The sequence below is a fragment of the Rhinatrema bivittatum genome, chromosome 1 (assembly GCF_901001135.1).
Source record: "Rhinatrema bivittatum chromosome 1, aRhiBiv1.1, whole genome shotgun sequence".
Classification (NCBI taxonomy): domain Eukaryota; kingdom Metazoa; phylum Chordata; class Amphibia; order Gymnophiona; family Rhinatrematidae; genus Rhinatrema; species Rhinatrema bivittatum.
Window position 1 is genome coordinate 660,796,150 of NC_042615.1, and position 72,089 is coordinate 660,868,238.

The window sequence follows — 72,089 nt, forward strand, 5'->3', positions numbered from 1 at the left end:
CACATTCTCATTCCTCCCTCCCTACCCCATCCGAGCACTTCTCTGGCCCCCACACTCTCATCCCCCCCTCCCTACCCCCTCCGAGCACATCTCTGGCCCCCACACACTCATTACCCCCTTCTCACCCCCCTCCGAGCACATCTCTGGCCCCCACACACTCATTACCCCTTTCTCACCCCCCTCCAAGCACATCTCTAGCCCCCACATACTCATTCACCTCTCCCCATCCCTGTTCAAGCACATCTCTGGCCCCCACACTCTCATTCCCCCCTCCCTAAACCCTCTGAGCACATCTCTGGCCCTCACATACTCATTCCCCTCTCCCTACCCCCTCCGAGCACATCTCTGGCCCCCACATACTCATTCCCCTCGCCCCACCCCCCTCCGAGCACATCTCTGGCCCCCACACTCTCATTCCCCCCCAATATACTAATTCCTCCCCTCCTGATACCTGGCTGCGCTGCAATGCTGTGCTGCTGCCTTCACGTTCCAGGTCTGCCCTGCTGTGCATGCCTTGCTGAACGGACAGTGCTAGGTCTGCCCACAAAACGTGCTCGTATTGTGTGAATCAAGGTTTGTACTGCAGCTCTGTTCTGATTGGCTTACTGCTGCAATATAGGGATGGGGTGCGCCTGCTATGGACAGGCTTCATCACAGCAGCAGCCAATCACTGTAATATGATTCAGACCACATGTCCCGCCCAACAAGCCCAAAAAAACACGACTGGCAGAAAAAATAGCCCAATTAAAAGCAACCCGCGAATCGGAAAAAAAAACCGCGAATGACTACAAAAAAAAGCCCAATCTCGCGGTAAATAAACGAGATTGGCAACACCGCCTCCTAGAAGTTCTTCCGCCCCTGCACTGTCCCATTTGCTGTTTCCTACACACAGGTTGACTGACCCTTGAGCCCTTCCTGTATAGGATTTGTTGGTGGAATCAGAAATATCATCAGGAAGGGCAATAGTAGTTAAGACTACCGGAATTTACAGTATATCTTAAGGACATTACATCCCTCCTTTTCTTTAAAGATATAAAAAAGACGCTTTAATAGCATTTTCTGAATGTCACTGATTTCTGATTGCAACCTTTCAGTCAGTGGCGTAACCACGGGTGGGCCTGGGTGGGCAGTTGCCCACCCAATTTGGACCCAGGCCCACCCAACCAGAAGAGGCCTGTTAGAGCAATGCCATCAAGGGATCCCATCCGTGCGACGGTGAAAAGGAGAGCCGGAGCTGCAAGGCCATCACGGGATCCCATCCTTGCAACGGCAAAGAGGAGGGCCAGAACTGCAAGGCCGTTGCCGGATCCCATCCTCACGATGGTGAAGAGGAGTTCCAGAGCTGTAAGGCTGCCGTGGGATCCCATCCCCATGACAGCGAAGAGGAGAGGCAGAGCTGCAAGGCCAGGCCCAGTGGAACCTGGTATGCCATGCACACCCAGGGAGGCGGTGGGCTGGTGGCAGCAGGAGAAACCATGGGCCACCAGTAGAACCTAAGCAGCTAGCAGCCTGCGGCCTTGCCTGCTGCTATATGGCCCACCAATCTTCCTGCTTGGGGGTGGTGGAGGGGGCAGAAGTTGTGCACAGCTTCCACTCCCTCCCCTCCCCCCCCCAAGCAGGAAGATCGGTGGCCATATGGCCTGAAGATAGCAGGAGGCCCTCAGCACCATGGTGGAGCTCATCTCATCACAGCCCAATGATAACAGGAGACCATGATGTGTGTGAGCTTGTATGTATGTGTGAATGAGTGAGAGCCTGTGTGTGTCTGAGAGCCTGTTTGTGTGTGCATTTATGTGTGTCTGTGTGAGATCCTATGTGTGTGCATTTGTGTGTGCGTGTCTGTGTGAGAGCCTGAATGTGTGGGTGGGTGAGAATGAGAGCTTGAATGTGTGTTTTGTGTGGGTGAGAATGGGAACTTGAATGTGTGTATGTGGGTGAAAATGGAAGCTTGGATGGTTGTATGTGTGGGTGAAAATGGGAGCTTGAATGTTTGTATGTGGATGAGAATGGGTTCTTGGGTATGTGTCTCTGTGTGTGTGCATAAGAATGGGAGCCTTGGGGGGGGGGGGGTTAGAGAGCTTGTGTGTGTGTGTGTGTATGATAGAACATGTAGACTAAGAGCTTGTGTGTGTATGTAGAGAATGAGAGCTTGTGTGTGAGGGAGTCTGTGAGAGAAACCGTGTGTGTGAGTGTGAGGGTGGAAGGGATGAAGATTGTAAGGGAAGAGAGACAGTGAAAAGGAATTAGGAAATGAGTGACAAGGGAAAAATGAGAAACAGAGACCAATATTAGAAAAATACAAAGATCAGACAACAAGGTAAAAAATATTATTTTGATTTTAGCAATTTGAATATGCCATCATTGGGAATGTGTGTTTCTTTTATTTTTGTATTTTGCTCTTTCTTCAGTACTCCACGGTTCAGAGTCTAGTTTCTCAGGCTTTCTATTTTGGTTTTGTCTGCATGTTTCTGTTTCTAATTTGTAGTCTCTTATTTCTATATTGGGTAAGGGTCAGTGTCTGTTTTGCCTGTGTGTGTGTGTGTGTGCTTGTTCTATTATTCCAGTAGGTGATGTATTAATGTTCTAGGGCCTGATGTAGTATTTGCATTGTTGCTTTTTCATTAGGTTGTTATTTAAATCCTGAGAGTCAGTGCTGTGACTATGTAGTATGGCAAGGTTCTAAATGTCTCTATTTGCAGGAGTTTGTATTACTTCATAAAATAGCAGTGGAGGGATATTTTTTGCTGAGGTGATACCAGGATTTGAATATATATTTTTTTCAAGTAGTTTGTAATGTGAATTATCCTAGCTCTGCTCTGCACCTGTTCTGATGATTAATGATATTTTATTGTAGTTATGATGATTTCTGGCTTTCTGCAAAGAAGATTCATGAAAGAATACATTAATTTTTTTTATTACATGATTGATTGGATCTGATTTTTTGTTTTCTTTGCTTTTTACATGATATACTAATGCATTTATAAACTGCAATAAATATAAAATAAATTCATACAGATTAAAAGGAATGTTTAATGCTGGTAAGTGCTTGAAATAATTGAGGTAAAATATTTTAAAGTTTCATGCATGATGCATAATGGCTGTTGCAAACTACTTAGAAAGCCATTGTAGGGTGCAGTATACAGCATTATTCATCAATAAGAATACAACTAGTAGGTCTCAGACCTGCATGCCTACAGCCCACCCATATTAACCTTGTGCCCACCCAAAAAATCAATTCTGGCTATGCAAGTGCTTTCAGTTTATTGTTTTCTTTTCAGGGAGAGCTGAGCTTGAATCTACTCTGCTCCTGGGAAAGTTGATCCACATTCTGTCATCTTCGTTGCCGGTGTATTTGTCCCAGTATGTTTCAGAAATCGGGAGCCAGGCTCAAGACTGACACATGCAACAGGGTAATTACTCTCCTGCTTCCTCAGTCTGCCTGGGGGGAGGCTGAACCTTTGGTCCTGGCAGCTTGGTGGCATTATTCCCAAAACCTGGGATGGAGCAGAATAAGCTGAACTAGTATTGGAAGCACAAACAAATCGTGATCAGGGCTGCTAGGATATGCCTTTCAGGGACCTTACAGATACACGGAACAATCTCCTAACACAGCTGGCAGAGACAAACCCCGTTTTGGAATTCAAGAATGCATTGGATAAGAACGGTGGATCCTTGGAGATGGAAATATGAGAGTAAAGCCAGAGATCAAATAGTCTGTGTGATAGTGCAACAGGAAAGGAAGCTGGGCAGACTAGATGGACATTATCTGCCATACTATTCTATATATCTATGAGGTGCTTGGCAATTATCTCTCTTTTTGAGCAAAATATCTAAATTTTATGATAGATAATGTTCGGTAAAACCTGAATAACCTCATACTGTTTGCCTCTTTAGGCCAAATGTGATCTGAGTCCCATAGTCAATTCATCGGGAGAAAACCCCAAAGGCTACCAGACCTAGCTGCCTTCTTATCTAGAGGGATTGTTTATCGACACTGGTGAAGATGGACAGTTTTTCAGTCTGAAAGTCAAACTAGTCTATGAACATTAGTGGCAATGATGTGAATCAGAAGGCTACGCAGAGAGAGGGTACTGACTATTTCATTTAAAAGTGGGAATAGAATATGTGGGCGATAAGCTACATACAAACAGAGCAGTTCTGCAATGTTAAAGGAATAGAACAGTACGAGAAGGCAGAAACATCACGTTCCTTAAAACAAAGTAAACAGTGTCTGGAAAATATGACTCAGCTCTCAATCATCAGCATCTAAAGCTGGTTTCATCATCCTAAGTAAGTTATTCTAAACAACAGCACACTCTGTTGTAGTGTCTTTTATTTCTTATAACCTTGAGGGCCCTGGTTTTACTCCTAACTTAATTCAAATGTTGGTTTTGCTTCTTCTACCATTAGCATGTGCTGCCTGATCTCGCCATTGTATTGCGCAATTCTTGCACAGGTTCAAGCTTGGCCTCTAGCCTAGGCTGCTGCTATTAATAACATTTTACTTGGCGAATATGCACGGCCCTTGGTTACTTCAAACATGCATTAGTTTGTCACAAGTGGAACATGAATTCCAAACTGTAAGCTTTGATTCATTTTATATTTGATACCCTGCTCCCTAACCACCCTCCACCCAAAGCTTCTCCAGCAGTTTTCTCCGATTCGCAGATGCAAATTCCCTGACATTCTGTTCTTAGCCGTAGTTTCCCATGAATGATGTTAGGAAAAATCATGGTAAGTTAAGAAATTGCCCTGCCCCTAGCTTAGTATGAAGTGAATTATACCAAACCATCAGCTAATTAGATGAGTAAGAGGATGTCAAATTCTAGCCCCTGTAGCTGTGTCCCCTTTAGTGGAATGGCAGTTGTGGTCTGAAGAGGTCATCCTGCCAGTGTGAGTCAAAGGTCTCCATCTAGACTCTGCCCCTAGGAGTTAGGTCAGTGTACCGTTGGTGTGCGGTGTGGTCTGCCACTCCTCATTGGGACGGGTTTGTGTGCTAACAAAACTCCTGTGCTCATTTTACATGAGGGAGTTGAGAATCAGCCTTAGTGCAGAGCTGAGGAAGCAGGTATCTCTCGAGGAGGACACTTGAAGGGCCTTATTCCTTGACAGGAAAGGTCTGGAGTTGATTAGAGGATTCTAAGCACTGAAATCCTGTTGGAGTGGAGGAGAAGGGTTTGAGGAGGGGAGTTCCTGGAAGTCTGAAGTTGATGAAGTGAGTACTGGAAACAGGGGGCGAGTGTACCAGGAGTTGTCAGAGGAAAGTCTACCAGAGTGAATCTGGGAGCCCTAAGGAGAAGAGGATTTCCCGTAAAGTGTGTGGACTGGTGTACTTGGAGATACAAGAGGAAGGGCAGCCTGCCTGGAAGAGTTCACCAGAGTCAGAGACTGATTCAGTCATAATCAGCTTGAGACTCAAAGGAGACAGACAGAGAGAAGGACCTTGGAGGAAAAAGTTACAGCTACCAAACAGGTACTGGGAGGACCCAGGGTGGAAAGAGTACCTGTTTTGAAGGTGAAGAGAACCTGTGTTTATTATTGTGACTTTTGAAGTGAGTTATTATTGGATCACTATTCAGAATTGTGCAGGTTTGGACCTTGATTTTCCTGCCATCAGTCAATAAAGATTTCTATTTTGAACAACAAAGCTGATGTGGACATGGTCTTTTTGGAATGCTTGACTGGTGAGCAGAAAGAGCCCCTGAGTGAACAAAACCGTAAGGACCTTGAAAACTTTTATTTTCCCCATTTGAGGGAACCTAGGGACAGCCATGGGGCCTTGCGTGGTCCATGGTTCTCTTCATGCATTCCCCTGCCCAGGCCCAGAATAAGATTGGGGGGTGGGCTACAAATGGTTAATTGTACTTACACACTACTAGTTAGAGAAACAAGTTGAGAATCAGAGGTTCACATCCCACTCCCATTGACACACGTTGTGACCTTGGACAAGTCACTTCACCCTCCATTGTCTCAGGTGCAACTTAGGCCTGGATTTATCAAAATGCACTAAATATTGCGTGTGATAGGAAAAGGGGTGTGTTTTATGGTAATAGGCAGTTTGTGCTAATACCTATGTGAAGTGCTATCTTAGCACAAATTGTGATAACTTGATGGACTTGATGGACTTTCAAGCTAGGTTGAGAGAACATTGCACAAATCACATCTTTGGGTGAGTTTCCTCACTCCGAAGGCCATCAAATCTTCACAAGAGAGCACTGTTCTGTTCGTACATCTCACTTTGAATGTCAAAGTGGCCCCTAACCCCTACACTAATACCTAAACCTCACCTCGAGTTACTAGGTAGGCCTCCCATAGAGATATAAATACCTATCTAGCATGAGCCCATCATGGTTAGTGTTTTTCTCTCTCTCTCTCTCTCCAAAAAACACTGCAATAATGTAAAGTCTCTGCAGCAGGGAAATAGCCATAGTACCTGAATTATAATTTGTTGAGCTTGGATTTGGAAAAGACAAGTATAAAAAATGCAAGTACTTTTCCAAGTATAAGCACTTACAGACAAATTTAAGGATTAAGCAAGAGTCTCACAGTACTGTTTGCACAAGTTCTTGCCTGGACAGTTTACTTTTGTTCATGTTTATCATGTGTAAGAACTTTAAGGCTTGGACTAAACAGGCATAGTTCTAAAATTTCATGGGCAAACTGTGTTAAAGATTTCTTGAAAGCTTTTTTTACTTATGCACAGTTACTTTTAGGAAGACATGCTAAATAATAGGCACATTTTGAAAGGGACATCTCTTTTGCAATTTTGCTGACAAACAGAAATCTAGCAGCACAGACCACTAGTCCATCAGTGTGTAACCGTCTCTTTTTAGTCAGTAAGGAGGCCCAGACAACTGATCCGTAAAGATAGACTTTTATTGCCAGCAAGATGCAGCTAAGACAAAGGCTCAGTACAACTGCATGCCACGCCCCCTTAGGAGCAAACCTTTATGCACTTTACAGTTCTTATCTTTCACACATGCGTTCTGGTTTTTGCTGAACAAACAATTTACAAACTGCTGAACAAGCAATAGCTAGCGTGGTCTCTAGTAGGTGTAGCTTATGATCAGACTATTGTTTCGTCATTTAATTGACGGGTTAGACATTTGCGGTGGCGTTCGTATTAATACAATACAAATTATGATTCCAAAATGGAGTTACGTTTCACTAAATGTTAGTGCGTGAATACGTCACTACGTATTAGGTTCCGTTTGCGTTGCAAATGTTAGTAAATCAAGATGGCTGTGCGTTTCACTGCAGGCATGAAGAGACGAGAGGCGTCTCAGGGGTGCAGTCTTCAGGGGTTCATGGAATCGAACTCCTTCAAGTGGACTTATTTCCCCTGCCCGTTGCGATACTGCAGACCTTCCTTGATCTCTAACTCTGTTCTCATTTCCTCACTGATTAGGAAATCTGCAGACCTGTCGCATGCAGGTTTCAGTTCCAATACTATTTGTTTCCCATCCAATCTACCTGAAAACTGTCTTGTACATCTACCACTCCTTCTGTGAATAAGTAATTCCTTCGGATATTCTTGAGACAGACTACCCACCTCTAGTCTCATATCGTGACCCCTTGTCAAACTCCCTGCCCCTTGTGAGTTATGTATACCCTCAGGGTACTGGAATGTCTCTACCATATTCCCTTCTCCTCTAAGATATATATATATCTTAGAGGAGAAGGCTTCTTAAAGACCTATATATATATATATATATATATAGGTCTTTAAGAAGCCTATGCAATAAAACACACTAAAAAGTTTTTAGTTTTTATGTGCACATAAAAATTCCACTTGACATGCTGTGTAATAAATTTTATTGAGGGCACGCTAAAACTTTCCCTTCATAGTATGACTTTGGTACTAATGTGAACGTTAACCCCCAAAAATGTGTAAAGCCTTTGTTGGAGGATTGTTGCTCCTTAGGGCACATAACTAATTTATTTCTTCAGGGGCTGCTCTGACTCGCTTATGGCCGAGATGATATTAAAAGGTTCCCAGTGTGTGTGTGTGTGTGTGTGTGTGTACTATAAGTGCTTCTCATGGGGTGAGAGGCTGTAAGAATTCAGATAGGACCAGGTCTGGGTGTTAAATAAAAGTTTATTGATTAAGACTCATAAATTAAAGGTACATTGAAGTTACATCTAAATGTTGGTACATGTGTGGCTCTAGGTAGGTAGGCGTCCTTTTTCCAGGCATTTGGGTAGCCCCTTGGTGATTTTTTTAATGTGTGCAGCATACCCAGCAACTGTGAGGGAATCCTAGTGGAGGGGGTCCCCCAACTTTATTGCAAAAACCCTACCTTTGGACATCTTCTCCTTGGACACCCAGCCCGTCCTGGTCCCTTGGTGTGGGGACATCCAATTGGGGTCTCCTGCTCTTGTTCTTCCTTCCTTAGTGGTTCTTTCCTGTATTTACTGATATTTTATTTCTGGGGAACCTTTCTTGGGGAAAAGTCTATGGGATCAGGCTGCTTCTCAGTTTTGCAATCCTAGTGGGGAAGGGGGGAGGGGATCCAAAAACCTCCCCACTCTGCTAAAGTCCAAAAAATTCTTTAAAGGGTAAACTGGATCCATCTTCTGCCCTCACTGTCTCTCGCAGCAGGATCCATCACTGGTGCTTGCCCACCTAGGGTTTAGAGAAGGCTCACAGGTCTTTGGTTCCCTGATGAGAGCCTTTTTGCCCCTAAAGGGAATCAGACTTAAAACCTCTCTCTCTATAAACTAGAAGGACTCTCTGACAGGGAGTGCACGGTGAGGTATCACTTCCAAAAGAAACTCCTTTTGGATGAAGTTGGGAGGATTCACCAGAGTGTAAAACTTAAATATCTATACTTTTCCCTTGCTTTCTCAAACTGAACCCAAAGTTTCATAAATTGGCTGGGCTAAATGGCCTTCAGTCATCCAATCCAGATTTTCCAGGTGGGAGGGATTGAGGGGTGTGGCTGGCTCCTTACTCAAGTATTATAATATAGGGATAGGGTCATCTGGTGGCCAGACCATGGATGGAGGTGCAGAAATTTACCCAAGCTAGCAAGCTGTGCTAGCTTGGGTAAACTTCTGCACCTCCATCCATGACAAACAAGAAAAGACTGGTATGCCCCAATGTTCTCCTATTCCTGCCATCCCCTGGACTCTGCAAGGGTCGAGAGGCCCTGCTCCATCTTTCTACTACTTCTCTAGAATTGCAAGCAAGGGCCCCATGACTTTCTCCTTCCCACCACCCCCTAAAAATCACTTGCAGTGGCCCACTAGCCTGACAGCTCTTCCAACTCTTTTTCTCCCAGCAGTCAGGTTCACCCTTTACTGCTTCAGAAGTGGCCATAATGCAGTTGGGGTAGGAATTAGCAAGCTTCCTTTTTGCCCCACTCCCAACATCTTCACAAATGGCAGCAACTGAGCACTTGTACAACTTTGCCCCATATGTATGTGTGGGAAAGAGGGAATCTGTCGGGTTAGTGGGACCTTGTGCATTGCAAATGACATGGACTGACCGGATGCGCTGACTGCAATGCAGAACTGGTGCTATTTCTGTCCAGGTCATGTGCTGAGGGCCCTTCCCTGCCTGGTGCTTCCTTCCACTCTCCTCCCATCTTCCTCCTTCCTCCTTTGTTTGGTGCCCCCCTACTTCCCTTGCTTTCTCCTCTGTCTTTTCCTCCCTGCACCTCTTCACCCATCTCTAGCCTACTGCTTCCCATTTTCCTTATCCTGCTTCTGTTGTCTTCCTCCCTGCTTTTCTCCCCTTGCACCCTGCTGCTCTTGTCCTGATTCCATTTCTCCCCAGCTCTTCTAACATCTCTTGAAACTCCCCGCCCTAGTTAATCTCACCTCTTAGCACACTCCTCTCATGGTTGCTCTCTTTATCAACATCCTCCTTTTTGGAACACCCAGATGAACCACTTTATCACACTTTAAAACACTGAGACAAAAAAAAAAAAAAAAGACCAACAGCACAGAAACTAAAGACTCCTGCACCCCAGCTTTTGCTCTTAAAGATAGATACCATGTAATTGGAGAATAAAACAAGGCAGGTAAAACAAGAGGAGGTGTGGCCTAGTGGTTAGAGCAAAGAGCTGAGAAACAAGAACACCAGGCTTCAAATCCTACTTCTCGTGCTCCCAGTTAAACTCCTCGTGACCCTGGACAAGTCACTTTTACTCCTGCTGCCACAGGTACTCACTTACAGGCCGATGCATTAACCCGTGTGTTAAGAGCCTGTGCACTGAATTTCAGGTAGGGGGAGCCCCGCTGGCGGATCCAGTTTTAGAAACTTTACTTCACCTCTAACCAGGAGTAGAGAAAATCTGCGCTCAGCCAGCGCACCTCTCTGAATTGGGAGGGCATCATTTGCATGGGATTTCCATGTGAGGGCGTTGAGCTGAGTGTGCATTTTAAAGTGCACATTTTGTGCAGGTAAAACTCCTTCCTGCATTGGGAACAATGCTTACCTGCATAAAATGTGTGTTTACAAGTGAGCAAAACCATGTGTTCAAGGAAATGCACTTTATTGCATCGGCCTATTAGACTGTAAGATTCTGCAGTCTCATCTTAGAGCCAGTTTGGTCCTACAGAATATGGATGTTTGGCTTATTTTATTTTATTTTTTTGGGGGGGAGGGGGGGGGTCATCAATGGGATCACATAACTCCATTTTTCGATGATTACATTGGCTTCCTGTAAAGCAATGTCTGACCTTTAAAAGTTTGATTTTAATATTTAAATCCTTGAAACAGGATGGGCCTTCCTATCTTGCTGAGCAATTTAATTTTCATACTCCTAATTGTGATTTACGCTCCTTTGGGAAATTTTTATTGGTTGTTCCTCCCATAAAGTCTGGCAGCTTTGCTGAGATACGCTGTTGAGCATTTTTCTCGATTGGACCTGCTCTCTGGAATGTGTTGTCAGATTCTTAACCAGGACTAGATGATATCGTGGTTCATAATCAGCTGAAAGCCCTCTTGTTCCCAGAAGTTTTTTTTTCAGTATTTGATTTGATAGAAAGGTAGTTGTGCTATCATGGCCTGAAAACAATGTTGTGTAATGCATTGTTGTTGGTGATGATTGTTTTGTTTTTATCATTATATTATAATTTTTATTTGTATCTATTTTTATTTGTATCTCCAACATTACTCTCTGCATCAATGGCAGGGGGTGGCAGGAAATTTGAATCAAACAGTTACCAAGAAGGGCCCTGAACTTCGTGGTCGGTGAAACTGATAACTATGGGAAAATAAGTGTGAGGGCTTGCTGGGCAGACTGGATGGGCCGTTTGGTCTTTTTCTGCCGTCATTTCTCTGTTTCTTGTTTTAAAATTTAATCCCCTGATCACAGTTGTTCTGCTATAAGCAGAAAATAAATACTTTTAATAATACATAATGGGCCAGATTTTAAGAATTATGCGTGGGTGTAGATTTGTGCGCGCAACGCAGTGCACACAAATCTATGCCCGATTTTATAGCAAGCGCGCACAGCCGCGCGCATGTTATAAAATCCAGGGTCAGCACGTGCAAGGGGGTGCACAATTGTGCAAATTGCGTGCGCCGAGCCACGCAGCCTTCCTCCGTTCCCTCCGCCCCCCCACCTTCCCCTCCTTTCCCCTCCCTAACCCGCCCCCCAGCCCTACCTAAAACCCCCCTTACCTTTAACTTATAAGTTGCACCTGCCTCCGGGCAGGTGTAGGTTGAGCGCACTGGCCAACGTCCGGCCCGCGATCCCGGGCACAGCGGCAAATGGCCGCTGTGCCTGGAGGCTCCGGCCCCGCCCACATCCTGCCCACGACCTGCCTCCTTTTTCAAGATACACGCGCAACCCCCGAAAACCTACCCCCTGCCTCCCCCTGCGCGCGCCGAGCCTATCTTGCATAGGCTCGGCAGTGCGCGCAAGCCATAGGATGCACGTAAGTCCCAGGGCTTGAAAAAATTGGCATTCCGGAGGTGGGGCCATGGGCGGGGTGCCGGCCCGGGGGCGTTCCAAGGGCGGGACCGAGGCCTCAGAACAGCCACCGGGCCGGGGGATGGAGAGACGGCGTGCGCAAGTTACGCCTGCCCGGAAGCAGGCCTAACTTCTTCAACAAAGATCAGGGGGGGGTGGTTTAGATAGGGGAAGGGAGGGGAAGGTGCGTGGAGGGGGCGGAGGGAACGGAGGCAGGCTGCTTGGCTCGGCGCGCGCAGGTTGCACAATTGTGTACCCCCTGCGCGCGCTGACCCTGGATTTTATAACAAGGGCGCGGCAGCTCTTGCATACTATAAAATCGGGCGTAGATTTGTTCGCGCCGGGAACAAATCTACGCCCGCGCGCATGTTATAAAATCTGGCCCATAACCCTTTTAAAATCTGCCCCAATATAATATTTTTTAAAATAAGGGTGACAATTGTGAGCCCTTGTGCTGTGGCTCGGTTGGCGAGCCCTCTAGGCCCACATTAACAGCTGGCAAACATGCACTGGTCTGGGACAGGCTGGGCCTTCACCTAAACCAGCCCCGTTCGCTGCAGGCTGAGCCTGATTATTGCTTTCAAGACTCTGTCTTTCCTTTCTATCCCTAGGAGACTGCCTGGGTGGGTTCAGTCCCTTGTTTCCTTTGAGAAGACCCAGCTCTAAGAAGAACAACAGTTTTCTCTACCAGTCTTCACTTTGGGGAACATCTTACAGCGACTCACTCCCTACCAACAGAAAGCCCATTGCCTACTATTGCTCCCGTACCACTGAAGCGGGAGAGTCGTTACCCCAAAACATCTGATTGGATAGATATGCATAAAACCAGGTTTTATTCGCATATGTGGCTTTGAAATTTACTCACATAGAAGTCAATATCCTTAGCACTAAAGCCTTGATCATCCAGTGCAAACTGAGGTGGAGCAGGCATTGTGTGTGTACTCATGTGTGATGTGTGTTTTCCACAACAACTGTTGCATGTCCAACTTGCTAAGAATGATAGAAACCTGGTAGGCCAAAAGAAACACTTTCAATTTCTACTAATGGCAAACTTAAGGATGTGGCACTAATCCCATGCATGAGGAGACAGTGGCTTGAGTAGCTGGCAGAAATTAATAAGCACTGCCTTAGAGGAAAACGGTGTTGTCCTGGATGCAGCGAAATGCCAGAAAAGACATTCATTAAGGAATCTGAGGAGGATTTAGGGGCCTATTTACAAAGTTACAATAATGCATTAACTTCCGTTATATGACACTCAATGCATATTAAAAATATTATTGCACATTATTGGTAACATGCATTCTTGCATTACCGATAATGCAGTAAAAATCAGCTTATTAATTAAAATGAAGTAACATGGAGCGCAATAAACCTTGTGATGCATGTTAATCCTTGGAACGATAACTACACCTCAACAGGTATAATTAAATTTCACCCCAATGCGCTTGCAGATACTGTTGGGGGCATAACAATATTTCATATTTATTAAAAGTGATGCTAGATTTCACATGTACTTCTGCCCTTCACAAGGTTTCCATATAATATATCTGTCATACTTAGATTTACTTTAAATCTAGAAACTTAAGTAAAAATGGTTATTTCTTGCAACAAATTGGGAAAGGCATCAGCAGATTGGTAATATACATAAGCACATCATCCACATAGATTGCCAGTTTATTTTCAGTTCCACCAGTTTGGATTCTGTAATACAGGGACTATTTCTAACCTTGCTAACAAAAGGGTTCCATGATTAGGAAGAGGTGACAGAGGATACTACTTTAATTCAGTGGAAAGAATTCTGATAAAAATCCATTAACAAACTCTTTAGCCTTAGGTTGTCTGTAGAGCTGATGGAGCCAGGTGCAAAAAATGGCACTAAAGTCTGCTTCTCTAAGCATTTTTATCATAAATGCCCAGTCTATGGCATCAAATGCTTTCTTAGCATCAATAAACAGAAGAAGCTGTGATGTTTTGAACTATGCATATGATGTAAACTTAGAAAGTTCTGTGTATATTAGCAAATATTTTTCTCCCTTCAATAAACCCAGTTTTATCTACAAGGATTAACTTCCAAAGAACTACCATCATTCTGGTTGCAATGACCTTGGCAAACAATTTTACATCTATATTAAGTAATGAAATGGGCCAATATGATCAACAATCTGAAATAACTTTTCTTTACTTTGAAATAATGTTTATACCAGTTTCCATCATGAAGTTAGGTAACATCCCCCCTTCAAATGGTGAATTAAATACCTACACCAGCAAGGATAATGTGCATTTTTATTGCACATAATTGCAAGAGTTTAAAATTCTATTCACTATAGGCGCTTCATCCTTTAGTAAATAGCACTTAAGTGCTGCATTACCACACATTAAAACCATGTTACTCTGTGCTTTGAATGCAAAAACTTTAAATACACCTCTGAAAGTGTAGTTAAGGTTTACATGCATTAACATGCATGTTTGCAGTAATGCAATCCACATTAAATTCAAATAAATTGATCAGCATTATTTTTGTATATTTCATGCAAAAATCCAGATTAATAAGAAAACATCGGTGTTAATGTTAATGCCAATGTGTTAATGTGCTGCATGTAAATAGGCCTCTAACTTAGATGTTTTTAACATTTACCAGGATATCCTTCTAGACCAGGAGACTTGTTAGGTTTCAGGAATTTTATAACAACAGCAAACAAGCATTTACCCTCATGGTAAGGGACACTTACAGAATTATAGTAGTAGTTTTAAAGTATTTCCTAAATTAGAAAGTGTGGTATCAGAGTGAAATGCAGGCTGAAAATTATATCTACTGTTGTCATGGTCTGGAAGGCTGGGATCTGGGATCACCCCCACAGAAGCAACACAGGACTACAGGGCAGGACTGGAGATGGTCTTCTGCTTAACCCCCTTGGGTTGAGCCCACATGTTCTGGGGTCCAGTAGGATTTTCCTTCTGGAGAACATAATGGTGACAAAACAGGAAGTAGAGTTACAATCTGGCAGATGGGAGCTGGGTATAGGCAGGGCTGAAGACAAGGCTGGAACAAAAGGCAAGCAAGAGCTGGATACAGACAGGGTTGGAGGCACTGGCTGGAGTCAGGGACCAGGCTAGGGCTGGAGACATGTAGGGACTGGATACCAGCCTGCAAGCACAGGCTAGGCAGGCTGGATTGGAACAGAGGCAAAGCAGGCTGGACTGGAACAGAAGCAGGCAGGGACTGGCTGGACAGGACAGGACAAGGACTGGATTGGGCAGGACAGGACCGGACAGGACAAGACAAGACTAGATAAGGACTGGACAAGGACAGGTAACAATAAATAAGAAGGCCCAAACAGGGCACAAGGCAGGGCTAGGCGAACCTAGAAGGACAGAAGGCCGCAAGCAAGATAAGAAGGCCCAAGAGGCCACTGAGCATGGCAGGTAAGCCTGGATGGGCACAGAGCAAGGCGGGAAGGCCTGGAAGGGTGCAGAGCAAAGCAAGTAGGCCTGGAAGGCCACAGAGCAAGGCAGGAAGGCCTCGAAGGCCACAAGGCAAGGCAAAGGAACAAGAAAAGGATGGCCAGGTCAAGGAGACGAGGTGAGTTGATGAAGAGGCAAGGAGGAAATGGACAGGCTGGGTTAAGTAGGGCTTGAACTGCCATATCATGTGATCAGCAAGGAGTTGGCTAGAGCTGCTATGAGTGAGGCTTGCTGGTGACCTCTTCTGGCAAGGAAACTGCATAGCAGGTGGAACCATGACAACTGTCTTGTGCCAGCAATGGACTTTAGATAGACTCGTATGTCAGCCTTCAGAATCAAATCACTTACCCCTACAATACCTATAACAAACTTAGGTCTAGATTCATCAAAATGCTATAAATATAGCAGAAATAACACCCACAATAAAAAATAGGCCTGGTTAGGTTAATATTCTGTGTATCACATCGCAGAGGAAATTATCATGTCGTGCGTTGCATCAGCGTGTCATGCGTTGCATTAGTGCACAGCATGCTGCGTCAGCGCATTGCATGTCATTTTACATGGCATGTGTTATTATTTTTTGTTTATATGTACCAGCTTCCTGCGGCTGCCTCTTTGAGCTTGTGTCAGGCATTGGAGAGAGAGGAGAGGAGGTGAGTTGATGGATAGTGTAGGATAGTAGGAGTTTAGCTAGCGATTTCTGAGTGCAATGTCTTGTGTTCTGTTGTCATTTGTCTCCCAGTACCTTGGTCTTTTGTGTTCTTTGTTGGAGTGAAAGTTTTGTCAGTTTTTGTTGGAGGTTTGTTGCTCCTTAGGGCACTTGGATGGCTGCTACATCCAGTCACCTTTTATGACTATTGGCAAAGCAAGAGGCTTAATCTTCCTGCTCAAAGTATGTCAGATTGTGCTGTTATACTTTTGTCTGCTTATTTGCCAGGGAACCCCTGTGCTAAGACATAAACAGTCACTATTGAAAACAATTTCTGAGGCTCCCTGCTGGCATATGCCTGCCACAAGCAAGACTAGGAACCGGACAGGAAACTGAAGAAGGTTAATTTATTGTTTGTTGTACCTTCGTAGTGAGCAGTCCCAGGCAAGAACAAGGTATGAAAGGTTGGAAATTACAGAGTCCAAGAAGAAACACAAACAACGTCTGAGAAACAAGGCACAAGATTGCACAGCAAACAAGGTGAGGTATGGTGCTCCAGGAACTCAGGAGAGAAGCAGCACAGCAGAGCAGCCATGGAAAAAGCAATCCTCACCAATCGCCATTAATAAATGAACCAGCAGGGAACATAGCCCAAGGAGGGCAAATAAGGGCTGGCCCCTGCTGGGCCAATCAGAACACAGAAACAAAACTAAGGACCCATAGAGAGCAAGAACCAGGCTGAACATCAATCCTCAGGAAGGCCAAGATTTCCTCCTAGAAACACAATGCCTCAGAAACCATGGGGCACCAGTTCAAGCCCAGCCTATGCCTGACAATGCTTCCCTTTTAATGGGTGGCCCTAAAAGGCCCTTAGGAGCCCCTTCATATGATGGAGCACAGACCTAGAATCATGGTCAGGACCAGGCTTGGGCTTAACCAGGCTGGAATCAATCTATGGAATCAAAATCTATGAATCAGGTGAAGCCAGACTGACTCAGGCCAGAAAACCCCCCCCACACACACACACACACACTTCTTCACACCTACAAAGGGAAAGACTCTGGAGCTGAATCAAGAGTAGAAGCCCACACAAGATCAGAATCAGAAAATGCAGGCAATCTGGGACTTGGGTGTGGAAGTGTCTCTGGCATCAGGAAAGCTTGTTCTGTCCCCAGCAGTGGGTACATTTGTGTCTGTATATACTGTGCTTAGTGTTGAAACACCGTTTTGTAACCCATGATAAAAACCTGTGAGCCTTGCCTTTAAGGGAGCTTGCCCTTAAGAGAAGTTCCCTTCATCCTTTGCTTTCTCTCACTTGGGAAGGTTCTGTGTGCCCTCTCAATCTAACTTGAGTCTTCTTAAGTGCCTTATTGGCTCAAGGGACTGCCCTTCATGTGTCGTCCCCCCCCCCCCCCCCCCCCCCCCGGTGTCACATAGATCCTAGGCTCGCTACCATTGGATCTCACCCCCTAACCCCAGTGTGTGGGGACATGTGGGGACATTTCCTATAATCACTCTCTAAGACTGTTAGTCAGTCTCAGCCATGCTGCCTCAAAGCTAGAGGTTCCTGCAACCTCTGTGACATGATCAGCTTTTTTATATTTCTTCTTACCGCTTTAATTCTAAAGATTAATCAGCTTCAGCACCCCTTATCTTCTCACCTTGCATCCCAAGCAACTCCGTTCTCCCCCCTCTCCTGCCTATTTCCAGCTACAAAGGTCCTTGCCTGGGGCTATACGTTTGGAAGTGACAATTGTAAGTAACTAAAACTACTTGTACAATAAATAATTTCAAACTTAAAAGGATTTTTGTCTGGAGACTGATTGGGAAGGAAAGTTAGCTGTCTAGATGAGGGGAACTTGGACGTTTCCTATTGAGCCAGCACAAAGCTGGAACTTGGACCCCAACTTGGAGCCTGAAGCTTGGAGCAGAGACTGCAGGCAAGGACAAGATCTGCAACTTTGAATCGGGAATGGTCTGTAGTTTGAAACACAGATTAGATCTTCATCTTTTAAAACAAGGACTAGATCAAGGACTGTAAAGTGCCAGCTCTGAGAACAAATTCAAGCAAAGCAAAAAGTCGAAGTCATTACAGCAAAGCAAGAAGTATACACAAAAATAGTGGGTGCAGCCATAGAATGCTACGAAATAGCACTGGCAAGTTTAAGGCAAGGTTTGAAAATAAGCACATTCAAGGCAAGGATTTAGAGTTATTTCCACAGAGCACACACATACACAAAATAGTGGCTGTGGCACTAGGATATAGCAAAATAGCCACAACAGGTTCAAGGCAAGGATCAGGATTAGCAGAATCAAAGCAAGAATTCAGTTACTGTATCTCTGGAGTTGAACTCTAGACTTGGGTGGCTTTCAGGCTCATTTTGGACTGGTTCATTTGTTAGGGAACCCCTAGGCTAAGACATGGATAGCCAACATGGCCAGATCTCTGAGGATCAGAACTGGTATACGCTTGCCACAAATCAATTAGGAATCAAATAAGGAACTGAACAAGGTTAGTTTATTCTTTGTTGTACCTTTTTGATGAACTTTCCAAGGCAAGAACAAGGTGAGCAAGATCAGGACTCACAGAATCCAACAAGAAACACAAGGCATAGAATTACATGACAAACAAGGTCAGGAACTCCAGGAGACAAGGAACACAGCAGAATAACCATAGAATAACAATCACCACCAATCACTCTTAATTGATAAACCAACATTGAACACAGCCCATGCTGTGGAAGAAATACCCTGGCCAATAAGGCTGATCCCTACTGGACCAATCTAGGCTGGCTCCTATTGAGCCAATCAGAACGCAGGAAAACACTAAGGATACACAGACAACAGTAACCAGGCTAAACAGCAATCCACAGAGAAGCCAACAAGTCCTCCTGGAAAGATGGTGCCTCAAAACCCATGAAGCAGCAGTACAAGGCCCTCCCATGGGTAGCAACATGGGACAGACATTCTGGCAACATTTAGTAGGGATGTGCAGACAAAAGGTTTATGTTCATAAGTCCATAAGTCGAAAAGGGGGGTCAATTTCGGTCAATATGGACATATGGAGAATTCCATAAGTTGAGTCTATGTCCATACGTGCACCGGTTCCCTAAATAAAAATTTAAACCCCTCACCCTCCTTAATCCCCCCCCAAGACTTACCAAAATTCCCTGGTGGTCCAGCGGGGAGTCAGGAAGCCATTCCTCTATTCCTTTGCAAGGAGCACGTGACGTCCGCGTCACGTGCTCCTTGCAAAGGAGCCAGCTTGGGGGGGCCTCCTGACCCCCCCAAGCTGGCCAAAAGTTCCGTTTGTGTCCAACGAGGGGTCCGGGAGTGGAACCAGCTTGGGGGGGTCAGGAGCACGTGACGGCCGCGTCACGAGTGACACGACCGTCACGTGGTCCACCGCGGTTCTGCTCCCGGACCCCTCGTTGGACACAAACGGAACTTTTGGCCAGCTTGGGGAGGTCAGGAGGCCCCCCCAAGCTGGCCAAAAGTTCCGTTTGTGTCCAACGAGGGGTCCGGGAGCGGAACCGCGGTGGACCACGCGACGGCCGCGTCACTCCGACGTGAGGCGGACGTCACGTGCTCCTCGCAAAGGAATAGAGGAATGGCTTCCTGACTCCCCGCTGGACCACCAGGGAGTTTTGGTAAGTCTTGGGGGGGATTAAGGAGGGTGAGGGGTTTAAATTTTTATTTAGGATCAACTATCGCGATTTCCAACGTATTCAACATAGCTATGTTGAATAAGTTGGAAATCCGATCGTTTTCGCCTCATCACTTTTTTAAGTTAAAAAAAAAAAAGTAGCGTTTTACATATAAGTTCAAAACGAATGCACACCCCTAACATTTAGGCTTTTATGTAGAAAGTTTAAATCCAGAGCCTCCGGGGTAGCATTTTCTAAAATGCTTCCTGTTCCACATGCAGGACCCCAGAGGCAGGCAGAGGTCACAGTCTCAATGTATGGATGAGATCTTAGTGCAGGGAAGAGGGCTTTAGTTTTGTTAGGAACTGGGCAAAATTATGGGAAAGAGGGATTCACCTTAATCAGGGTGGTACCAGACAGATGACATTAGCATTTAAAAAGAAGATAGAGCAGCTTTTAAACTAGAACAAGGGGTATGACTGACAGTCACCCAGCAGCTCATAATTCAGAGAGAAGAAGAATTAGAGCATTCTGATAAAAACACAAAAGTAGCCCATGTGCCTTTAAGTAAAGAACAGATTGAGTTAAAAAATTCAAAATTATCCCTCTCATCTGTTAAAAAAAAGTTATATATACAAATAAAAAACATGTCATGGCCACTCTTGGAAACAGAATGCTGGGCTTGATGGACCCTTGGTCTGACCCAGTATGGCAACTTCTTATGTTCTTCAGTATGTGGTAAAGGCAGTTAGCATAGCTGGGTTTAAAAAAAGTTTGGACAAGTTCTTGGAGGAAAATCCATAAATTGATATTAACCAGGTAGACTTTGAGAAAGCCACTACTTATCCCTGGGCATTAACAGTCTGGGATCTATCTATTATTTGGGAACTTGCCAGGTTCTTGTGACCTGGATTGGCCACTATTGGAATTATCAGAAAATATTCCTCTCTAACCCACAGTATTATTCTAGGCATCATCAACATATTTTCACACATATATATTATCTCTGTTTTATATATAATCATTGGTCATCTTGTGTCCCATTTCTCAATTTTTAAATTAATTTTTGTTTTGCAAATAAAATGTAAACAACCTTAGTACTGCTGTGATTGTTTCTACATGCATTGAATAGCTTGACTATACCTGCCAGACAGCTGGTCCTTCATCAGGGAACAGTCACTATTTCTTTTGATATGTCTTCTATAAAAAATAAAACATAAACCATTATGTATAATTACAAATATATCTCTTACTTGTTCCATGATAAAAGAGAAACATAATTCAGCATTCACCAATATTTCATTATGGCATCTCACTGGAAATGATGTCATCAGGTGTACATCACTGTATCTATCATTTAAGTAAAGCTATCAATCATATTGATCAGATTAATGAATGCCAGTCTATTTCATTGTTAAGACCATAAGGATATAGTGTGTTAAGATGAGAAACCCATGATTGTTCTCTAAAATTTAAATGAAGTGAGTGATCACTACCATGAGAATATTCCTCAACTTGTTCTACAATTCTCCATTTGAAATCTGCAAAAGAGTATGAGAATTGAACAAAATGTAACACCATTGGTGCTTGCAATTTCTAAATATAAATGCCCTGCTCAATTAAATGAATGAATAACTTTCGTCAAGTTCTGCCAATATACTTCTTTGAACAAGGGCTTTTGATCATATATGTGTAACTCGACCATCCTATCGGGTTACCAATAAGCCATGGGACATGTCATGGCAGTGCAGTTAGTGAGGGAATAATTATGGGAGGATCCATTCATGTGCAGACCCTCCCCTTGATGTTGCTGGAATGGATGTCCCACTTCAGCAGTCCTCTGCCAAGAGTTCCGGAGGCAGTATCAGGTTGCAGTTCAGGAGGAGGGTTAGAGATTTTACCTAGGTTGATTTTGGGCCTACTCTAGGGACTCTGCCCTCCCAGCTGGCAGGCTGTGAGTAAGGTGGGGGATTTCCTTGCCTACCACTCCCTGGTTGGTATGGGTTCCCTCACGGGAATTTTTTGGAATTTTGGACTTTTACATGATAGGAGCACCTGGGCCTTTCCTGGATTTAGGGAACGGGGAATGTATCTGGGACAGCCAGGGATAGGGGATACCTGCCCTCCAAGGTTGCAAGGAGCAGCTCAGTGTTATTTCTTTTTTGGGGACCAGAAGGGATTGTTTTGTGAAGATCTGGAAGGAAATGTTTTTCTGCCCCTCTTCCTACCAATCCAAGGACCTGTGAAGATACAATTCCAGCTTGGATCCCTCCCAAAAGGGATCTACTAACTGTGAGTAAGAGATTTTTGAAAATCATTGATGACACTCATTGGAGTCTTCACCCCCTGGGGAGTGCAGGGGCAGGATTTTAGACATCTTTGGAAGGAGTTTTCCTGACCATCTTAGGGCTGGATTTTCCAACAGCGCAAGCCTCTCTGAATTTGGCGGTAACGGGGGCGGGGGGTGAAGCGGGGACGGCCCTGCGAAAGCCGGCAGCGATCGCACCCCGCGGTGCGATCGCTGCCGGCTTTCGCACCCAATAGCGCCATCGTAAAAGGTGGTGCTATTGGGTGCGCTACTGGCGGCAATGAGGGGCCTTACCTTTTCGCTGTCCACGGCGTCTGCCCCGATGCTGCCCCGACTCCTCCTCTTCCGGTGCTAACGCTGCCCCGACTCCGCCCTGATCTAGGTATCGCACGTGAAAAGTCCCTTTTCGCATGCGATAGGGTTAGAAAATAACCCCCTTAGAAACTTACATTATACTCCAAGGGCATGGAGTAGCAGTTACTACCCTTAACAGACACATAGGGGTATCCTGCACAGGGCGGCAGTTACTAGTTACTACCATAAGAAACTTGCTGGGCAGACTGGATGGATTTTCATTACTGTGTTATGTAAATATTATCTGTCATGCACACGTTCATAATCTTAGCCAAGTACTACATACAAATTAATAGGAAAACACACGCTCCCCTACAATCATATCTTCAGAAAACCAATGCTGTATTAATGGCCAAGGGCATCGAGACATGAGGAATCCTTGCTTTGAAATACATGTGTGTTCAGAAAATGGAAAATGTTCTGCTTATTTCTTATTTATTGATAGTATAGAACGATTCAAAAGAAGCTAATAAATTTCCCAAAGACCAAAAAAAAAAGGAAGTATAGGCCAACTGGCACTTAAACAACAATCTTGTTTTTCTCTATCTAATATGAAGGGAAAAACAAACAATATTTGTTATGTACTATATTTGTTCTTTTACTGGCACATTAAATCCTTTAATGCTGCGAACTGAAATAAAGTAGTAACATTTTAGAAGGCAAAGAATAAAAACAAGCTCAGACTGTGAAATTTTTCTGTGAAGATTGCACCACTGGCATTTCCTAAGACGTCTCAAGAGGTTTGGTTGCAAGCAAAAGACATCAGCTGTGCAAGAAAGCTGACATTTATACCGAAGGAAGGCAGCGAGCTAGCATGCTGCATTCCTCTGAGCCCCTGAACAGCCTGGATATAAAATGAAATGTACAGATATCAGTAGACCCAATCAGTCCTGTATCTGTAGCAGTGACGCACCTAAAGTATTTGGGCACCCGGGGTGGCTACTTCCTTTGCCACCCCACCCCCCCAGATTCACTTCTCCATCCCTCCTCCCCCTTCACTTCTCCGTCCCTCCTCCTCCTCTCCACCCCCCACACACCCCTGCACACCGGCTCCCTCCATTCCTCTCTCTCACACATACACACCCCTTCACAGGGTGCTCTCACTCCCACACACACACACACAGACATACTCTAACACACACATAAACACAAACACAATCTCTCCCACTTCCTACCCTGCTCCCCGTCAGAAGCACAGCAGCAGTTTCCTCCTTCAGCCCCCGCGACAGATGAGGACTCTTCATTTTTTCTTGAGGCGGCATGGGGGCTGGTGTGGCTCTACTTCCTGCATCTGCAGTGGGGAGGGTGGGGGGGGGGGGGGCAGCGCTGGTGCTCTTCCTCCTGCTTCGGGACGCACCTGCATGACCTTTCCTTCTTCCCACCCGTGCAAACCCACCACTTCCTCTTGAGGGCCGCAGGGGGCGGGAAGAAGAAAAGTCTATGCAGTTACCTACTCCAGACCCGTGGAGGGGGCTGCCTAGTGCTCCCACCACTCGTGGCCCGGAGGCCTCCCTCTTCTTCTTGCGTGAGCAGGATGGGATCCCCTTACGGCCGCCGACCTCCCGGCTGTCACCCAGGGCGGACCGCACCCCCATACCCTCCCACCCTCCCTTAGTACTCCACTGATCTGTAAAAATCATTATATACCTAAAACGTAGGCACCAGGAATCAAAGCAAAGACCATTTCTAATTAGAAACAGCACTTAGGCTGAAGCTCAAAACTTTATTTATAAACATAAAAATAGAGAACATGACAGCAAATAAAGACTATATAGCCCATCCTGTCTGCCTAGCCACATTTCCTGCTCATCTTCCCTTTCTATCCCTCAGAGATCCTCTGTGCTTGTCCCATGTTTTATTGAATCCTGATACTGTCCATGTCTCCTTCACCTCCACAGGGAGGCTGTTCCATGTGCCCCATGGTAACATAGTGAATGACGGCAGATAAAGTCCACAATGGTCCATCTAATTTGCCCAGCAAGTTTTTACAATTTTTTTCAGGGTATTAGCCACTGCCGCTCAGTGCAGGCTACCCCCAAGCAGAAAAATAATAGTGGAGTCACCCCGTTTGTTCATTTCTATTCTCTAGCCAGCAGGGATCCTCCGTGCTTGTCCCTCGCCAGTTTGAATTCCATTACCGTTCTCATCTTCACCACCTTTTTTCCATGAAGAAATACTTCCAGACATTGTTTTTGAGTCTTCCCCCTTGGAGTTTCATATCATGACCCCTAGTTTTGCAGCTTCCTTTCCATCGGAAAAGATTTTTGCGCATCATTAATTCCTTTCAGATATTTGAAAGTCTGCAAGCATCATGTCTCCCCTGTCTCTTCCCTCTTCCAGGGCGTGCGTAGTAAGGTCCTTCATTCCCATCTCATATGGCTTTCTGTACACACCCCATACTACACTAGGTTACTGTGCTACTAATCCCCTTTCCCTCCTTTCATCTACGGTATACATGTTTAGATCTATGTCTGTCCCTATATGCTTTACGATGAAGACTATTGACTTTAGTAGACACACTCTGACTCTGGACTGAGTTCATATCATTTTGAAGGTGTGGTTTCCAGAATTGCATACAGTACTCCAAATGAGATCTCACCAGAGGCAGTATCACCTTCTTTTTTCTGCTGGCTTTTCCTCTCCCTGCACACCCGGGCATCCTGATGGCTTTTGCCATCACCTTATTTATTTGTCTGGCTACCTTAAAATCATCAGATATGATCACCACCAGATCCTGCTCTTGTTTTGTGCACAGAAGGACTTTATTCCCTACACTAGGGATCCCCAAACTTATTTCTCAAGGGCTACAACACAGTCAGGTTTTCAGGCATGATGGAGGCCCCAGTTTGGGTCCACATCTTTGGAGTATGGATTGGGAAGGGAATTTGGGTAGAGAAGCCTTAAGGTTGTCTTGTGGGGAAAAACTGGAGGGATAAAATGTTATATATGCAGTACTTGTAAACCACTATTCCAAATTGTCCCTAGCTTAAGCCCTAAGTTAGGAATTTCAGTAGAGAAAGAGTTTGCAGACCATTCCTGCAGGTACCTCCACAGATGCTTGTCAGGATTGATCACAAGTTTCCAATAAAAGCCAGCCCTGCACGCGGGTTGATGTAGCATTCTGGGTTGGTCTTTGTCGGTTTTGGAGTGAGTGGGATGTGCATGTGCACCAGCGTGCATGCTTACTCCACCAGTCCCTGACAAACCTGGCTAGCTCGGTTCCTTTCTGTTTGCAGTGGCTGCCCTTTATGTATAGCTAGTGGGGTGAACATGCATAGATTAGTATTCATGTGCACCTCAGCAGCTATACTGTACAGTCTCGGCGATCCAGCCCTCACATGCCGATGTGCATTCACCATGGAGCAGTAGTGGGCCTCATCATCCCAGCCTGCAGGGAGGGAAGCTGATGCCACTGTTGGGGCTGGCTGGTAATCCTGGCTCTGAGAGAACCCAAACCCCCACAGCCCATCACCTTCATCATTCTCGGTATGCACTGTGACTGTGACTGCCAGGCATATAAGGTCCTACTAGCCACAAAATACACACCTGCCAAAAGTGGGGGCTGTGCCATAAAGAGGGAAACACCACCAAGGAATACACCAGGCAAATAGCAAATGGAGGTACAAAGGAATGGAAACGAGGGGAGCAATCAGAGTAGCCAGCAACAAAACAGGCCAGTGTTCAGTATGTCATGAGTTCACAGTCTGTTTCCACCCACCACATGCATCCTCCATTTGGCCCCTAGCCATCCAAACCCATCCCAGATGCCCCATGCATATATACTTCCTCACCTCCTGAACTGGGTGCTAAGGGCCTTTTTGCGAACATGCCTGTGTTAGAGAGCAGTGAAGAGACAATGAGACACCTTTGGGCTACATAAGTCATTATTCTTGTTTTACCAAGTTTTTCGGTTATAAGTAGCTTTATAATTACTCATAAGTATTCTATAGTATTTCTGTTTAGTTTTTGCATCACTTTTGCTAATCAGACAAATGCTGCATAAAAGAATGTGCTAGAAACTGCTAGTATAAGCTGGAAAAATACCATGCTGTGGGTCACGTTTAAAGTAAACCAAGGCCAAAGCTGACATTCCAGACAAAAGCTGCAAGCTCATCTTACACATTGGTAGCATTTGCATAGTGAAAACATATTTACATATAGCCACTTGGAATAATTGTTTAAATAATATAGCCAGTTACAGATATGTTTTGCCAATTGTGTCTTTTATGCATTGGTTTAAGGGGGTCAGAGGTGTAAAGAGAAGTAAATCCTTTATAATGCCTGGTATCAGTAAATCATCTCTGAGAAAGCTGTAGTACTCTCTCTCCATTAGGTATATCTTATTATACTATTTGTAGCTTTTAATAAAAAAAAATGATTTTTCTCTAAGTGTTTTTTCAACAACTACACTCCAGCCACTCCATGCCTTCCATACTGTTAGGCCCATCTCCAGCCTCCAGCTTTCTACACATACCCATTTACTGATCCACTGATATACCCACATACTCTTCATTCCCCACGTTCCCCAGCCACCCACACCTGATCCAGCTAGACACACAGGCACATCCACAGCCCCCAGCCTACCCTAATCCTCCACCAAACCCACAACCCTCCAGCCCTTACACCCACCAACACACCTCATGCCACCCACCTACATCCCACAGCCTCACACCCTGATCTCAGTCATAAGCAAACACAAACACCCTTCTCTGTCCTCCACAGCCGTGTGCACGCACAACACCCCCTGCACCCCAGCAGCCACTGAACAACATACATGTGTACTTGAAAAATGTCCACACATATAGACTGAGGTATGCATGTAGCTCGCAATATACATGTAGCAATCATATTCTCAGGAGCAGTGGGAGCAACCACACATGCAGACTCCACGGAGGTCTTTTCACTTCAGCTCCACACTGCCCGGAGGCCTTGGGGCAGTCAGATCGAAGATAACCGGAGAAACTGGGAGAAGGGGAAGAAAGGGAAGAGGGACTGAATCAGGCTGGGTCAAGCAGGGTGACAGGGAGAGGGCTGAGAGAGAGAGAGAGAGAATCAAGCCAGAGATGTAAGAGGGATCAAAATGTGCTAGGGTGAGGCTGGTGGAGAAAGGAGGTGAGTGCTGGGGTTGGTTTGGGGAACAGGGGTCAGAGTGTCCTGGAGTAAGGCTGAGGAGGGGAGGTGAGCTGGGTGGGTGCACTATAAGAGTGACTAGAGTCGGGCTGGGATAGGGGAAGGGAGCACAGGGTCAGGCTGCGGAGGATCAAGAGTGTGCTGAGGACAAGCTGAGGAGAGAGGAAGGAAGTTCTGGGATCAGGCTGAGGAATGTAGAAAGGAATGCTGAGGTTGGATCAGGGCGGAGGAAAGTGAATAGTTCTGGGGAATTTCAATGGGTTTCAGTAATCTCTCTGTAATGACATAGATCCTGGCATCTGGCCGACAGCATAACTCCTAGGACAACATCCTGGGACAACATCTCTGGTCGGCAAATGTTGTTTATGTATATATAGCAGGAAGTTTAATCCTGTTTTGATGATATAACATAGTATTTATTTATTTATAAACTTTTCTATACCGATATTCGTAGCGACATCATATCGGTTTACAGCATAACAGCAGGTGGAAAGTACAATGAACAGGTATGGGGGAGGGATTACATAGGAACAGTAAGCATAGCATGGAAATGTACATAGTACATAGTAATGATGGCAGAAAAGGACCAAATGGTCCATCCAGTCTGCCCAGCAAGCTTCTTATGGTAATATCTGCTGTGCCCTGCGGTTACCCCCATGTTTCTCTTAAAGGTAGTAACTCAATGTAAGAACATAAGATATGCCATACTGGGACAGTCCATCAAGCCCAGTGTCCTGTTTCCAACAGTGGCCAATCCAAGTCACAAGTACCTGGCAAGTACCCAAACTGCCGCTCTGTGCAGTTATCCCTAAGCCTTATGATAACTTATAAAAATTTACTGCTAGCAACATTTTTACTGGGTGATGAGCTGTCTTGAAAATTCAGACAGTGCTGCTTGATGTGGTATGCTTATGGATTTGGCCTTAGAAGCAGTCCTGTGCTTTTTCCCTTATGTCTGCGTATCAGTAGCCAGACCTTAAATGTCAGGGCCCATGTTGGTTGTCGTCTGAATCCAATTCCTCTTCCAATCCCCCACCCCACCCCACTGCGTTCAAAGTGGAGAGCAATGTTGCAGTTGCATCAAAAGCATTAAGACTTATTGATTAAGGGTAGTAATACCATGCCTTCTGTTAAGGTTACTAACTGCTGCTCCATGCAGATTACCCCCATGCTTATTAGTTCACCAGACCGTAAAAGTCGTGGCCCTTGTTGTCTGACTCTAACTCCCCTTTTCCCTCTGCCATTGAAGCAGGGAGCAATGTTTCAATTGCATCAAAAGCATCAAGGCTTATTGATAAATGGTTGTTACATCATACTGTCCCCATTGAGGAAGATGGCATGACCTTACCTTCCATATTGTAGAGGTTCTCAATCTGTGCAGAAAGCCAAGAAGACATAATTCAATGTATTTATTTATTAGAATTTATTACCTACCTTTTGGAATGAAATTCACCCAAGGCAAGATACAACCTCTTAAATCATGGATTCTCAGCTCAGTCCTCAGGACACATCTAACCAGTCAGGTTTTCAGGATATCCGCAATGAATATACATGCGAGAGATCTGCATATAATGGAGGCAGTGCATTCATATCTCTTCTCATGCAGATTCATTGTGGATATAACCTGTCTGGTTAAGTGTGTTCCAAGCAGTAGGTTGAGAACCATCAAGTTAGAATGTTGAACAGCATTCGTTCCAAATGCCCCTGCCCCCTTTTCCCACCATACCACCACTTTCCCACAGAGCAACACAGGCAGAGACTGTAAAGGATGGTACAGAAAGGTACATATAAAGCATGCATATTTATTGTGGACATCCTTAAAATATGATTGTCTAGGTGGGTCCCAAAGACTGGCTTGAGAGCCAAAGTTCTAAAATACACACACACACACACACACACACACTTTTCTCACACATACATACGCTCACCCACAACACATACATCGACACACTCTCACAACACATACAACACACTCTCACATGCACCAAACACACAACCCATACCAACATACACCCCACACTCCCACATCCACCTTATACACACAAACTCACATAAATCCCACATATTCCCATGTGCCCCTTTAAACAGCATGCACACACATCTGCTCCTAATGCAGCCACACCCATGCACACCTCCATGACTCCCACACATAGAGACAGGGAAAATAAATGACAGTTTCTCAAGTCACTGCCCCAACACCACCATCACCGCACACTCACACACGCCCCAACCACATCACCCATCTACACACACTCACTTACCCCCAAAAGCTCCACACCCCATACCACCCTACCACACATTACCCTCCACAGAGACCCCCCCCCCCCCCCCACCACCACCACATACAAATGTGACAGAGCTTTGCCAGTCACCAATATTTGCTCCCTAGTAATTTTCCAGCAATGGGCAATACGAAGGGGTTTTGATATCTTGGATTCTTCCCCTTGCTATAACCCCACCTTTTTGGGGAAGGCATGTGTAGGATATAAATATCCCCATGAGCATGCTCAGACTTCAGTGGGTTTGGAGATACAGAAGAATTAGGAGAGAAGCTAGCAATTGCCACAGGATGTCAAGACAGTGATTTTGGAGTTATTGGGAGAAGTAGGAGTTTGGCTGTAGGTTCCTTTTTCCTCATACATAGAGGTTTGGATCTATAGTTAGGATTTTTGGATTTTTGGAACAGAGAGAGAATTTTTGATGCAGACTGGCTCAGCCTAGATGGAAGGGCATCCCCACAGGATCCTGAAGGATTGAATTCAGAGGATCTTTTGGCCTGAGCACAAGTACAATCAAGGGTGAGAAGTGTTTTTTGGACTCTTGTATTGCAGACATAGGAGAAGGGTTGGACGCTTCTACTAGAGATAGCTGAGATTTTTTTTTATATTTTTGAAATTGGATTACATTTTACAAGTTTTGACACAGTTTAAAAGTTCTGACACAGTTTGGGATTTTTGTAAAGTTTTGAGCTTGAGAATAATTTTTCCATCTGACCAGTATATTCTGGAACTCAAGTGTCCTGCCCTCACTGGGGAAGATTTATTTGATATGGATGATGGTGCAGTAGAAAGGACAATTGCTTTTCTCAGTTTAATATTTTTTATGCTATTTTAATTTTTTAAATCTTGGCTTGGATACTTCTATTTAAGTTACAGTAAGCAATACATTTTGAACACCACAAAAAAAATCTGAGTGATTATTTTTGCAGTACCCTCAGGGATAGATGGACATTGTATCTGATTGTTATTTCACTCTGTTATTGATTTTTGCTTCCTGGCTTCTCTTTTGGGTCTTGGTGGGCATCATCTAGCTGGAGTGTGAGCCATCAGTTTAAAAGTGATTGACCGTGCCAAGGACCTAGAAAGATTCCTTTCCACCCACAGGACTTGAACCTTGGAAATCCATGGCACCCCTGGATGAAGTTCATAGCACTTACAGGGACCCGCTACATACATATTACCCCCATAGAGCCCCCCCCCCCCCCCCCACATACAAGCTTGTCCAAACACATTAATCCAACCCCCAACATACCCTGACACCAATACACACCCACTTATACCCACCGCACATAAACATACACACACATGCCCCCAGTCACTCCACACCCGCAACCCCTCCACACACATCCAACTTGTCAGGCCATACTGGCCAGTTATAGGTTATCCCCAGGACAGGAGCAGTGCAGGATTAAGGAGCAGGGTTGGCCAAGCATCAGGACTGTACCAGCCACCTCCCCCTCAGGTTGAACCCTCAGATACTGGTGGTCAGCAGGACCAAGCTGGAGATGCAATCAAGGACAGGGGTACACTAAAACAGTGAAGCTGCAGAGAAACAAAGAACAGAAAGCTGCCCACAAACAAACACAAACACCCAAGGCAAGGAGTGCACTACAAAGAAGATGCAAGATAGGACAGGCACAGAACAAACAAAACAGGAGGCCACAATACAGGGCCAAACTGACAAGGAAATTAAGCAGAATAGGGAAGCATAAACAAACAAGGAGGCTACTACACTGGGGCCACACTAAGAACAAAAGACAAAGCAAACAGAAAACCAACAAGGCTAAAAACTACGGCAAGGCAGAGCAAGAATGGCCACAACATATAATGTGGGAGACTCCCTCCTGTCCTGTTCCTGCTCCAGCCTGCCCTATCCCTAAGTCCACCCAGCCCACCACTCCTGTCTTTAGGGTTACCCTTTTACCGGCATTCAAGCCCTGACATCAAGCAAAGGCCACAACAAATAGAAACACACAATACAGGAACTAGTAACTGGAATACACAGAGCAAGAAGGCATTCTAAAGAAACAGGTTATTAGCTATAGATCCCATGTAAATGTATAAATAGTTTACAAGAAGTTCAATATATCTTCTATGATCCTCTTCATTTGGAAAGTTTGTTACCTAATTGGATTCCTCCAATAGATATGGCTAATACTGTCTTAGAAAGCCGAGGTAGGCCTATCAAGTAATAGTGCTATTTTGAAGTTTTTGATTTTTCTTCTTTATTGCTCTCCATTGATGAGGTCTTACAAACAGTGGATAACAATGATTAGAAGATTTCCTTTTTGGTCATTATTATTGATTGCTTTTTCTGATATATTGTATCACCATGTCTTTCTTTAACCAAGTGTTATCTTGAATTATTAATTTGTTTGAAATTTATAAAAAGAAAGTAAAAAAAAAAAAGAAAGGCATGGTTTAATGGGACACAACAAGCATGAATATACACAAGGGAAATCTTGCCTAACCAATCTGCTACATTTTTTGAAGGGGTTAATAAACACGTGGATAAAGATGAGCCAGTGGATATAGTGCATTTGGATTTTAAGAAGGTGTTTGACAAAGGCCCCCATGAGAGGCTCCTGAGAAAAATAAAAAGTCATGGGATAGGAGGCAATGTCTTATTGTGGCGTGCAAACTGGTTAAAAGACAGGAAAGAGAAAGTTGGATTAAATGGTTTGTTTCCAAAGTGGAAAAAGGTAACAGTGGGGTCCTTTAGGGATCTGTTCTGTAATGGTGTTTTTTAATATATTTATAAATGATGTGGAAAAGGGAACGACGAGTGAGGTGATCAAATGTTGCGGTTCTGACCGCGAGCACCACGGCCAGACTCTTACCTCCAGGCTCCCGGACCTGCTCTCGCTTCCAGAGACCTGGGTTGCGGCCTGTTTGGCGGCGTCCCTGCTGGGGCTGCACCGCTGCGAGGTCTCCCTTGGACGCCTGGCTCCTAGGCGCGCACTTGGGCCCTTTTCTAGGCCGTTTCCCGCCAGATGTGACTCTGCCCAACTCCTGACGTCAGACGCCGTGGCCTTCATAAGCCAGCTGCGGCCACCCAGTCTTTGCCTTGCAACGGGTTAGCCTCCCGGTTTCCTGTTGCGCTGTGCCCAGGAGTGACTCGCCTTGCTTCATCACTCCGTTCCTGCTACAGTGCCTGCCTGGTTCCTGCCTGCCTGCTACAGTACCTGCTTGGGTCCTGCCTGCTTGCTACAATACCTGCTTGGTTCCCGCCTGCCTGCTACAGTACCTGGTTGGTTCCTGCTTGCCTGCTACAGTTCCTGCCTGGTTCCAGTACCCGAATCCTGCTACAGTTCTTGCCTGGTGCCAGAACCCAAGCCCAGTTACAGTATTGCTACTGTCTTAGTCTGGTTCCAGTTACCTGTCCTGATCCACTACCCGTCTAAGTCCCAGCGGCCGGGCCCCTACGGGCTCCTCCCAGGGGGACTTCAGCTTCCAAGGGTGAAGCCACCTAAGTCCCAATGGTTGGGCTCCTACAGGCTCCTCCCGGGGGAGCACCAGCTTCCAGGGTGAAGAGCATCTACGTCCTGCCTGAACATCTGCCTCCCGGCCTGCTATTCATTAGAGACATTGACCACCTTTCCCAGTCTCCAGCAGGTCGGCCCAAGGGTCCACTAAACAGAGACTCCCATAACATCCGAGTAGTGAAATCATAAGTGGACTGCTTCTCTAGCAGCTGTGCCTGAGAATATAGCTAATTTCATTTCAGCTATGAGGCAGTGGCTTCAGCAAAATGGTTTAACAATTAACTGAGCAAAGACAGAAGCTCTGTGGTTAAGTAGATTATCATCTCCTACCAAGCTATCTATCACCATCGTGAATGGTCATTCACTTGTCTTCACTACTGCCATCTGTGATATGGGTGTCCTATTGGACCCCACCTTCAATCTTAAGATGCAGTTGAGAGCTATAATAAGATCTGCTTTCTTCAAGCTAAGAGTTCTCTGCCCTTTGAAACATCTTCTACCTGCTCCAGACTTCAGAACAATAGTGCAGATGCTCATATTGTCCACCTTAGACTATTCAATTTTTTAAATGCTGGGCTGCTACATATTGCTAGGAGCACTTCAGCTATTACAGAATGCTGTGGCATGTTTAATCACTTCCCATCCAGGCAGAGAATATATTTCACCTGTACTCCAGCAATTACATTGGCTTCCTATGCAGTATAGAATTCAGTTCAAATTGATGATCATAGTTCACAATGTCCTTTAATCTGAAGGCCCAGACTACCTGACCAATACATTGGTTAGATATGTTCCTTAGCGCTCCCAGAGATCAGCGGATAAAGATCTACTGATTGTTTCCACTATTAAGGTTTGTCGTCTACAAACCATTCATTCCAGAGCCCTTTCTGTTAATTGACCATTCCTCTGGAACTCCCTACCTGAGGCATTAAGAAACATTGCTGATCATAAATCCTTTAGATCGCACCTTTCCATGGTGAGACCGCACCTTGAATACTATCAGCAGTTCAGGTCACCGCATCTCAAAAAGGATATAGCTGCACTGGAGAAAGTACAGAGAAGTGTGACTAAAATGATAAGGGGCATGGAATGGCTGCCCTATGAGGAAAGGCTATAGAAATTAGGGCTGTTCAGTTTGGAGAAGAGATGACTGAGGGGGGATATGATAGAAGTCTACAAAATAATGAAAGGACATGAATAAGTTAATGTAAATTGGTTATTTATTCTCTCAGATAAAGGAAGGAACAGGTGGCACTACATGAAATTGAACAAAATTATTTTTCACTCAGCGCATAGTTAAGCTCTGGAATTCATTGCCAGAGGATGTGGTTACAGCTGTTAGTGAAACTGGGTTTAAAAAAGGTTTGGATAAGCTCCTAGAGAAAAAAAATCCACAAACTGCTATTACAGTAATTTATAATCAATAGTAGCTTGTGATTTATCTAATGTTTGGTTATTTGCCAGGTACTTGTGACTTGGATTGGCCACTGTTGGAAACAGGATACTGGGCTTGATGGACCCTTGGTCTGACATAGTATGGCATATCTTATGTTCTTATGTTCTTAGAAAACAGTTAAAAGATCACTACTTTCAGCTGGCCTTCAATTAAATCTCATGTGTTAATTTTTTATCATGGATGTGATGTTTTAACTTGAATTGACTTTGTTATTTATGTTTGCTTGCATCTTTTTGCTTTTGTTAACTGCTTAGTACGGTCCTCCGATTTAGGCAGAATAGAAAAATCTGCAAATAAATAAATAAATTACTGGAAGACTTTGCGAGACTGGAGTTGGGCATCCAAATGGCAAATTAAATTTAATGTGGATAAGCGTGATGTGATGCTTATAGGGAACAGCAACCCACACTGTAGTTACATGATGTTAGGTTCCATATTAGGAGTTACAACGCTGGAAAAAGGATCTGGGCATCATCATGGATGATACTTTTAAATCCTCAGCTCAGTGTGTGTGCTAATGGTTAAAAAAGCAAACAGAGTGTTAGAAATTATTAGGAAAGGAATGGGGAGTAAAAAAGAGAATGTCATAATGCCTCTGTATCGCTCCATGATGAAACTGCATCTAGAGTACTCTGCAATTCTGGTTGCCGCATCTCAAAAACGATACTGTAAAAGGTACAGAGAAGGGTAACCAAAATGATAAAGGGAATGAAACAGCTCCCTTATGAGCAAATGCTAAAGAGGTTAGAGCTGTTCAGCCTTGGAGAAGAGACACCTGAGAGTGGATGAGATAAAGATCTATAAAGTCATAAGTGGAATAGAAAGTGTAAATGTGAATTGTTTTTTTTTACTGTTTCAAATAATATAAAAACTAGAGGTTACTCTATGAAGTTAGTAAGAAGCACATTTAAATCAGACAAAAATAATTTTTCCTTCAATGTACAATTAAGCTCTAGAATTCATTGCCAGAGGATATGGTAAAAGCAGCTAGCATAGCTGAATTAAAAAAAATTAGGACAAGTTCTTGGAGAAGAAGTCCATAAACTACTTATCCTTGGGTGTTAGCAGCATGGGATCTGTATATGGTTTGGGATCCTGCCAGGTACTTGAGGCCTGGATTGGCCACTATTAGAAACAGGATATTTTATTTATTTATTTATTTATTTATTTAATGGGGGTTTTTTTATACTGGTATTCGTGGGTACACCATATCGGTTTACAGAACTTAATAAAATTACAAAAAACAAGAGGGGGGGGGGAGAACTGGGAAGGACAGGGTACACAGAGAACTGTATCCTTAAGTAACAAGAACAAGTGACTTAATATACAAAGGAAATAAAGTACTTTACAAAGGATGTACAGGGCAGTCTAGAATGAAGTAAATACGATGTGGATGGTACAATATGGAACAACATAATAAAATATAATACAAGATAATACATATATGAGGAGTATGGAACATAATGGATGGATAGTACAATATGGTACAACATAATACAATATATTACAAGATAAAGCATATACGAGAAGTATGGAACATAATAAATGGATGGTACAATATGGTACAACATAATACAATATATTACAAGATAAAGCATATACGAGAAGTATGGAACATATTGGATGGATGGTACAATATGGTACAACATAATACAATATATTACAAGATAAAGCATATATGAGAAGTATGGAACATAATGGATGGATGGTACAATATGGTACAACATAATCCAATATATTACAAGGTAGAGCATATACGGGTATATAATAAAAGGAAGAGGTATGTACAGCTATACAAGGGGTGTAAAAAGCAGGGGAACAAAATAAATAAAGAATGGAAACTAATGACAATGGAGAAATGGTGAATGAAGGCAGTAGAGGGTCAGAATTGGAATGAACGGGGAATAGAGTACAGGGCTATCAGAAAATAGCCCCAAGGAGACTAAAGACAATGGGGAACGGTAAAGGGAGAAGAAGGAGGTCTGTATTGGGATGACCGGGGAAAAATGTGCGGGGCTAACAGGGAGAATGATAACAATGGTAGATAAAGACAATGGTAGCTAATAATATTGGGATATTGGGCTTGATGGACCCTCAGTCTGATCCATATGGCATTTCTTATCTTCTTATGTTTCTTTAACTTGTAGCTGACAAGTCATGTCACTGGTATAGTTTACAAGTTGTTGAAGTATTCACACACTACAGGGACTGACTTTAAAATAACCGTAACAAAGTCTTGGTATAAGTAATTAGTGAGGCCTCATCTGAAGTTTTGTTCTGAAGTATTGTGTCCAGTTCTGGAGGTTGTATAGAACAGGGGCAGTCCAGAGTAAGGCTACCACTATGGTGCACGATCTGTACAAAAAGCCCTATAAAATAAGGTTTAAGGACCTAAATAGACCTAAATAAACTCTAGAGGAATAAAGAGAGAGCGGGATATGGTAGATTCATTCAAAAACCTCAAAGCTATAAATAATTCAAATAAAACAAAAAAAATTTTCAGCAAAAATGCAGTTACAGAACTGATAGGGACAGGGACGGAGGTCATGATATAAGGCCCAAAAGGACACAGGAGTAATATTAGGAAATATTTCTTCGTAGAAAGAGTGGTGAGTACATGAAACAGCCTCCCAGTGGAAGTGGTAGATACACGACCAGTGCCAGAATTGAAGACCGCATGAAATATTGCAAAAAAGTGAAAGGAAAGCCAGAGAGTAACTAGGATCTGTGGCACTGTAACAAAAAAGTGAATTGGGTAGACTAGAAGGGCCTTACGGTCTTTATCTGTCATCATATATGTGTAAGGGATGCTCCAATGCCTTACCGATCAATTTACCTTTTTTGACATCTAAGGGATTTTGAGCATTCTTATTTTTCAGACCCAAGGTCTGGGATTGGTCAGCTCTGCCCTATAAATTTGTGCTGAGCAGCATGTGCAGCATGTGCAGAGAAAGGAGGAAAAATAACCCATGCTATAATTACACAATGTTGGGTTCCATATTAGGTGCTACAACCCAAGAAAGAGATCTAGGCGTCATAGTGGATAACACATTGAAATTGTCGGTTCAGTGTGCTGCGGCAGTCAAAAAAGCAAACAGAATGTTGGGAATTATTAGAAAAGGAATGATGAATAAAACGGAAAATGTCATAATGCCTCTGTATCGCTTCATGGTGAGACCGCACCTTGAATACTGTGTACAATTCTGGTCGCCGCATCTCAAAAAAGATATAATTGCAATGGAGAAGGTACAGAGAAGGGCTACCAAAATGATAAAGGGAATGGAACAGCTCCCCTATGAGGAAAGACTTAAGAGGTTAGAACTTTTCAGCTTGGAGAAGAGACGACTGAGGGGGGATATGATAGAGGTGTTTAAAATCATGAGAGGTCTAGAATGGGTAGATGTGAATCGGTTATTTACTCTTTCGGATAATAGAAAGACTAGGGGTCACTCCATGAAGTTAGCATGGGGCACATTTAAAACTAATCGGAGAAAGTTCTTTTTTACTCAACGCACAATTAAACTCTGGAATTTGTTGCCAGAGGATGTGGTTAGTGCAGTTAGTGTAGCGGTGTTTCTATAAGGTAAGGATGCTCAAACCGGTCCTTGGGTCCCCTGCCTCCAGCCAGACGGGTTTTCAGGCTAACCCTGATGAATATGCATGAGAAATATCTGCATACATAGAAGGTAGTATATGCAAATAAATCTCATGCATATTCATTAGAGATATCCTGAAAACTCGACTGGCTGGGGCAGGGCCCAAGGACCAGTTTGAGCACCCCTGCTGTAAGGTATATTTACATTGACAAGCTGTTTATTTAAGTATGGAAGTAATTATCCTGCCTTGAGGTATTGTTTGAAACAGAAATGTTTACTGTAATTCCAGCCCATTCTGCTTTCTGCAGCTTGAAACTGTGATTTACGCATATTTTTCCATCACATCTGTTTTTACTAAGAGACTCATTTTTTTTACTCTCAGAACATAAAGAGAATCCCGCTTGTAACTCTGAAAAACTGCAATAAATAGAATCCAGGTTTTAAGCAACAATGGAAATTCTAGTCTCTGAAGCAGATGTGGCTGTTTAAACCTATTACATGGCTCCTTTTCATCCCCTTTATTGTTCAGGGTGCACAGCTGATAAGCCTAAAGATTACCTCTTCAGAAGTGCCCTTCCTGAAAAGGAGAGGGCTATTCTGTGGAAGTTGCTAACTAGCTCTTTGGATGGTCTGTTAGCTGCTGCTAGGTGCATGCCTCTGTGATTCAGCGCTGACTCATTGAATTCCCTGCCAATGGAATTCCCAGCCTGTCAGCTCAGCTGTTGCAGACTGGCCTATGGTGGCCAGCCAGGGACGACACACCTTCACATGCAGTTTCTCTGAATCATTTCCCTTCCAGTTTTCCGGAGTCTCTCCTATGTGCTGGGCGGCATGACTTTCACACTAAACAAGCACACGTGCATGTGCACGGTTCGACTGTTGTTACGAAATCATTTTGGTTTCTTACACGTAGGGAGGGAGTCTGCTCATGCAGAAGAACAGAACCAAAGGATGCAACCAAGGTTTTTCATTAAGCATATGCTTTTATAAATCCCTCTACCCCCAGTATCGAGCTCCTTCATAACTGCTGGCATGCGAATATGTGAAAATATAGGATTTGCCCTGCTGTACCTTGGGGACCTCTGTGCTAGAAGGTTATCTTGCTACAAAACTGATAATAAATCTTGGCACTGGGTTGCAGTGGTAATGACGCACATCGGGTGTATATTTAGTACAATGTAATGGCATGAAAGGGCATTTTAAACGAGAACATTTTCTACGGATGCTAGACATCTGGTTTTCTATCATTTTGGCTGCCACTCTCATATCCTTTCTTCATAGTGTTACACTTTAAATTGATTGTAATCCATTTTGAGGCCATTCATGGTAAAAGGCAGAATATCAAATGTCTATCAATAAATAAAATAATGTATTTCCTTATGCTTTCTGTTTGCTCAGCAGTTTTTATCCAGTGAATACACCTCATCCCCGCTAGCATCTGTAATTAACTCTGACTCCATTCTAGCAGGTTAAAAAGCTGTGCGCTGAATATCAGTGCACATTGTACCATGCTGCATCTTACACTGGGCTCCCTATTAGAACAACAGAACAACCTAGGCTGCTATAGATCCCCACACAGAAAGTACATCTCGTAGTCAAATATACAGAACACAGACCCTCACCAAATACAGAATAGAGACTATAAAGTATAAAAAGTGCAGGCAAAAACCTGTACTAAAAATCACAACAAGCCAGATTCTTTATGCAATGGGAAAACAGAAACATTACCATTCCTCATAAAACATCAAACAATAGAATCTAGAAATATAAAATATTGATCATAATAGTAAAATCATATTAATAAAAAAAATCAATATTTCATTGCAATTGATGAATAGAATAACATTCAATATTTAATATCATTATCATATAAAAATGTTTGTTTAAAAATTTCCAAAAAACAACAATAAAATATTCTTATGTATACTATGCCTCTTGTTTTGTTAGTATTACCTTTGTTTTCAATGTCATGGCAAATGTTTCTAAAAACTCAACAGTTTCAAAAAAAATGTTTTTTCAGAAAAAGCAAACACATCAAATAACATCCAATATTTAAAACTAATAATGATAAAAAAAAAAATATTATCCCCTAATCTCCATACCTGGGAACCTTTGATCTCCAGTCTCTCTGAGATTGTTGTCCATTGGGGGTAAAGGAAGTATGCACAAACTTTCTCCCTTCTCTCTCATATACACATAAGAACATAAGACTTGCCATACTGGGTCAGACCAAGGGTCCATCAAGCTCAGTATTTTGTTTCCAACAATGGCCAATCCAGGACACAAGTAGCTGCTTATCCCAAAAATAAGCAGTGAATATCTGCAACTCCACCTTAATAATGGTTTATGGATTTTTCCTCCAGGAATTTGTTCAAACTGTTTTTAAACGCAGCTACTCACCACATCCTCTGGCAATGAATTCCAGATCTTAATTATGCAGTGAGTAAAAAAATATTTTCTCTTATTAGTTTTAAATGTATTACCTAGTAACTTCAATGTGTGTCCCCTGGTCTTTGTACTTTTTGAAAGAATAAACAACTGATTAACATTTATTCATTCCATTCCACTCATTATTTTGTAAATCTCTATCATACAGTATCTCCCCTCAGCTGTCTCTTCTCCAAGCTGAAGATTCCTAACCTCTTTAACTTTTCTTCATAGGGGAGTTGTTCCATCCCATTTATCATTTTGGTTACCCTTCTCTGTACCTTTTCTAATTCTGCTATATCTCTTTTGAGATGTGGTGACCATAATTGCACACAAGGCGTGCACAAGGGAATGCACAATTGTGCACCTTGTGTGTGCCGAGCCGTGCTGCTTTCCCCCGTTTCCTTCCCTCTAGCCTGACCTTCCCACCCCTTCCCCTAACCTTTCCCCTCCTAGCCCTACTCTAACCCCCCGCGACCTTTATTTTACCTTTTGTGCCTTCCGGCCAACTGCCGGCGCACGATCCCCGGCACAGCGGTAAATGGCCGCTGTGCCAGGAACCGCTGAACCCGCCCCCGGACCACCCACTCCCCGCCCCCTCCCCACCCCTTTTTGCAAGCCCCAGGACTTACACGCGTCCCAGGGCTTTACGCGCATCGCCGAGCCTTTTTAAAATAGGCCCGGCGCACGCAACCTTTTTAAAATCCGGCCCACACTCTCTCAGTTTGAGAGATCGTGTGTATGAGACAGAGACTATCACACTCACTCACACACATATGCTCACTCACACAAACACACACACACACACACACATGTGCACATGCTCACTGACTCTTGTCCTCTTCCAAAATGTAGAACCAGGGGCAACCATTGGGATTTTTCCTCTTTCTTTGGGCTACATGGGCATGTGATGCTGCTCCTGCTCCTTTCCCTTGCTGCAGGCTAATGTTGCTCCCAGCATTGCTCCTTTCTTTCAGCCCTGCAGGTCGATGCTACAGCCTGCTCCTGCTCCTGCAGGCCATGGCAATCATACCTCCTTCTTCCCACCCACATGGGCTCATGTGCTTAACTTTCTCTTCAAAGGCAGGAAGAACAAGCAGGAGCAATCGCTGCTGTGCCATGTTGTCGCTAAAACTCTACGCAATAAACAAACCGATGGAGTAAAAATGTAAATACAGTAAAAAGCAATAGCAGATATATGCAAGAATTTAAAAGAGCACATTATTGTACTCTATTGCCCAAAGTGCCCAAAACTGTGGCACTATTCTAGTGCGGGCTTCCACCGGCCCTGTTGCTATGTAAGGTGGGGTAGAGAAAGTAATTTGTAGGTACTGTCTAAGTGACTGACTAAGCATATTCTGCTAGACTACTTGGCATTGGGTACAGTATAATGTATTAGCTGATTGATATACTTATAGGCAGCCATAACTCTCCGACTGCTTCTTTGTGGGTCATGTATCTGCGGGGTTTGGCGTTAGATTAGTAACAACAGGTTTTGGTGCGGTTTTGAAAGTTGGAAATATAACTTCAATGTTTCTATAAGAGTCATGTATAAGTGTGTAATCTGATTGTTTTCGGTATGTGTCTTATGTTAACTTGTTATTCTGCTGATTTGTTTTCTTGATATATTGTCTATGTCATCCTATTAAATGTATCTATTTCTTCTATTCAAAGAAGGTTTTGCATCTTGTTCCTCCCAATGCAGCCTTCGGGCGAAACCCGTGATCATATCGAGGGACATACTCTTTCTTATGAAATAATGAGGCTAATATTCGGTAGGCCGTTTAGTGGACAAGTAATCCAGCTAAAGTTAGCTGGATAACTTGTTCCATATTGTCAGTGGGATAAATGTCCCGCTGAGTAGACATGTTTAAAGTTATCCGGCTACATGTATTTGGCTAACTTTAAAACATGGCTGGCTATGTTTGAACATAGCTAGTTATGTTTTAAAGTTAGCCAGATACTTGTAGCCGGATAACTTGCTACTTATCCAGATATCTAAAGTATAAACATGCAGGTGTTACACTTGGGAGCGCTGGAACCATAAACTGAGTGTAGTTTACGCTTCCAGCACTGCCTATCAGAAGTAGCGCTGGAGTCACCGGGAGCGGGTGAGTGAGAATGGGGATGGAATGAGGGCTCCGGGTGAATGGGGTTAGGGCAGGCTGTCTTTGTTTGAGACTGCAGGAGGGGGATTTCAAAGTCCAGAGTCGGGGGGTGGTCATGATTGCAAATTTAAAAATGAAAACAGGGATGGGGGGGGGGAAGGGGGAAGACAGCCCGGAAAAGTTTGGGCTTTCAGAAGCACTGGGTGAGACAGGGCAATTTACAGAAAAGGTTGAGAGCCACGGACCCTTGCTTTTTTTTTTTTTAATGCTAATACTGACAGTACTACTTACTTACCCAGATATCTTTTAAAGATATCCAGATAAGTTGCAAGTTATCTGGCCATAGAAGGCCAGACCAGGTGAGTGCAAGGTTAATAGGCACACTAGGCAAACTTTACAGCCTTGAGTACCCCCTTTCCCAGCCCTCACCTGAGGGAGTAAGTGACATAGCGGTGCAAGTGGTGGCAGCACTAGATGGCCAATTTGAAAAGATTTACAAGAAATTTGCAGAAATGCAAGTGCTCATTACGGACACTGCTAAGCGTTTCCAGGAGGTGGAAGACCACCTCACCGGAGTGGATGCCAGGGTTCAGGCCCTGGAAATAGATCTCGGGGATGCAAAAGCAGCCTTTCAGAAAGCTGAACTAAAAATAGATGATCTTGAAAACAGATCCGTAGGGGTAATATCAGAATCATTTGCAGCTAGGACCCTACCGGACTTCTTAGAGACATGTCTGAGTGAGTACTGCTCTCTACGTGGCTGAAGCTCTAGGCCCTCTGCGTTCTGACCCTGTTAATTGTTGTTGGGGATTTTAACTTCCCAGATGATGATCGGCAAGATAAATCTCCTCACCGCCACACTTAGAATTCTGACAGCAGCCGTCCTGAGCTCAGTGAGACCTCGACAGTCACCGCCACACTTAGAATTCTGACAGCAGCCGTTCTGAGCTCAGTGAGCCACCTTTGCAAGTAAAGGTATGTGTGAAAAAAGTGAGCATGTTGGGGCATTTCAGGGCATGGTTTGCACATATGTGCTTAAGCCCAAAATGTCCTCAGGCAAGGGTGTGGTGTACTTATGTCAGTGTCTAGATATGATTGATATGTGGAAGTCACTTCATCCATGTAAGAAAGAATTCACTCATATTTCTCGGGCTCTTAACACCTGCTCTTGTCTTGATTATTTACTAGCTAGATGAGAGGATTTTTCACGGGTTTTGGATACCCAAATTGGCCCGCTGGCAATTTCTGACCATGCACCCATGTGATTTGATATAATGGAATTTCAACCCTCTGAGATGACTCAAATGTGGAAGTTTCCTAAATATCTATGTAAGGATTTTATGTTCCGAGATTACTTGTTAAAGAGATGGGATAAGTATTTGCCACATAATTTATATTTATTTATTTATTTATCTATCGAGTTTTATATACCATCATTCGGTTTCGCCATCACAACGGTTTATTGATTGATTGTTATATACATCTTGATTCACCTTTGTTGTTTTGGGAGGCAGCCAAAACTGTTCTCTGGGGGAATATTATATCCTATGTGGCTGCCAGTAGGAAAAAAAATGTATGCAGAAATTTTGGGGTTAGAGAAACAGCTGCTTAGTGATAAATATTGTTGAGAAAGTCTCCTATAGGTCTTAACAAAAACTGCTTTCTGGCTACTCAAAACACGCTTAATATATTACTGTATCAAACGGCCCAGAAAGGTCATTTATATTACAAGGGCAAATTTTTTTCAACATGGCAATAAAATGGGCAAAATGCTAGCGAACATAACTAAAACTTGGGCTGGGCCTAGGCTATGAAGCACTTCAATTCTGTGGTTACTTCAAGGAACGCGATTAGGGGACACCTATGGGAATGGAAGCTTACTCTGTGCAACTGACTAAACTTTCATCAATGCATTTGGATAATTTGAATAAGCACATTCAAATTTCTGAGATTCAGCGAGTAATTAAGGAGGCTAAATTACTGAAGACCCCAGGGCCTGATGGCCTCTCTGCTGAATTTTATAAATTGTTATCTGATAAAATCTGTCTCCCCATTCGAGACATGTTGGGACATTTAATTACCTTGGAGGAATTTCCATTGGCTCCCAATAAGGCTACTATTATTGTATTGCCAAATAAAGGGAAGGATCCGATGGTTCCTGGTTTGTATAGATCTATTTCCTTGTTGAATTTTGATATCAAATTGTTAGCAAAAATTATGGCTGACCTTTTAGCAATCTTGCTTCCTCAATTAATTGGTATGGACAGGTGGGCTTTGTAAAAGGTTGCTGCATGGCGCTAAATTTTAGGCACATTTTGGCCTCTCTTACCAATAGCAGGTAGAAGGGTATCCTCTCTATACTGTTGATCTTTGACGCAGAAAAAGTGTTTGATCGATTGGAGTGGGATTTCATGTTTGAAAGTCTTAAGGATTTTGGAATTGAAGGTTTTTTTCTTCAAGTTATACACACCCTCTACAGTGCCCCCAAGGTTGTAGTATATGTAAATGAGTATTTGTCTACTGACATTCATATCAGCAGGGGCACACGACAGGGTTGTCTGTTGTTTCCCCTCTTATATGTGCTTTCCCTCGATCCTCTTCTACAGCCTATCAGAGATAATCCATAGGTCACTGGGGTTCCTATGGGGGCTACTATGTCACCTGTCTTTAAACAGTCAGTATTTGCTGATGATATTTTGGCTCACCTATTTGTGCCCTCTACATATCAGTTATATATGATATGTACCTTGTCAGTTTTGCCTCATCATATTAAACATAGCCCCTTGGTCTTTCCATTGGTCAAAACATGGAGATTTGTTCTGTCTATGCTGCAGCTTAAGGGTATAAAATCTCAATTTATGCCATTTCGAGGTAATAAAGATTTTTTGCCGGGGAGACACTCCAGGGTATATATTCAGTGGCATGGGCAGGGCTTGAAAAATGTTTGATGATGAAGGCCATATAAAATCTTTTTCCTTGTTGAAAAATGAATTTCAATTAGATTCGAAGCATTTCTATGCCTACTTACAATCTAGACATTATATACAATCCTTGCAGTTGACTGATTGGGGACAGGAGAAAAGATGATTGCTTTCTGATTTGTTTGTTGTTTCTCACCCATCTAGACATACTATTTTATTCTGATATCGTTTATTGTTGGGTAAAGCTCAGCCCAAATCCTATGCAGTGATTTTACAAGCTTGGGAAAGAAGCTGGGAGGGGTGCTGACACAAGCAAAGTATGTGAAACTATTTGGCAGAATTTGTTCCTTTTCATGTAATGCTTCCTGGCGAGAACTGCAATTAAAATTTTTAATGCGCTGTCATATTTCACCATCTAGGGCATATTGTATGCTTATAATTGAAACAGAGTTATGTAAAAAATGTGGCTTTGCAAAAGGGGCTTTGGGTCACTATTTTTGGAACTGCCCGAAGATCACTTCTATTGGCGTTAAATAGCTCACTATACCTCTAATATTACAGGCATAGCTTTGCCATTTACTGCTAAAGTGCTCCTTTTTTATTTCACTCAGAATATTGTATTTGTAAATCAGTACCAGAAGTTATGGGTTCATAAAATACTCTTACTGGCAAAAAAAAAAATGTATTTTTCAATGTTGGCTTATGCTTGATTCTCCAACAGTGACTCTCTGGTGGAATGAAGTTCATCAGCTTTGTGCCTATGAAAAGTACATTGGAAAAATGGATGTCTTCAAGAAATGCAAAGACTTCTTACGCATATGGGTCTCCTACATGCACGCAGTGGGATTTGGAATGATTTCAGGCTTTAGGGCCATTTAAGTTTTACCGGAGTTTATATTGTTTACTGTCATTGTCTGATCTACGGGATGGGTGGGGTGGAAGGATTTCTGGCTTATGCTGGTGCTTGCTGTTTGTGCAGGATGCTGTACAGAGTACATCAGTGTCCCAGTACTATGTGTTATTGCTTAGCCTTGGTTCACTTGGTTCCCCTATAGTGCTCGGGAGCCCACAGGAGGAGAGGCGGCCAGGTGGGGGTCGGGAGAAGGAAGTGACAAGGGGGTCTCAGGGAGGGAGGGGGGCCCTTGGGGTACAATGGGATGGGAGATCCAAGGCAGCCACAGAACTGTAGGCAGTAGGGATGTGCAGAGGGATGCCATACATTGCATTCGGGAGTTGTATTCGTCGGGGGGGCAGATACGTTGCATTCGGCAAGGGGGGCCCCCCCATGCGTAAATTCTTATTTGTTTCCCGGGTAAAATTGAATTAACTACAATCCTCCACCCTCCTGACCCCCCCCCCCCCCCAAGACTTACCAAAACTCCCTGGCTGCCGGTATTCAAAATGGCGCTGATAGCCTTTGACCTTACTATGTCACAGGGGCTACCAGTGCCATTGGTCAGCCCCTGTCACATGGTAGGAGCAATGGATCGCCGGCACTCAGCCTGGGAGCCTCACCCACTCACCGTTGGGGGCAGGCTCTCCGAGGTGGGAGAGGCAGGCCTCTCTCCCACCTGCCCGGCAGCTGGCACATGCGGCGCTGGGGCCCCTCGGCACCACTCGCCCCAGCCGCATCGGGCCGCTCGAGTCTTCAAACCTCCACCCCCCCCCATCCACGGTGCAGGAAAGGCGCTAGGTACCTGGAACCCACGGAGGGAAGGGTGCTCTGCTGGAAAGCTCCGTGTCCCGCACACTGGGGAGGAAGGCAGTGCCCGCCCTCCGTTTTCCACTACCCTGGGGACCGCGATCCGGGCACCAGGCGACCCACCCACCCTCTTTCTCCCTTTTGGGGAAGCCGGACCTTCCCTCGGCTCCCGGCTCCCCCGGCAGGATGAGAAAAGGAGGCGGGCCTGCCAGTCCGACGCAGCGGTGGCCGGCAAAGTTCCTTCCTGGCACCGTGGAAATGCGGGGACGGCGGACTCCCTCTCTCTCTGGCGCCCCACGCTCGCATCGGGCGTCATCGATTCGAGGTCATCGCGCTCCCCGCGTGCCTGGCGCTCCCGCACCCCCCTGGCGGACTGCTCCGCCAGGCGCGCGCGTGAGAGGCGTCCAAGGCCCGAGCCGCTCTTTTCGTGGACGCATGATGGTGGTGGTTGCGCTGCTCCCGCCAACCTTTTTCCACCCCGGGGTACCGGTAATGATCCTTCCGCAGGTTCACCTACGGAAACCTTGTTACGACTTTTACTTCCTCTAGATAGTCAAGTTTGATCGTCTTCTTAGCGCTCCACCAGAGCCGTCGCCGACCCCAGTGGGGCCGATTCGAGGACCTCACTAAACCTTCCAATCGGTAGTAGCGACGGGTGGTGTGTACAAAGGGCAGGGATTTAATCAACGTGAGCTTATGACCTGCACTTACTGGGAATTCCTCGTTCATGGGAAATAATTGCAATCCCCAGTCCCTATCGTGAACGGGGTTCAGCGGGTTACCCGCACCTGTCGGCGAAGGGTACACACACGCTGATCCATTTAGTATAGCGCTCGTGCAGCCCCGGACATCTAAGGGCATCACAGACCTGTTATTGCTCGATCTCGTGTGGCTGAACGCCACTTGTCCCTCTTGGGGAGGGATGACAGTGGATAGAGAGAGACACTGGTCTAGGGGAAGGGGAGACAGTGACTGGTGAGAGAGAAAGACTGGTCTAGAAAAAGGGGAGACTGACTGTGAGAGAAAGAGACTGCTCTGAGGGAAGGGAGAGACAGTTACTGGTAAGAGAAAGAGAGACTGGTCTGGGGAGGGGGTGATGGCGGCTGGAGAGTGAACAGTAGGCCTTTGGGTAGTACATACTGGATGGTTGCACTGGGCACCACCAGCATCATCTATCCTGCCATGACATGACGAGAGGCCTGGTGAGGCCATGGCAGACGATGTGGCCTTAATAGATGGGGAGGTCCTGAGAGTGTGAGTGTGTGCAGAAGAGAGTGAGAGCCAGTGTGCTTGTATGCATGTAAGAGAGTGAGCCTGTGTGCATGTGTGTGCATATGTGCCAGAGAAAGAGACCCTGTGTGTGTGTATGTGCACGCACGCGTGAGACTGAGAACCTGTGTGTGTGTGTGCACAAGGGAGTCTTTGTGCATGTCTGTGTGGTGTGAGTGTGAGAGAGCCTGTGTGTGTATATGCACGTGTGTGTGTGTGTGAGAGAGGGAGAGCCTGCATGTGTGAGTGAGAAACAGCCTGTATGCATGTGTATGTGGTATGGGTATGCATAAGAGCCTGCGTGCATGTGTGAGTGTGTGCAGTGTGCAAGTGTGCAGTGAGCATGCCAGTGTGATGTGTGAGAAAGCCTATGTGTATGTGCAAGTTTGTGTGGTGTGTGTGAGTGCCTATGAGTATGTGCTTGTTTGTGAGGGAGAAGAGCCTGTGTATGTGAGAACATGGTTGTGTGTAAGTATATGTGTGTGTGAGAGAGGGGATAAAGTTTGTGTGGTTCCCTTCCCTCCAAACCACGATAGTTTCAGTGTGACGAAATCAAAAGATATAAGGCATGGAGTATGGGGAATTCTTTTTTATTCTTATTAGATTTAATTGTTCACAATTGTTTGATCTGTCTGTTGTTTTGAAATATTTTATTGGTTTCTGAGAATATTTTTTTAAAAATTGAATTTAATTTTTGAGTGATGTTCTGTTCATCAGTTGTCTTGACATATTTATTCTTTCTGTTAGTATGGTTTTACTATTATGGTTAATGTGTTACATTTCTTGATTTTATTATTGCTTTTTTGAAGAATGATGGTGTTTCTGGTTTGCCAGTGTTGTACTACATACAGAGTCTGGCTTCCTGTAGTTTCATTCAGATTTTGTCTGCACATTTCTGTGTATATTTTATTTTATATTTGGTGTCAGTCCATCTGTGTTCTAAATATTTGATCAAAATGAGGTATTCTACTGGCATGTAGTTTATGTGTAGGGATCTACAGCAGCCTGGATTATTCTGTATTCCTAACAGGAGGTTTATTAGTGTTTTAGGACCTGGTATAATATTTTTAGTGTTGCCTTTTCATAGATAAGGTTGTTATTGTTTGAGTTCTGGCATTTAGTTCTCTTTTGGTATGGGAAGTTTATTATATTATCATTGTAATTCAGTTTACTCATGGCTTTCTAAGGGCCAAGCCCATATCAAATGCACTTTACAATAGGCCTAATACCATTTGGGTTCCAAGTGTTGTTTTTGCAGTATTTTCTGGTTGGAACCAATGCAGTGCATATAAAAATAATATACATGCTACTGTGATATTTTTACCTCAGTAGACTATGAATGTCCTTTTCATGTAAAATCTGTTTTTATAAATGCACAGTTTTTAATTATGTGTGGTGAGGGCTGGGAAAGGGGGTACTCAAGGCTGTAAAGTTTGCCTAGTGCGCCTATTAACCTTGCACTGACCTGGAGAGAATGCACCACACAAAGACCCCCACCATGATTTAAAACTCCAGGGAGGAAGACTCAGAACCAATGACAGGAAGTATTTCTTCATGGAGAGGGTTGTGGATGCCTAGAATGCCCTTCCGGAAGAAGTGGTAAGGACCAAAACTGTTAAGGATTTCAAAAGGGTGTGGGATAAACACTGTGGATCCATAAAGGCTAGAGGATGGGAATGAAATGAAGAGAAGAGGCATGGGGGTGGCTTATGGGAATGACGGCTACTACCCTTATTCAATAAACATACACACGATTAATGCGACTCCAACATTGCTCTATGCTTCAACGGCAAGAGGAAATGTGGGAAAAAGGATTTGCATTCACAAATAAGCGTGGTAGTAGCTTGCTTGTTACGGCGGTTACTTCCCTGAACCAATCAAGCCTGTTAGTTCACTTTGAATACATATACAGTAGAGATGTGAATCGTGTGCCAGATCGTCTTAACAATCAGGTTCGGCTGGGGGGGGGGGGGGGGGAAATCTGATCGATAAGATATGTGAATTGGAATCGGTTTTTTTTTAGGGAGGCCCGCGCCGCTAAAAAAAAACCCCACCCGACCCTTTAAATTGACCCCCCTTAGCCTCCCCCACCCTCCTGACCACCCAAAACCTTTTAAAATTACCTGGTGGTCCAGGGGGGCCTCGGGGAGCGATTTCCCATTCCCAGGCATCAGCTGCGCTAAAAAAAAAAAGGCGCCGATGCCCCTTTGCCCTTACCATGTGAGGGTATCCGTGCCATTGGCCGGCCCCTGTCACATGGTAAGAGCACTGGATGGCCAGCCATCTTTACTCATCAGCCCCTATTATAGAGTATAGTATAATAGGGGCTGATGAGTAAAGATGGCCGGCGCCATCTTTAAAGATGGTGCCGGCCATCCAGTGCTCCTACCATGTGAGGTTTTGGGGGGGGTCGAGAGTGTGGGGGAGGCTAAGGGGGGTCGATTTAAATGGTCGGGTAGGTTTTTTTTTATCGGGCCATTGGCGCCATTTTAATTAGTGGCAGCCAAAATGGCGCCGATGGCCCGAGAGCGGGAGATCATGCCGGGACACCCCCCCCCCCCCCCCCACTGGACCACCAGGTAATTTAACATTTTTGGGGGGTTCAGGAGGGTGGGGGAGGGTAAGGAATTGGTTTTAAAGGGTTGGGGTGGGTTTAGGGGTTGTTTTGGTGTGCCGGTTTTCCCGCCCTCCCCCAAATAATTCCCGTGCCCTATTTAACGATTTAGGACGATTTATGACGATAAATCGGGGGCATTTGTATTGTATCGTGCACTCTGACGATTTAGGACAATTTTAAAATTATCTGACGATAATTTTAATCGTTCAAAAATGATTCACATCCCTAATATACAGTGCAGCTCACTGCTTCAATGGCAGGGGGGGATGAATAAAAAAGGAATTATATTCAGACAACAACCAACAAGGACTAAATTGCACAGGCTGGGCAAACAAATAAGCGTGGGAGTAGCTTGCTTATTGCGGCGGTTATTACCCCTAACCAATTAGGCTTGATACTTCACATTGATGCAGCTCCAGCACTGCTCTCTACATCAATGGCAGGGGTGGAAGGAAATTAGGAGCAAAAAGTTACCAATAAGGGCCCTGAACTCAGCAGTCAGAATAACAGATAAGTATGAGAAAAATAAGTATGAAAGCTTGTTGGGCAGACTGGATGGGCCATTTGGTCTTCTTCTGCCATCATTTCTATGTTTCTGTGTTTCACCATTCACCCATTTCCCACTTCTCTAGGAGGCAAATACTGGGGAAATGTGGGAGGCAGGTTGTAAGGTTCCTGAGCATGTGACAGGGTTGCCAGCTTCCCTGAAATATTATCACTAACACACTGGCTGCCTCTCCTTTGGGAATTCTGACCCCTGTTTTGCCCCTTCTGCAGCATTTCAAATTACTGAAAGGGCCAGGCTTCAACGGGACCCTTTGCCCCCCATGACCCTCTCGATGATTTGACCTGGGCCGTGCATGAGGAGGGGGGGGGGTGAGGTGCCATCTCATCCCTTGCCTCAGGCAACAGATTGCCTTGAGCCGCCCCTGCTGCCTGGACTTGACCCCTTGCCTGGACCTGACCACTCTTGCAAGCTGCCTGCCCCGACCTTGGCCTGTCTCTGACTCCATTAGTCTACTGCCTGCCCTGGCCCCGTTGTGCTTTTAGACTTTAGTTACCCTCACCCTCTAGGGACCCGCCTAAGTCCTGCCGGCTGCCAGAACCCAAGGGCTCAAACTGCGAGGGAGGTGCCTGGTAAAGGTGAAGCTCCAGGCTGTCCCACTACAGCCTGGAGCTGTAGTGGGACAGCTCCAGGCTCCAGGCGTAGGCCTCGTGGGTTCTTCCTTGAGGCTTTGACAACTACGCCACAGCACAAAGGGTTCATGAACCTGCTAACCCTTCACAGTTTTCTGAAGCCATCAGATTGGTGGACTCGCCTCCAGCCTCCTCCAGCATTGGCTTAGCACACCAGCTCCGGCCGGATAAGTGGTTGAATATTTATTATTTAGATGGATAACTTTTGAGCTATCCATCTAAATAGATTTTGAATATGGACCCCAATAGGTTTAAAGGATTTTTTTTTTTTTAATAAAGCTTCTGAATCTATTAACTTCTTCACATTTTGATTTTGGATGACTTTTTTTTAGATTTTACCACTCATCTTTGCCTTTTGTGTTTTGAGTCATCACTCTCTGCCATGGACTAACAAGTAGAGAGTATGGTATTTGCTCACACTTGTATGTTTGAGGCAATTTCCAGTTTGTTAAGATTTTTTTTACCAACTACCACTATGCTAGAAGATCCTTGAGTGTTGTGTTAAAATGCTGCACCATACCATCCAGTTGTGCAAGATTAAAAAAAAACGAACCTGGTGTGGATTTTTGTGACGTTCAAAAGATTACAAAAGTCACAAACCGTGCCTGGCTAAATTTGATGTCCTTGGTAAGTATGAACACCCTCTGCAATACCTTAGTAGCACTTTTTTTTTTTAATCTATCCCTTGGCTCTGTGTCTCCCTGCTGATTATGCAGTGTAAAACCTTTGCATGTCTTGTGAAATAATCCATAACCACAAGCACATGACAGATTTCTTTTTCCACACTGAATGTCTCCACAAGTCTTGAAATATCAGCAAACACTTTTTTCAGGCTGAAGTGACCTCTGAAGTAGGACTAGATAGGGCAGCCTAGTAATCTGTAAGACTGGCATTATTAGACACTGGTTACAAAAATGTTCCATGCTCCTGGTTATAATCATTGATAACTGCCCACAGAATCTGCCTTCTGCCACAGACTCGTGGTAAACCAGGGATCCTCCCGCTAGTGGTGGAAATGGCTATCAAGAAGCCTTCAGCCTTGCACACCCAGTTCCTGCGTCCAATATCCTCATTTGGCCACTGCACTCTTTTTTTTTCTTCCCTCCAGCTGCAGTGCATCACAATCTTCATCCCTTCACCTCCGCCCTTCACCTCCAGAGCTATGGCACTCTTTCTTACTCACACTGATGCCACTGGGTCATTGAATTCTCTCCACACTACCACTTGCATTTCGGTTGTGCTAGCAGTAACTGGGGAGGGGGTTGGGGGTGCGGCAGGGTGTTAATTTATATCGGTTGGGGGGAGGGAGTGGGAGAGTCTGGCCTCAGTGACAGGTTTATCTCTGAGGAAGGGGTTTGTTGGGGGGTGGGGTGGGGTGGCATGATGGCTCAATCCCAGCACATTTTGAGATGTGGGGTGAGGGATACAAGGTCCGATAGGGTAACTTTAATATTAGGTGGGAAGAGAAGAAATCAGGGCATAGGTCCCTTTAATTATTCATTTTCCTTTTTGGGCAAAAGCGCTATTTACCCGTATAACGTTTGAAGATATCCGGGTAAGTAGCAAATTATCTGACCACACAAGGCTGGATAACTTTAGAGCTGCTCAGAAGCAGCTCTAAATTTATCCAGCTAACTTAGCCAGATATATATGCAATAATTGGCTAAGTTAGCCGGATAGCTCAACTCCTTCCTGGAAAGCACCAGTAACGTCCCTTTTGTATCCTGCTAAATGATAGTCAGATAAGTAGATATCCAGCTATAATTTAGCCAGACAAGTGTCTGAATATGCCAATTTTGCCATCTAGATGGATAAGTTTTGAGTTATCAGTCTAAAGGGCTTTCGAATATGGACCTCTAAATAATCCACACCTGGTGTGGACTATGTTTGAAATAGTTCTGCTTCACAGGTAATCCACATTACAGGTCTACATCACTGCTAGTAACTGGGGGTTTGGGGGTGCGGTGGGGTGGGAACATTGTTACTTAGTTCCTGAAGAGACCTACAAAACAACCAATCACTCACCCAGAAGGAACGGAAGAGCCAATCATTAGATAACAGTACAGACGCAGGTGTAACCTAGAAAACATCAGAAAATGGTATGCCAATTCAATTCTTCATTCGACCCTAAAGGCACAACCTGCAATATAAATATGCAATACTGCTCTCTATAGTGTAATCTAGTTTCCCTATGTCCATCCTGGATGAAAGGCAAAATGTGTTCAGTCACAGTCCATGTCAGCTACTCAAAACTATGTTGCTAATCCAAACAGTATTGTAAATGAGTGCACCAACAGTATCAGTCTTCTATCAAACACTGGGTGCACCAACAGCGTCAGCATTAAGTGTTCAAACAGCGTCAGTGTTCTATCAAATGCATGCTTAAGCAGTTATTTTTCCTTGTCCCAAAACATACATTGGTCGCACCAAACATGCCATTCAAGTGTGTTTGATAGGACACCGAAGTTGTTTGAACATTAAAAAGGTTGGTGTGCCCATTGTCAACACTGTTTGGATCAGCAACACGGTTTTGAACACCTGACATGGACTGTGATAGGGAAGCTAGGTTCACTATAAAGAGCAGTGTTGGATATTTACATTCAGGTTGTTCCTTTAGGGCTGAATGAAGAACTGGATTGGCATGCCGTTTTCTGATGTTTTCTAGGTTACACTTGTTCTGTTCCTTCTGGGTGACCGATTGGTTGTTTTGTAGGTCACGTCAGGGACTAAATAATGACATTCTCAGTTCCGGCTAGCAGTGAAATACACCCATAATGACGGATTACCCCTGAAGTGGAATGCTTTGAAACATGGCCCATGTTAGGTGTTGATTATTGAGTGACTGGACTGCAGCGAGACTTTGCAAGATAAGTTGCTTTACTTGTACAATAAAAATGAGGTTTGACTGTTAAATGGTTGATCACATATGAGATATTGCCAGTCAAGTTTTTATTTGCAAAAAAAAAATTTTTCTACATGAAACCCCATCCCAATGTATACTTCCTGCACGGGTGAGGCCACAAAAGTATTTGTAAGTTCTTTGGGGCAGGAACCCTTGCTAACTCTTTTGGTGTCCCTTTTCCCCAGGGTATGGGTCCTTTGGTTTAGGGAAGAAAAGGTTTCTTTCAGGTCCCAGTGCAGGGATAACTAACTACCTTCCTGAAATTTTCTGAGGGTAATTTCTATCCACTATGTGCTGATTGCCCAAATAACACTCTGGAGTCATTGGTTTAGTGTCCAAAATAAAGTCTTTACTGCAAACACTGACTGAATAATGGCACAATAAATATGTTTCATTACAGTCTTCCCAATTCCTTTTTACAATTCTTTTGTCCTCTCTCTGTGCAGGAGTCTTTTAAGTAGGGAAGGGAATGCTCCATCCTCCTGGATTTAGAAAATGGTAGTCCCAGTGGGCAGGGCAACCCTTAGATGAATGAGAAAACCCCTTTTAAGATGGCCAAAAATCCTGTCTCTACACAGAGAGCAAATCATCTCTCTCCCCAGCGGTGTGAAGACCGGATGGGTGTCCTCCAAATTTTAAATAGGTTCTTAGAGTTAGTAGTTCTTTTTCCTTTTCACTCGATAGGGATCCCCTATGTGGAAGGATCCTGGATGGAACTGCTTCTTCACAGGTCTGTAAACAGGTAGGAAGAGGGGTAGAAAACACTTCTTCCAAGATCTTCAAAAATAACTTCTTCTGGTTCCCAAAAATTAAAAAACACTGGAGTTGCCCCTTGCAACATGTCACTGGCACTTCTGGGGCAGGTCTTCCCTATCCCTGGGAGTCCTGAACACAGGGTTCCCTATTCCCTGAATCCAGGAAAGGCCCAGGTGACCAGCAACATTCCTACCACATAAAAATCCAAAAGCCAAATTATTCCCAGGACAACCTCTCTGCACCTTGGGAGAAGAGAACAGAAGTGGAGCCCTCGACCTGTTCCAAAGGATACCCAGGCTCTCTGTTAGGCCAAAAAATATCTATTTATTTATTTATTTAAGTCTCTTTTATACCGATGTCCGTTCGCACATCGCATCGGTTCACAAAAAACAATAACTTTTGGGCGGAGCCCTTACATAGAACAGATATAAACAGTTAAATTACATATAAATAGTGATAACACTAAAACATGGGGATGGGTAATATTGGCTAGAGAAAGCAATATAAATGATTCAATGATACAAAAATCGATACAAAGAACTATAAATTATATAAAAATAACTATGCACATAATTCGCAAAGTACAATGTATAAAGTAAGAGACATACCATATTCCGTAATATAACTGATGCAAAAGCTACAACCTTCCTCCTGAACTGCAAACTTAGATTGCTCCCAGAGTCTTTAGAGGAGATCTGTAATAAAACCTCTGAGTGGCATGTCCATACCAGCACCCTCAAGGGGAGGGGCTGCACATGAATGGATCTGCCCCTAATTATTTCTTTCACTAATTGCACTAAAATTATTTCCTAGGGCATACTGGTAACCTGACAGGATGGCGGTTTCATACAAAAATGACTTTACTGATAGAAGCTAATGATTATATTGGTGAAACGCTATTGTCTGTCATGGATGTGAGCCCTTGGGCTGTGGAGTGGTAGATACAGCTTAGCAGGCAAACACGCCAGGCCTATGCCAACAACTGATGGACTCACTCCTTCAGAGACTAGAGCTTCACCTATACCAGACCCAGTTCCGCAAGGCTTAGTGAAAATCCCATAAGGAGTGGTCAAGTGAAGTCAAGATTCAGGCAGTGGTTAGGGCTGGCAGCGAGCAATCAGAATCCAGGTCCAAGCCAAAGTCGGGCCTACAGCAAGCAGTGTCATGGTCCAAGCCAAGGTTGGGGCAGGCAGCCAGCACAGTGTCAGGGTCCAGGCCAAGGTCGGGGCAGGCAGCGAGTAATCAGTATTTAGGTCCAAGCCAAGGTCAGGGCAGGCAGCAGGCAGACAGTGTCAGGGTCCAGTTCAAGGTTGGGACAGGCAGCAAGCAATCAGCATCTGGGTCCAAGCCAAGGTCAGGCCAACAGCAAGCAGACAGTGTCGGGGTCCAGGCCAAGGTCGGGGCAGGCATGAGCAATAAGTATTTGGGTCCAAGGTCAGGGCAGGCAGCAAGCAGACAGTGTCAGGGTCTACGCCAAGGTCGGGGCAGGCAGTGATCAATCAGTACCCTGGTCAAAGCTGGAGTCAGAACAGGCGGCAGTCCAGGAAAGTAGTCAGAATTTGAAGCAGAGGTCAGAACCAGGGAATCAGGCCAAGACAAGACGAGGCAAGACAAATACTGAGGATCAGGACAAGGGAGGAACCAGCAGGACAAGGAAGGAACCATCAGGACAAGGCAGGACAACAGCAAGGGCAGGGATAGAATGAGCAAGGCAGGCAAGGAAACAAGACAAGGCAGACAAGGCAATGAGGCAAAGTGGACAAGGAAGCAACATGCACTGCAAGGCTACAGAAGGATCTATTGCTAAGATCATAAGAAATTGTCATACTGGGTCAGACCAAGGGTCCATCAAACCCAGTGCCCAATCCAGACTACAAGTATCTGGAGTGGCAAGTACCCAAACACTAAGTAGATCCCACGCCATTGATGCCAGCAACAGCAGTGGCTGTTCCCCAAGTTGACTTGACCAATAGCAACCAATGGATCTCTTCTCCAGGAACTCATCTAAACCCCCTCTAAATCCAGCTACACCAACTGCACCACCACATCCTCTGGCAACAAATTCCAGAGCTCAACCATGCACTGAGTGAAAAAGAATTTCATCCGACTAGTTTCAAATGTGCCACTTGCTAACTTCATGGAGTGCCCCCTAGTCCTTCCATTATCTGAAAGAGTAAATAAGCGAGTCACATCTACCCATTCTAGACCTCCCATGATTTCAAAGACCTCTATCATATCCCCCCTCAGCCGTCTCTTCTCCAAGATGAACAACTGCAACCTTTGTAGCCTTTCCCCATAGGGGAGCAGTTCCATTCCCCTTTATCATTTTGGTTGCCCTTCTCTGCACCCTCTCCAGTGCAACTATATCTTTTTTGAGATGCGGCAACCAGAACTGTACACAGTATTCAAGGTGTGGTCCCACCATGGAGCAATACAGAGGCATCATGACACTTTCTGTTTTATTTACCATTCCCTTCCCAATAATTCCCAACATTCTGTTTGTTTTTTTGACTGCCGCAGCACACTGAGCTGACAGCTCCAATGCATTTTCCACCATGACGCCGAGATCTTTTTCCTGGGTGGTAGCTCCTAATATGGAACCTAACGTTGTGTAACTACAGCAAGGGTTATTCTTCTCTATATGCATCACCCTGCATCTGTACACATTAAATTTCATTTGCCATTTGGATGCCCAACCCTCCAGTCTCGCAAAGCCCTCCTGCAATTCATCACAATCCACCCATGATTCAACCACTCTGAACAATTTTGCATCATCTGCAAATTTGATCACCTCACTCATTGTGAGGGGACAGGAAGGAAGAGACAAGAGGCACAAAGGAGATAGGGGGACACAGGAGGAAAGCAGATAGAGAAAGAGGAAGGCATTAGGGAAAAGAGGGCTAGGGAGACAGAAAGGTGCGGTAGGACACGGGGCCTTCCTGTGGATGGCCAACTGTTACAGTGTCTGTGAATGTAGCAGATGCCATATAGGAACACCTCTCTCCACTTCATAATTTTTTACTATACAGGTGATTAATGTGTTAAGCATTATTCATATAATGGTTCTTTTTTTCTTTTTTGGCTTACGTTAGGTCCATTTTGTTGTGGTGTTTGATTAGTGGAGGTGATTCATGTCATCTGAGTGAATCAGATGCAACTCACATTACATTTGAGTCTCCTCACTCTTATTCACTACACTTTAAGCCAAACCACCTCTAATTTCCATTTCTGACACACCAATGAGCCAGGATAATAGAGGTGTTCAAGCTGACTCCCGCTTTCAGACTAAGTGCTGAAAAAATTGTTGGGAAAACATGTCAGAAGTGAAAAGCCTATATAAGGATTAAAAGAGCTTCAGCTGCAAATTTGAAGGTTGGGAGGATGGGTGAGGGAGGATGAGAAGGAGGTTGCTTTAGGTTGAATGTTGCAGATTAATTTCTATACCTATATATATACTGTACAGAAAGAAGGAGAGAGAGGGAGAATCAGGGCATGTGGGGGCAATACAGAAATCCATAGGCTTAAAACACAGTTGTTTCCTGAAAATTGTGTCTTAAGTTGATTGATTGTCCCATAAAAACAATGTTATAAATGGGGGGGTTTGGTTCCATGGCCTATACCCTATTTTCAGCAAAATAACTGGGGATTTAGTAAAATCAAAGCCAGGTGGCTGCCCTTGTCTCAGGATAAGCAGCTCCAGCACTTTCTGTCTTCTCTGCTCCCTCCAAGGGCAGGGGGGCCATAAATAACCCATGCAACTACTTGCTCTGTTTTGTTTCCTCAGGGGAGCCAGAACTGATATACACTGCCAGCTCTGCTTCGTTTTCTCGGATCCCAGGTAAAAGGTGGCAGAATGCCATTCTGGGTTGTTCTGCCAGAAATTAAGCCCTCAGTAATGGATATAAAAAGAGGTTGAATTAGTACAAGTTTGAATGTTATAAGAAGCTGTGCCATTCCTCAAGGTTGGCACTACTGCTCACAAGTTTCAAAGTTGTGTTGATTCAAACCCTACTTGTGTCTGTTCTTAGCTCTGCAGTGACTGCTTCATTATCACTTTTTCCCCTTCTGTTCTCCACTATACAGGAAGAGCAGTTGGCAGGAGAGAAAAGAGAGGAGGGGCTGAATTAGGGAGCAAAATGGCTGTTCTTTGTGTGCTCCAGGCTCACCCCCTTCTTCTTCTCTTCTCTTCCCTGCAGGCTGCATGGAGGGGAGGGACTGGAGCAGAACATCCCTGCTACTCTGCCTCTTGAGTCTGAAAAAAAAAAAGTGTCCGAACTGTGTTCCAGGCGGTTCCCCCACAAATTAAGCCCTGGTAAAAAGCACAGACACATTTTAAGCATTTACTGGGGGTTTTTTTTGCCTGAAAAGGAAAGTGCCAAGTCATGCCTACAGGACATTATACACTGGCATTGTTTTGAAGAAAGAAAAATCCCTGGTACTCTTCCTACTGACATCACCTTGCCAGGCCTCATGGTCATCAACACACCAATCTGTGCCTGTTTGAAGATGCTCGGCATCTTAAAGTCACAAAATGTATTCTAAGTTGGTTAATGGGTTTCAATTTAGAAATGTTGTAACTCTGAAACATTGTAACTTGAAACACCTTCCTGTACTGTAGAGCATAGCAGTGTATAATAGGGTACGTTTTCAGAGATCAATATTCAAAGCCATTTAGATAGATAACTCAAAAGTTATTTATTTATTTATCTATTTATTTATTTATTTATTGAGTTTTATATACCATCATTCAGTAGAGCCATCACAACGGTTTACAAAAGTATACATTTTTCTTAGCAGTTGTGTAACAGAAAAGCAATGTGAACATTATACATTTTCTTAGCAGTTGTGCAACAGTAAAAACAATTTGAACAATATCAGAAATAAGCATATCAAGTCCAGAGAGCATTATTAGGTTGGATGAGGAGGGTATGCAGGTTCAGGGTGAAGAGAATGTATTAAGAGGTTTACAACTGAGAGTTCATTTGAGAGTTGGGATGATCAGACGTCTGAAGGTCAATGTAGAATTTGCTGAACATTAGTGGTTTTAGGTCTTTTTTGAATGTTTTTAGGTCATGTTGGGTTCTCAGGAATTTAGGTAGGGTGTTCCAAAGTTTAGGTGAGGCAATTGAAAAGGCTCTTTCTCTTGTAGTTGCCAAGTGCGCATCTTTGATAGGGGGAATGTTTTAGGTAACCTGAGTTATTAGAGCGTAGGTTTCTTGGAAGATTTTGAGGGATCTATCTATCTATCTAAATGGCAAGTTTTTCAATACAGAGCCACTTATACAGCTAGATTTTAGCCAGATAAGTCATTCAGGCCGATACAACAAAGTGCACATAAAAAACGTGCATCCAAACCGGGCACCCGTTTTATAACGCGAGCACATCCATCTTTCCTGGGCGCCCGATGCAATACGTAAATGAGCTGTCTAGCCAAAACGGATATGCTAGGGTAAGTTGTGCCTCCCTAACGCATGCTTGGCATCGGGCGCTCAGGAGACATGGCTGTGTGTGGGTTACCAAAAATGAACGCTCAAAGTGTAACCTGCTGAAAGTGCAAATTACAGATAGCTTATGCTTCCAGTGCTACTTCTGACAGAAGAAGGACTGGAAGCGCTGGGAGCAGGTAAGTGTTTATCTCACCCCCGGCAGGGGTTTTAGTATCGGGAGCAGGGGATGTGGCCCGGGAGATTGGAATTGTGGGTAAGTAGGGGGAGTCAAGGTGTGGGGACAGCCCAATTTTAATATTTTAATGAAACTGGGGAAGGGGATGGGGGGGCCTTACCTGCTAACCCCAGAACATTAGTTTCTACTTTAGGAAGGGTTTAGGGGGTGGGGTGGATGGTCCAGAATGGCAATATATGAAATCTGGGGAGGGTGGAGGGATGGAATTGGGCTGCAAGCCCCTGTACATCTTTTTATTTCTCTACAGTGCCAGATACATAATTACCTCCTAAATAAGGTATTGCAAAATTACAAACACAAAGAATATAACAGGCACTCCAAGGAAGGATAAAATAATAAACACATTATTCAAAAGCCGTATCTCAGAACCCTTATCACAATCAGGGATACATATCTGTGAATGTAGGAACATAGCCTGAATGTTTGAAATAAATAAAATATAAAAAATGAAGAGTGATTTTTTTTTTTTTTTAATTGATCTGGCATTTTCCTCCTGCTTCTTTTAGCTCATTCGGAACCAGGGCTGGGATCTGTCACCGTCATGTGCAGCTACTCTGGGATTTTTTTGCTTCTTTTGCATCCTCTCCCAATTGATTTTAGTTGAGGGATTACAGCGACAGGTCCTCAACCAGGGGCCCGACACTAACTTGGTGCAGTACTGCGGGGATAGGAATAAAGAATACATACTCACTGTCCCCACATGCAGCCTTCTCCTGACAGGGAGCACATCCACTTTAGAAAAGGGGAGGGGAAGGGAGGAAAGGCACTGCCCAAGGAGAAAGTGAGTTCCTGCCCTCATTCCTGTCCCTTAGGCATCATGCTGCCACAACGACCACTAGAGACTGCTTTGTAGTAATCATCTCCTCTTGTTGGTACCCTTCATTGATTCAAATGATAGACATTCATCAGTCATATCTAATTTGCAGTTAATTTCTCTAACTGTTTATGTAAAAGCAGCCCCTCCGAACCTGCCTCAAGTTGAAAGTGTACCCTCTTACAGAGGTGTGTGTATATATATAGTTAGCCACAATGACGCTATACAGAGTCTCTTTCTCTCTCTCAACTCTGCAATTTGCCCAACCAAATTTATCGCAGGCACTATTTCCACTATATTTAAAGCATTTTGATGTATCTAGGCCTTAGTTTGTTGTCTTTCAGCCACATTTAAATTTTGATCAAACATTGATTTAAACAAATCACTGCCTAGTCACTCTCCTTCCACCAAAGGAACACACAGCTGAATGCAATCCTCATACATTAAAAAATGAATCCCATATCTCATATGGTTCGTCGTAATGACTGGGGACAAAGTGAAAATTCATCCATTGAGAATGACCCTTGAGATAGGACTTAAAACACTTCAAATCAATAGCTCTAATTCCTATGGTCCGGAGACACTTTCCCATTATATAATGAATGATCCACTGCTTGTCTATCCCAGGCCTATGAACAAATTATAGTGAGCAAAGGGGAAGGGGTAGAGTATCAAAGAAAAGAGTTAATCCCGAGGATTTTAAAGATGGCCCCCAAACAGCAGCATACTGTCACTGCCATGAGCCAGTAAGTGACCTGGTTAAAAACTGAAATTTATTTCAAAATACTTAAAGTATTGGGAGCTTATTGCCACCCTACAGACACTTAACAAATGGCAAACCTGCCATGCTGCCCGCCCCCCCATGAAGCCCTGAAGATACCTGCAGGTGGCAGGCGTAGAAACTCATTCACCTCCATGTGCTACCTGCTTGTCAGCCCAAGACAGGGAGTGGGGAGAAAGGTTTTATCTTTGATCCTAAAAGGAAACAGATGTCCTAGTTCATGTCTGTCTGCCTTCCAAAGCTTTAAAAGAGTATTTTATTGCTGCTGCATAGCAAACTAATTTAATTTAGGTCAACGTTGTGCATTTATCTGAGCAAGCACCATAAGCAAGCAAAGGGACTTAAGAGAGATCCTTCCAATCAATCTCTTTCTTTTCTGCAGATCCCTTGATAAAGGAAACAAGGTAGATATAATATACTTTCTTTGCATCATTTGATTACACAAATATAGCGAGAGGATGTCCAGCACTCTTACACTGCTGCCTGCTGAAAGGCTGTGAACTAGCTCTGGAAGTCCCTGGATCAGCTGCAGAATACCCACTGCTTTTCAGCAAACAGCATTGCAAATTACATCACAGTCAAGAGACAAGCCAGGTAGTACAATGGAGAGAAGAAACTCTCCTAGATGCAAAGTAGACCTAAAGAAAATGAAAACCTTGAATACCATCACTAAAAAGGGGTCCAGTTGGAGATGAAAAATAACATTTAAAACAAGATGATGAGGCATATATTATTGCTAGAAATGAGAGTGGAGGAGGAAACATTGTGAAATAAGATTTATCTGTAATCATTACAAGCTCAATTCACCTAAACTGTTTTGGCCTCTAGAGGTCAAATTACTGAAAAAGCCAAATACAAATACATAGGATGAGGAACAAACTCGAGGTATCATTAAAACTCTCTGCTCTGCTCGCATATATGCTCACAAACACTAATTCATCTCAATACATATGTGAAGCCCTCAGGCCCAAATATATTTACATCTGCTTGAGGAGAAAGTAATTCCAGGTTCGAGCATTCTCACAGCTACATAGCTCCCATGCATGTATATGGGCAGAGCTGCCAAGTTACCCAGTTCCAGGAGGGAGACTTATTGGCCAGTTAAGATGTTGAACTTACATCCCAGTGCACTGTGGTATTTGTAGGTCCTGATTCTACCCAGTGCTGCATGTCCCATAATGCATCAGGATGGGGTTGTTAGACATTAAGGACTGGCCTAAAATCTTCCACCTGGAACTGGGGAACTTGGCAGATATGTACTGGAGTGATTTTAACAGTCTTAAAGTTTTTCATACTTTGAGAAAAAGCAGGAAATGTAGTGTTCTCTACAAAAACATCTTCTGTAAAATGTTCTCAAACTTTCCCTGTCTTTAAAGACTGCCTATTTCCTATGCAAAAATCACTTTTAAAGGGCTAGTGCTTTTTTTCAATCAGAATCACAGTGCCCAATAGAGATGTGAATCGTGTGATCGATCGTCTTAACGATCGATTTCGGCTGGGAGGGGGAGGGAATCGGATCGTCGCCGTTTGGGTTTTTTAAATATCGTGAAAATCGTGTAAATCGAAAACCGGCACACTAAAACATCCCTAAAACCCACCCCGACCCTTTAAAATAAATCCCCCACCCTCCCGAACCCCCCCCCCCCAAATGCCTTAAATTACCTGGGGTCCAGTGGGGGGGAGGGCGGGAAAACCGGCACACTAAAACAACCCTAAAACCCACCCCGACCCTTTAAAATAAATCCCCCACCGTCCCGAACCCCCCCAAAATGCCTTAAATTACCTGGGGTCCAGAGGAAGGGTCCCGGTGTGATCTTTTACTCTCGGACCTCTGGTGCTTGTAGAAATGGCGCCGGCGCTACCTTTGCCTTGTCATATGACAGGTCAAAGGTAGCGCCGGCGCCATTTTGTTTTTTGTCCCCCGAGGTCAGGAGCATAGGAGATCGCTCCCGGACCCCCGCTGGACCCCCAGGAACTTTTGGCCAGCTTGGGGGGCCTCCTGACCCCCACAAGACTTTCCAAAAGTCCAGCGGGGGTCCGGAACGACCTCCTGCAGTCGAATCATGTTGTCTACGGCCGGCGCCATTTTGCGCCGCCATTTTCCGTACGGAAAAACCAAAGGTAGCGCCGGCGCCATTTCTACAAGCACCAGAGGTCCGAGAGTAAAAGATCACACCGGGACCCTTCCTCTGGACCCCAGGTAATTTAAGGCATTTTGGGGGGGTTCGGGAGGGTGGGGGATTTATTTTAAAGGGTCAGGGTGGGTTTTAGGGTTGTTTTAGTGTGCCGGTTTTCCCGCCCTCCCCCTTCCCCTCCCCCTTCCCCCGATTGACGATTTTTTGACGATAAATCGGGGGAATTGTTATTGTATCGCGGCTCTAATGATTTTTGACGATTTAAAATATATCGGACGATATTTTAAATCGTCAAAAAACGATTCACATCCCTAGTGCCCACCTCTCAAAATATAATTTGTTCTGTCATAACATCTACACAATCTCTCTTATCCTGTTTCAGTCTTATATTTCCTTGCATTACCATATCCAGTCCCCCTCTCCATGGGACAATGTTTCTCTAGGATTAACACAGTATTCTTAGAGAGAGAGAGAGAGAGAGAGAGAGAGAGAGAGAGAGAGAGAGAGAGAGAGAGAGAGAGAGAGAGAGAGAGAGAGAGAGAGAGAGAGAGAGAGACTGGCCATAATAGTGTATCCCATACATAGGTATTTATATCCCTAGGATAGGCCCACCTAGTAACTCGAGGTGGGGATGAGGTAAGAGTGTAGGGGGTTAGGGGCCGCTTTCACATTGTACATGAGACGTACGAACAGAACAGTGGTCTCTTGTGAAGATTAGCTGGCCTTCGGAGTGAGGAAACTCCCTCCAAGATGAGATTTGGGCAAGGGTCTCTCAACCTAGCTTGATGGACTCTCTACCTGGGTAACATCAAGCTAGGTTGAGAGACCCTTGCCCAAATCTCATCTTGGAGGGAGTTTCCTCACTCCGAAGGCCAGCTAATCTTCACAAGAGACCACTGTTCTGTTCGTACGTCTCATGTAGAATGTGAAAGTCGCCCCTAACCCCCTACACTCTTATCTAATCCCCACCTCGAGTTACTAGGTGGGCCTATCCTAGGGATATAAATCTGGTTCTGGACATTTTTCAACACTGTGATAATCCATACCTGAACCTACTTGGATTAGCACCGATAGACTGGATTACTGAACTCCTGCTAGTACCAATAACTTGGATTAATTTTATGCATTGCTGAATTCTTCTTTATTTTGTATTTCCTGCATTCCTGTTTGTTCCCGCTTGATCCATCTTTCTGCTTGTTTCTATGTTTTCCTTTTTATTGTATTCTTGTTCCCTTAAATTGATTCTTTGCTTTAGATCTTTGCCTGGCCCTCATTTTGACCACGTATGAATGATCTATCAGATCTGTTTTATCTTCTATCTAGACTGCTCTTAAGATAGCAAGGACAGTTCATTCTTTTACCTTTCTTTTCAAATTGTGCCTTACATAGTATTTTAGTCATCTTCGACCTAGCTCAAACTTAAAAGTAGGTCTGCAAAAGAAGAGAGAAAACATAAGAAAACAAGTACACTCTGCCTTACAAACTACAATTAACATCTTAACCCACAAAGAAAATGAAAAAGCACACAGTTAACAAGATTGGCTGAAAAGAACAGCAGAGGTATAGCAGAAATCAGAACATGTGACAAAGTAAATGATCGTATCCTTTCACATCTGTTTTTGGAATTAGAGAGAAAGGCAAGCAAAGCTTGGAGTGAAGAACACAGGCATGTGAACAACACTGACAAGCACAAATAACACATAACCCCCAACAGTAAGACATGAAAAATATACAGACAGTGACCCAAAACATGCCATAACAACCATGCAGCATGGTCAGCGAAATGCTGTAACCTGCCTAGAACATTGGAATATGCGGCCTATGAATATTTTAAATAGATAATTTAATGATAGTGAAATAAACATGGTCTGACTCAAATGCGTCTCATCACAAGGGAGAATCCAGCAGATGCATATGGGGTGTTATGGTAGTAGGTTAAGAAGTGTGAAGTTACAGATTTAGGATGTGATCTCCAAGGACACAAAAGCCTTGATAAATTAGGCCATGTATGTTGACTTAAAATTAATGTTTCATTACAACTACCCCAGCTCCCCAGAACAGCAGTACAGTGGTAAGCCTTTTAGTGAATAACAGGACAAATCACAAACTTACTTTGCTGCCTGAAGCCTTTGTGACAATAGCTTGCCAACAGGTGTTGCTAAAGTTACTGGTACTTGCTATTCTGGTATTTCAAAGGCTCTGATTGCTCTAGAGCATGTGTGATTTCAAACAATGAGCTTTTTCAGGGCCATATTCTCAAGATACATGTTCCTGCACTGCAGATGTAGGCTTGTCAGTCCCAGGAAGAAAGCATTATTCTCTTGTTAAGTAAAAAATAAACGTCAGTAACAGCCAGTGCTGTAATATATATATAGCCAACCTTACAAGTGTAGCCGGTCCACCATTTGGCTGTCTGGCATCATCCAGGGGCACGACGAGGCTAGGGTTTATGTTTGTTGGTGGGGAGGGGTTTGGAAGCCTAACTTCCTGGGCCCCTGGCTCGGTCAGTAAGTCCAATCCTCACTACCTCTGAATGATGTTGGTTATTCCCCAGAAAATGCAGGTGGAACCACTAAAGGCCAAGATAAGAAAATAAACACTGGCCAACAGCCAGGGCCGGTGCAAGGGGATTTGGCGCCCTAGGCGAGCCTTCTTCCTTGCGCCCCCCCCGGTCTCGGCCCCGACTCCTACCTCATTCTCAATCACGCCCGCTGACTGGGGTTTTCTGGGTCGCGAGCAGATTGGGCACTGCTTGCGGCCCGCCAAATCTCCACTCCTCTTTGCCACCACTTGCGGCCCCATATGGCTCGCACCCAGTGGCGCACCAAGGGTCTCCGGCGCCCAGGGGCCAATGCATTTGTGTGCCACAGAAAATCAGTGGCATCTCTAGACAGAAGAATTTGTTTCGGGTGGGGGGGGGGAGCCAAAATGACATTTCTTCATCTCACCCACCTCTATAGCATGGATCCTGCTTTAAAATTGGTTATAAAAAAAAGTGTTGTTAAAAAAAGTCCAAAGGGTCCTCTGCATTATTTTAAAAAGCTGGCCAGTTTCACACTTCTAGTAAAACTACTATAAAATTATTTGATAGCCTCATTCAACTAATTCTATATGGATTATGAGAGTGAAGTCTGGAATATATAGGAAGGGACAGACTGTCAATACAAATCCTGCACCTCCAGTTCTGTATCTCTGTGCATCCACTGAAATTCCCCCAAACAATGGAGCTTGGATGTTTCCCTTACAGCTCATCATATTAAAATATATTTTCAAATTCTGGTGTCACCTCACAGTAACAGCAGCACAAACACCTTCCACTGCCAGACACATTGTGAACTAACACAAAGCACCGCAAAAAAGACACCCAAAATCTATACTGCAATCCCATCATAACATAACAGTAATAACACCAAGGACTCAAACAACAATACCCTACCTGTGAATAAGCAAGGGTAAATATTACACTGGGTCCTAGAATACCAATACACCACCTACTGAGGAAACAAAACAAACCCGATTGCTATAGATCTCTATACAGACACTATATGATAGCAGAATCTCTCATCATGGTCACACACACAGAGCAGAGACAGACCCTCACCAAATACAGAATACAAAATAAAGGAGCACAAATTAGAAAAAACTGAAATGGAAACCCCAAGAAGCCAGACTCTGTGTATTAGCAATGGAAAAACAGAACAACCATTCCTCATAAAACAAAATCAAGAAACAAAGCATCAGTTATAATAGTAAAACCATACTAATAAAATATTTTAAAACTACTGATAAATAGAATTTCTATTAATTAAAATCATATATATTTTTTACAATTTCCCAAACACCAATAAAATATTTCAAAACAGTACATATATCAAATAACACACAATAATTAAAACTAATAAGGATTTTAAAAAGCCCCTGCTGTCCATACATGGGAGCTCTTGATTTCCAGTCACCCTGATATTGTCGAGGATTAGGAGGTTATCCTCTCTCTCTCACACATACTCACATGTCCATTCTCTCTCACACATACACTGTCACATACATACACATTCATGCTCTTATACCCAACCATAACCTCTCGCTCTCACAGACACTGACACACTCAGGCACTCTCTCCCCCTCCACACACACCCCCACACAAACTCTTACTCCCCTGGATTTTCTCATACACACTCATGCTCTCACTCTCACTGGCTCCCTCACATACACACAAACACACACTCCCAGGCAAGCTCCCACTCGTTCTCACACAGACACACACACACACAGGCAAGCTCCTAGTCATTCTCACACTGAACCCCAGGCAGGCTCCCATTCATTTTCACACCACTCCCTCCCCATCCCCCAGGCATGCACACATTCAGTCTCACACACACAGACCCCCAGGCAGGCACCAATTTATTCTCACACACACACATACACCACAAACAGGCAGGCACCTATTCTCACACATACAAACCCCAGGAAGACACCCATACATTCACAGACACACCCTCAGGCAGGCACCCATGCATTCACACACATACACCGCCAGACAGACTCCCATTCATACACATGCACACAATAAAGGCAGAGACCCCCTCTCTTTCTTTTGCCAGCAACCTCAGAGCCTCTCTCATTCTTCTGCTGCCACTGTCACTGCTGCTCTATGGCTATTGCGGAGGTGCTGATTGCTGCTATTGGCACTGAAGCCCATTCTGCTGCCTCCTCTGTGCAGGCCCCATGGGCTTCCAGTTCCTCTATGCTGATCTCGTACATTGTGAGATCCGCATAGAGAAAGTGCTACTCTTGCACATTCCCAAAGATTACATGTTCCAATCAGTAAAAAGTAATTTATTTCTTTTTACATTTGCTGTCTGATCTTAGTTTTCTAATCGGTTGGTCACAGGCTTTTTTTTTTTTCCACCTTCCCTTTCTTATTTTTTTGCCAATTCCTTTTATAACATATTTCTTTTCTCTCCATCTGTCTGCTTCCCTCAAACACACAGTCAGGTTCTCATTCTCACATGCTTTCTCTCTCTCACATACACAGGCACTCATTCTCACATGCTGTCCCTCATACAATCATTTATACACAGTCTCTCTCTTGCACATGCTGTCTAACTCTCACTCCCACATGCTGTCTTGCTCAAGCACAGGTTCTCACTGTCACATGCTCTCTCTCATACAATCATTCCTACACACAGGCTCTCACTGTCACATGCTGACTCACACACACAGGCTCTCTCTCACTCCCACATGCTGTCCTGCTCAAGCACAGGCTCTCACTGTCACATGCTCTCTCTCATACAATCATTCCTACACACAGGCTCTCACTGTCACATGCTGACACACACACAGGTGCTCTCTCTCACTCCTACATGCTGTCTTGCTCAAGCACAGGCTCTCACTGTCACATGCTGTCTCACACACACAGAGGCTCTCCCATGCTGTCTCTGCAAACATTCAGGTCTTCACTCCCACACACAGTCTCTCAACTCATCTCATACATACACACTGTACAAACCCTCAGTCTCTCTCTCACCTCTGGGCCTCCTCTTCACGGGCCACTGCAGGATGGGCTCTGCAGCGGCCCCGGTCTTCTCGAGCCGCGCTGATCCTCTTCTGCACGCGGCTGATGCTCCTCCTCTTTCCTGCCCGCGCGGCTCCGGCAACATTTTTCTTCCGGGGCCGCGCGGGCAGGAAGGAGGAGAAGCTCCTGCATTGGCTGGTGCTCCTCCTCCTTTCTGCCCGCGCGGCCCCGGAAGAAAAATGTTGCCGGAGCCGCGCGGGCAGGAAGGAGGAGGAGCACCAGCCAATGCAGGAGCTTCTCCTCCTTCCTGCCCGCGCGGCCCCGGAAGAAAAATGTTGCCGGAGCCGCGCGGGCAGGAAAAAGGAGGAGCACCAGCCAATGCAGGAGCTTCTCCTCCTTCCTGCCCGCGCGGCCCCGGAAGAAAAATGTTGCCGGAGCCGCGCGGGCAGGAAAGAGGAGGAGCACCAGCATGCTTAGACGCGACTGTACCACGGTCCTGCCGATCTTCTTGCTGTGTGTATCCGGCACACAGCATAGCAGTAGTTCACCGCTCAGCCGCCATTGGGATGACGTCTACCGGCGGCCATTGGCCATCAGCGGCTCGGCGCCCCCTAATGCTCAGCGCCCTAGGCGATCGCCTAGTTCGCCTAGTGGTTCCGCCGGCCCTGCCAACAGCAGTCAACTCACTCTCTATCCATTCACCAGAGGGCAGAGTAGAAAAATAAAGACAGTTTACTTCAACTTAAAAATAAGGATCCAAGTCAAAATTGTAAAAATCAGAAACAACATCAGAAAGATAAGAGCCAGAAAATTAATTTTGTTCCTCCTAATTGGTCTTCTTCCTTCTGTACCACCATCCATACTCAATGAGCCCTCCCCATGAAGGGTAGGGTAGCTAGAATGCAACTCCAGCATGCACTGGTCAAAAAGATGGAAAAATCCACAAATTCAATACAATCCTCAAATTCCA

At 44.3% G+C, this 72,089-nt stretch overlaps 1 long non-coding RNA gene across 1 annotated transcript; it reads right to left on the reverse strand.

Moving 5' to 3' along the window:
* Nucleotides 1–14,523: 14,523 nt before the first annotated feature.
* On the reverse strand, nt 14,524–23,618 carry LOC115081898. The gene is made up of 3 exons (XR_003853978.1): nt 23,523–23,618; nt 20,829–20,885; nt 14,524–14,882 (listed from the first exon to the last, which is right to left on the reverse strand). It is a non-coding gene; the product is annotated as an uncharacterized LOC115081898 (long non-coding RNA).
* Between the last annotated feature and the right edge of the window lie 48,471 nt (nt 23,619–72,089).